This window comes from Sander lucioperca, chromosome 17 (assembly GCF_008315115.2).
Source record: "Sander lucioperca isolate FBNREF2018 chromosome 17, SLUC_FBN_1.2, whole genome shotgun sequence".
Lineage (NCBI taxonomy): Eukaryota > Metazoa > Chordata > Actinopteri > Perciformes > Percidae > Sander > Sander lucioperca.
The window spans coordinates 29,581,481-29,653,569 of record NC_050189.1 but is presented as its reverse complement, the minus strand read 5'-3'; the positions used below and the strand labels follow the sequence as shown (position 1 = coordinate 29,653,569).

The window sequence follows — 72,089 nt, the reverse complement described above, 5'->3', positions numbered from 1 at the left end:
GATGATGCAGATGCACGTAAATGCCCAACGACAACGGAGGCGGCCTGTGGTGTGGGAACGACAGCGCTCCAAACAGTTCTGGGAGATCGTGGTTCAGAGACACTTCACGGAAACCCTTTGGTTGAAGCATTTTCAGATGACCAAGACAACATTTGACCTGTTGTGTATTTTTTTTGGCCCGTCCCTTTTCCCAGATGTCGCAAGCTATCGCCCTCCGGTTCCAAACGAGAAGCGTATCGCCATTGCGCTCTACAAACTGGCTACATGCGCAGAGTACAGAGTGGTAGGCAAAACGTTTGGAGTCAGCAAAACCACCGTGCACCGGTGTGTTTACGCCATGTGCAATGCCATACGAACAAGGATGATGCGAAGGTATATATACCTACCTGGAGTGGATGAGGCGCATGATATCTCGCTGCGTAATTCCAAAGCGCACCTTGTGCCACAGGTGTATGGCGCAATAGACGGGACTCACGTCCCGATTAGACCCCCTGCTGGAGGCTACAGGGATTTTGTCAATAGAAAGGGCTGGCTGTGGTAGACGATCGTTGCATCATAAGGGACACTCCCGGTAGTGCGTCTCCTTGTTCGTCCACTTCCATCTGTCTTTGTTGACACCCGCCATGTGTGCAAACAGAGCGGAAATACTGGGCGGAAATTAACTAAAACTTCTTCTTCTTCTTTGTTTTGTGGCTGGTTGCAACCATAAAATGACCTAAAACTTAATCGCAATTCATTATTTATTCGGCAAATAACGTTTCCATCAGCGTTTATCGCATAAGCCGTATATCGATCAAGATAAAATCCGATGAGACCGAACGTATTTCATTTGAGTCGATATTCATGAAATTCAATCGAATTTTATTGTTTCCATAAGGCATTTTTCATTCAATATCACTTAATTCGGAGAAAAACGTGTGGATGGAAACATAGCTAATGTCAACAGGATTTGGTCCTCTGCTGGCAATGCTGATGATTTGGGGGCAAAACGTTGCAAGCAAGACACAAGTGTTTTAAATTCAACCCTGTGTACAGCAAACATAAAGTCTGTATCATCTTTCAATGTAACATCTGCAACAGGCAGCAACCTCTCAGAGGATGTAGCAGTTGTCAAACCACATGTAATTGTAGGTCCTTTGGAGTAGGTGTGGTCCTCCATTGCTGGGTCTGACCACTGTGTTTGGGCATCATGGAAGGTCTGTGAAATAGGGCCTGGCTCCCCAGAAACCTCCATCACATCAGGCTCATCTGCAGGGAATACATTAATTACATAATTACAACATGAGATTTATAACTGCAGTAGTATCAGTTCAGGCATATGGAAAGTACATGAGAATTGACTCAAATTAAATGTACAAATTTGAACCATAGTATTTAAATAAATTGATATTCATGTTTAGATTGTGATATTATTTGTGAAGTACACAGAAAATCATAACAAGAAATACTAACGTTACTACTTTTAAAAACATTAATGTGTCTGTGCCTTATTTGTTGCTGTTCTCATACTTTCCTCCACTGCAAAATAAGCACTCTGGTTTAGCTAAATCTAGACACATAGACTGCGTTTAATAATCTAAAAATAGATATTCTGTAAATGTTAACTTACAAAAAGAGGGAACGAAATTAGCACCTGCCACAGTGTGCCAAGTGCAGGATAAAACTTTGTGCTAGGTTAAAATATCAGGCCATCTGTCTACCATCATGGCAGACAGTTTTTCTTATATTAATTATAAGCATTTCAAGAACAGTTAAGGTATTTAAAAAAAAACCTGTATAAACAAAACTAACAAGCTAGTGGACCTACCTGTTGTGACATGTCGAGTCTTGGATCGGCGTCTCTTCTCCGGTGGCTTCTCGTAACCAAAAAAGCGTTGGGTACGGGTTATCCTGTGTTGGCTTCTTGTTAACGAAGTGAAAACGAGCACACAAACAGATGATTGGGGGGCTTTTTTAGGTTTAAGTTCTTAAGCCATATTCTTTTTGATTCATCTTCTTGTGGGAGGCAATGAAAACTGTACCATCGTTGGCAGGGACACTCTGCTTTAGTTTTTGGCCTGTGTTCATAACACTCACGTTTAAGCCACTGACTTATTTTGGTCCGGTTATTTGTACAAACCCGAACAGCACATGTTGTCCCTGAGCTCCTTAACGACATGTTAACAACTTTACAATGACAGAAAACGATCCGAACAAACCTAAAAAATACTTAGCCTCTTTGCTAATTAGCACACACAACCGTTGGAATGCTACTTCCGCCGTCTCACCGGAAGTTTCACCCAAGTTCTTTTTAACATTAGCCCCAGAAATAGGTGGATAGACCATTTCACAGACAAACATTCTAAATGGCCCCATATATATATATACACTGTATATATCTATGTATGTGAATGACATAATATGACAGGAAGTTAACAAGGGTCCAGGCTGTTGCCTAGCAATGGAATTCCATTGAAAAGTTCTTGGGTTCATTTACGGGATAGTTCCGGTGCTGCCGGAAGTTCTGCCAGACTTCCCTCACTTTCCGCTTTCATTGAGTTAACATTAAACTCCGATCGGATCGAGCAACATTAACCGGAACCTCTGAGCAAGGTTACTGGCTGAAAATGGCAAGTTTTAAGGAAACCTTGAATCGTGCAACAAGGCAGTCCTGCTTGGTTCTTTCGGGGAATGATTGTAAAGATTTACAAAGAATATGTTTACAGCATTTACTCTCTAATTGGGACGTTTTGGGACTGATTGGTGGGGATTTGCTCTGGACAAAATACACACGACGATACACTGGTAAGAGTAAATTACGTTTAATGTATCCAGCTAATTTAAATAGCTCACGTTACTGTATTGTGTTAACAGTTAACTTCATTTAATATTGTATGTGGCGTTTTTTATTTTGCAGGGTGCAAATGTTCCACCAAAACAAGTTCCTTCCCAAGACTATTTAGCAGAGCCACCGTCGCTGCGTCCAGAGCTTAGCACCGCCCAAGACGATTGTGATTGGTTTAAAGAAATGCAAACAAACCAGAGCAGTTTTTTCTCCCATCCCAGAACGTATGTGGGGAGGAGCCAGACCTTACTCCACAGCGCTGTGGAGGAGGTCTGGCAATGACATAGTGAACATAAACATCTCAGCAACAAATGTGGGGAAGGCATGCTCTCTGATCGTCTGCTGCTATCCACTACAGGTGAAATCCCAGTTGACCCAAACAGGGTAATTGACAAATGCATGGCCAAAAGAAGAATTATACTGTGATTCAACCACCCTGACTATCCCCTTAAGTTTCTCAATTAGGGCTGGGCGATAAAACGATAACCATATGTATCGTGATAGACACGTAATCAATATTAATAAAAAATGCGTTCGATAAATCGTTTGAAGAAAAAAAATCTTCGTAGGAAGAAACCAGAGGTTGCGAATAGGCCTGCACGATAAATCGTTATAAAATGGAGATCTCGATTCACCCTGTTCACAATGTAATTTTTAAATGACTAAATGACTTTAAAAAAACTTAAAATTCAAGCAAGACGAGGGTCTGATGTGATTTGCAAGGCATGCTTTGCCTTCGTTGCAGCACCGCAAGGTAACACTACACATCTTTACCAGCACCTCAAACGTCACCACAAAGGGCAATATGATGAAGCCGCACAAGGCAAGAGGTACGAAAGTCGTCCAAAAACGCAGACATCTATTACGGACACCTTGCACACTGCAACGCCATACCCTCATAACTCCAGTAGGAATAAGGAAATAACAGAAGCCATTGTTTACCATCTAGCAAAAGATATGGTTCCACTATACACTGTAGAACGTGACGGATTTCAAAAGATGATCCATATATTGGACAAATGCTATTTAATCCCCTCCCGCAACCATTTTTCATACGTTGCACTGCCAGCTATGTACAAGAAAGTGCAGACTGTAGTCAGAAGTGCAGCAAGCGGATTATTTTTCAGCAGCGACTGATTTATGGTCCCGCCGAACAATGGAACCGTACATGAGCCTAACTGTCCACTTCATAGCGACTGATTTCACCATGAAGAGCAAGTGCCTACAGACTGCTTTTTTCCCCCGACGACCACAAAGGTGAGATCTTGGCACAGGGACTGAAGAATGACCTAGCATCTTGGAGTTTGGAAGAGGAGAAAATGGCATGTATAACAACAGACAATGGATCAAACATAGTGAAGGCAATCTCCATCAACAACTGGACCAAGCTCCAAAGTTTTGGCCATAGGCTACATCTAGCAATTGGTGAGTTGGTGTGTGTGTGTGTGTGTGTGTGTGTGTGTGTGTGTGTGTCACCAAGTTAGCCCTTTAACTGTAGGACATACTACTACTACTACTACTACTACAAATAAATAAATAAAGTGAAATTTGTGATACTACAGACTAATAGTTTGTGTTGTACTCATTCAGATTTGTTGTATTTTCCTTCTAAAAAATGCCATGAAAGATCCACAAATTGACCGTGTCACAGGCCTTTGCAGAAAGATTGTGATCAATTTCAGTCACAGCTGGCTACGTAGGAGAAACCTTGCCATGGTCCAGAAGGACCTCAAACTCCCTGAGCATCAACTGAGTGCCCAACAAGATGGGGATCAAGGCAAGAGATGATTCAGAGGATCCTGGAACAGCTTCCAGCCATTTCACAGGTCCTCAATGATCGAAAGGTTAGATAGTGCCCACATGGCAGGACATAGAAGTCCTTGAGGCAATGAACAACACCCTTAGTCCTCTGGCTGAATTCACCGATGCCCTCTCTGGAGAACTATATGTCAGCATATCCTCTGTGAAGCCGGTTCTCCACCTTTTCAAAACCTCTGTTTTGGCTGTACAAGAGGATGACACAGAATTCACAAAATCAATCAAGTTAAAAATCCTGAAATATCTGCAAGTACAGTGATCCCCAAACTCAGGATCTACTGAGGTTCCTAGGTCCTAGGTTCATCCTAGGTTCAAGATGAACTACATCAGTGAGGAAAAGAAAGCCACAGTTAGAGCGAGACTGACAGATGAGATGACTGGCATAACTCTAGCTATGGTAAGGTCATTTCCACATTTCAATACAATTGTCTAGTCCTGAACTGTTGTGATATTATATTACTTAATATTGATTGTGTTAGGCTATAGTTCAGACCCAGCACACAGAGAAACAAACACTGACTCAGAGTTACGATAAACAAAAAATAATTTTAATGAAAGTTCAGTTCATCAAGTAACAAAGAGATGCAAACACTAAGTAGGTCGGCTCCGGACTGGATAGGGGCTGAGGCAGGCAGGCAGCGGGATGTCCAGACATTTTTGCAGGAATCCAAACGAGGTGGTGGAAAACTGGAGTTGAATGAGCTGGAGACACGGAACGCCACGGCAGCAGGTTTAGAGGTGTAGGTCTGAGCAGAGAAAAGACTTTAGCAAGAGCACGAGAAAATGACAAGAAGACAAAACGAGCAAACTAAATGCAACTTGGGAGCCTAGTTACCACACTGGTAGGTACAACGATCTGGCCGCGGTGGAGAGCCATACCCAGGAATAAATACTGCCAGGTTGGATAGTGGAATTAGAGGCAGCTGCGCAGGTAAGAATCTGTGGAATCGCCCACAGCTGTACGGAGAGGTAGATCTTCCAGCCACGCCCCTTGACCTACTTTCAGGCACGTCTGCCAACACACAGGCAGATATCACAAACACAGTGGGGACAAACACACATACAGACACCACCGACACAGTGGGGACAAAACAAGGGAGGAAAGGGACACAGAACGGGGAGAGAACAGCTGCCCACATAACAGGACCCCCCCTCAACGGTCGCCTCCTGGTGACCCACCAGGCTTGTCCGGGTGGTCATGATGGAAGTCCGTAATCAGCTGTGGATCCAAAACGAAACGTTTAGGAATCCAAGTTCTCTCTTCTGGTCCATAACTTTCCCAGTCGACTAGGTATTGGAGGCCCCTACCCCGCCTCCAAGAGTCCAGGAGCCTACTGACCGTGTAGGCCGGATGGTCGTCAATAAGCCGAACAGGAGGATGGGGATCTGCCGGCGGACACAAAGGGCTGGAGGACACAGGTTTCAGTTGGGAAATGTGAAAAGTTGGGTAAACCTTCATGGCTTGTGGCAACTTCAAACGAACCGCTGAGGGGTTAACAATGGACTCCACCACAAACGGACCCAAATACCAAGGCGACATCTTGCGTGACTCGGTACGAAGAGGGATGTTCTTCGACGATAGCCAAACCTCCTGGCCAGGATGAAACACGGGTGCAGGAGTCCTGCACCTATCCGCCGTCCTCTTGTTCCTCTCGGTGGCCCGAAGCAAAGCTTCCCGAGCGTCGCTCCATACCTTCTGGCAGCGGCGAAGGTTCTCCTGAACCGACAGAACAGCCAATTCCTTCTCCTGAGCGGGAAACAAAGGGGGTTGATAACCCAAGGCTACCTCAAAAGGTGAAAGGCCGGTGGCAGAGGTGGTGAGGGAGTTGTGGGCATACTCTATCCAAGGCAGATGTTTGGCCCAGGAGGTTGGATGCTGAGCAGCCACACAACGAAGGGTCGCTTCGAGGTCTTGATTGGATCTTTCCGTCTGACCGTTGGTCTGGGGATGAAACCCTGAGGACAGACTTACAGAAGCACCCAACGCAATACAAAAAACTTTCCAAACTCGAGAAGTAAACTGTGGGCCTCTATCAGACACGATGGTATGGTCCACAGGTATATACATGTTGGACTAAGAGGTCCGCTGTCTCACTGGCAGAAAGTAATTTTGGTAATGCTCTATAGTGGACAGATTTAGAGAATCTGTCCACGATGGTAAGTATAGTATCATTACCTTCAGACTTGGGTAGGCCGGTGACAAAATCCAGAGCTATGTGGGACCAGGGACAGCTGGGAACTGGGAGGGGTAGCAGCAGCCCCAAAGGGGACTGATGGGAGGCTTTACCCCAAGCACAGGTTGAACAGGTCGCCACAAAAGCCCGAACAGCTGCCTCAACTGATGGCCACCAAAAATGTCTCTTTAGCAACGTCAACATGCGTCTCATCCCAGGGTGACAAGCAAAGCAGGAGGTGTGAATCCACTGTAACACCTTAGACCGGACCGTCTCAGGAACAAAGAGTAGGTTGGGAGGTCCATTACCCGGTCCAGGGTCCGTGGTAAGTGGAGCCTTCACTAGAGACTCGAGCTCCCACTGTACTGCCGCCACAATGCATGAGGAAGGTAGGACTGCCTCAGGCTCCCCGGTCTCCGAGGGGTCAGCAAACTGGCGGGACAGAGCATCAGGTTTACTATTTTTGACCCAGGTCTGTATGTTAAAACAAAGTTAAACCTACTATAGAATAGGGCCCATCTGGCTTGGCGAGAGTTGAGTCTCTTTGTGGCTTGGATGTATGCCAAGTTTTTGTGGTCGGTCCAGACCACCAGCGGCTGTTCTGCTCCATCCAGCCAGTGCCGCCATTCCTCTAGTGCAAGCTTGACTGCCAGTAGCTCCCGGTTTCCAACGTCGTAGTTTCTTTCTGTGGGAGACAATTTCTTGGAAAAGAACGCACAAGGGTGAAGCCTTTGGTCAGTGGGGGAGTGCTGGGAGAGGACTGCTCCCACACGTGAGTCTGATGCGTCCACTTCCACAATAAACTGCAGAAATACCTATGCATCCCAGCTACCAGCTCACCTTCTGAGTTTTGTCGGGGATGTATTAACACGGGGGAGGTAGAAAACAGCTCCTTCAACACTCCAACCGCCTGCTCTGCTTCAGGGGACCACAGGAAAGGGACTTTAGGGGACGTGAGTCTAGTTAGAGGTGCCACCACTCGACTAAAACCCTTAATGAACCTACGTTATTTGCAAAGCCCAAAAACCGTTGACGTTGCTTACGGGTGGTGGGTGTGGGCCACTCCGTCACTGCCCGGATCTTCTCGGGGTCCGCCTTCACCTGCCCGCTCTCAATGATGAAACCAAGGAATGACGTTGACTGTTTGTGGAACTCACATTTTTCTGCTTTGACGTACAGCTTATTCTCCAAGAGCCATTGAAGGACTTGACGGACATGTGACTCATGCTCCTCGGGGGACTTGGAAAAAACAAGAATATCATCAAGGTATACAAAGACAAAACAGTTCAAAAAATCCCTAAGAACATCGTTCACCATGGCTTGGAAAACGGCAGGGGCGTTAGAGAGCCCAAAGGGCATGACTAAGTATTCAAAATGTCCCAGTGGAGTGTTGAATGCGGTTTTCCACTCATCTCCCTTCCGGATTCTGACGAGGTGATAGGCGTTCCTGAGGTCGAGCTTGGAGAACACTGTGGCGCCATGCAGGGGTTCAAAGGCGGAATAAATGAGTGGAAGTGGAAACTTGTTTTTAACGGTGATGTTGTTTAAACCCCGGAAGCCAATTCAAGGGCATAAAGACTTGTCTTTCTTTTCTACAAAGAAGAATCCAGCGCCCAAATGAGACGACGAGGGACGGATTACGCCAGAGGCCAGAGAATCACCAATATACTGCTCCATAGCCTCTCTTTCCGGTCGGGACAGATTGTATAAGCGGCTAGAGGGCAAGGGAGCACCAGGGAGCAACTCTATGGGACAATCGTAAGGTCTATGTGGTGGTAGAGACAGCGCCTTGTCCTTACTGAAAACCTCAGCTAAGTCATGGTATACCTTAGGGACAGATGACAGATCGGGAGGAGCTATGGGATGAGTTGGGTTATTTTTAGTGGGTGGAACAGTTGACCTAAGACACTCCGAATGGCAGTGATTGCTCCAACTGAAAATGGTGTGATGAGTCCAGTCAATTTGTGGGTTGTGGAGAACTAGCCAGGGGAAGCCAAGGATTAAGGGGGTAGCTGAGGCGGACATGACTCTTAACTGAATGCTTTCACAATGGTTGCCAGAACGCCACGGCAGCAGGTTTAGAGGTGTAGGTCTGAGCAGAGAAAAATACAGGACGTTAGCAAGAGCACGAGGAAATGACAAGACAAAACGAGCAAACTAAATGCAATTTGGGAGCCTAGTTACCGCACTGGTAGATACAACGATCTGGCCCCGGTGGAAAGCCATGCCCAGGAATAAATACTGCCAAGTTGGATAGTGGAATTAGAGGTAGCTGCGCAGGTAAGAATCAGTGGAATCGCCCGCAGCTGTACGGAGAGATAGATCTTCCAGCCACGCCCCTTGACCTACTTTCAGGCGCGTCTGCCAACACACAGGCAGATACCACAAACACAGTGGGGACAAACACACATACAGACACCACCGACACAGTGGGGACAAAACAAGGGAGGAAAGGGACACAGAACGGGGAGAGAACAGCTGCCAACATAACAGATTGAGATTATTAATTAATTTTAAATCCCCAGCCAAATGCCTCCCCAGCACCCCCCATGAAGAAGGGCCGAAAGACCCTGGGAAGTTTCTTCAAAGCTGCACAAGGCAATGACGACAAGTCCTCTTCTCTGGAGCAAGCAGTGTCCACAGAGCTGGAGGCATATCTTCTGACGTGCAACATCGACAGTGAAGATGACACCTTAATCTGATGGCGGCAAAATAGCAATGTATATCCACGGTTGGCTGTGTTGGTGAAGAAATACCTATGCATTCCAGCTACCAGCTCACCTTCTGAGTGGCTGTTCAGTACAGGGGGCAACATTGTGACATGCCACCGTGCATCACTAAAGCCAGAGCATGTTGACAGACTTGTGTTTCTGGCCAGGAATCTTTAAGTGCCATATTCAGGGTCACATATAGGGTCATGTGAGAGGCCTATGTCCCAAAGAAAACATCATTTAATTTACTCTTTTGTAATGGCCAAATTAATGTTAATTTTCTTTTGTCACTGACGCCTTAGTAGGTTGGCAGATTTGTGTTTTATTTATGCTTATTTATGTTACAATCTTTAGAGCTTAATTGAATGGTCAATTGAAATTGTTTGTTTTCTTTTTTCATTGAAGCCTTCATTTACAGGTGTGTGGAGTTGGCTCAAGAAACATTAAACTAGTTATAAAAGGCTAGCAATTAAAGACAATGTGCTGCTATATGTACAAAATACATCATTCATTTTTGATACTGCAACTGCATTTCAATGGCCAATTGATGCCCCTTTTCTTTAGACAGTGAAGCCTCAGAATGTTGAATGATGTTTCAATTAGCCTATTTAGAGCCATGTTCAGGGCCATATTCAGCGCAGTGCATTAAACTTCTATTTTTGGTAACCTACTTGAATGGCCAGTTGAATGTTAATTCTATAAAAGATAAGCAGTTAAAGAGTGTGTTTTCTTTATTCATTGAAGCCTCTGTTTACAGGCTTGTGGTGATGCGCAATGTGCTATAGGTGCCAAAAAAATCTGTTTGGTACTACTTTCTCATACTTCATGAGAAAAAAATCGTGGCAGAGAATCGTGATATCAATTCTAAGCTAAAAAATTAGTGATTCATATTTTTCCCCGAATCGTGCCGGCCTAGCGGGGCCACAACGATACATTAAGGGCCCTATTTTAACGATCTGAAATGCATGTATCAAACGCAAGTACCTTTTTGGGCGGATCTCGGGTGCTATTATACCGGCGGGATAAATGACTCTTGCGCCCGACGCAAATCTAAAATGGGTTGGTCTGAAGTAGCTACATTACTCATAGGTGTGGTTTGGGCGTAACGTGCAATAAACCAATCAGAGCGTTATCTCACATTCCCTTTAAAAGCAGGCACGCTTGTTCCATGGCGGATTGCTATTATAATGGCGGATTTGCTAGGCGCACGCTCTTAGTACATCCATGGGCGCACGCCAGGAGTGGTTTACAGCCGAGGAGGCCGACGTTTGCTATTGATTTTTCTTTTTGACAAAATGTAAATAAAGAAATGTCACAAAAACATACTTTCCGATGTTTTGGGCTCACTCTCACTGAATCACGAGGTTATGAATGCATGGTGATATTTTTGCAATGTAGTCTAACATTAGACCGAGATGACCTTACTATAGACGATGCAGCTCTTCTGTCTCTCCTCTCCCGTGCTGCTGCTGGGGCATTTGGGTTAAGTGGCATCGGCACATGCAGATCAACATCACATCTCCTTAAGTCCTCTAATATTTTCTCATTTATGTCATCAGCACATCCATGATTCATGGAAATGTTGTTTAAAACAAGGTCATATTTTTCCTTGTATTTATATATGGTTTGCAAAAATGGTAACTGCTGGGTCCGTGAGATGAGAGAAGCAAAGTGTGCCACTGACTTTAGACTAGGTTTTTCCTGGTCTGTGGCGGAATTGTTTTCTGAAACTGCAAAATAGCACTAGAGAACGTTTGCACCGGAACACGCCTCCTCTTTTTGCTGAACCCCCCTGGAGCGCAAGTTCATTCCCTAATTTACCGACGTGCGTCTGTGGAGGGAAAAGTCTGCTGTGTGTCGGGTGCAAAATAGGAATGATACATGCGTCGGTGTACAAATTCAATTGCGCTGGGTGCAAGATAGCCTTTTATCTTGATGCACCATGGTTTGAGCATGCTCAAATGATTGATGTTTTGGTATGTGGAGTTTGTAAAGTCCTACACTCCATCTGTCTTATGAAACAAGATCCACATGAATAGCATATGTGTGCAAACTAAAGCAGTGTACGCAACATCTCCTTCTCCTGACCACCACCACCACCAACACTGTTTCTCACACCAACTACTGGATTCTTCTGCAGTTCATGGGGCAGTTGAGTAGAGCTGGGTATTGTTAAAAAAATATTTGATACCAATACCGTGACTTCGATACCAATTTAATAAAATAAAAAGAAATAACAATATTACACATTACGGCACAAATTTTGAATTCCTGCTACGTGAGCCCCCGTCTCTGTGCGTAGCGTAGAGTTTTTCCTGCGTGTCTCTACAATGTGTAATGTTAGACATCCAACCAAACCGAACCAAGCCAAACATTATTACATCTTGGTAGAAGCATGCTGCATGCCTATTGGCTCACTGACACTGATGAGATTCCTTGAGACTCCTAGGGTAATGAAATTGGGTGTTGAGTGACGAGGCATTTTCCGATACTCGATACTTTAGAGGCAATTCAAATTCGGTACCCAGCCCTGCAGCTGAGTGTCTCATTCCTTTGACATGTATGCCAAAGACTTTTGGAGATGAGATGAGATGAGATGAAATAGAACACATGACTCTAAATTCCTTGTTCTCGTGCAGCTGTATCATTCAATGACGGTGAGAAGGAGCAGCTGAGAAAATTCACCAACGTTCCTACCTGCTGGACAAGACGTCCCGTTACCAAGAGTGGCTCAGCCTTGTGGACATCCTGCTGGCTTATTCCTATGAAGTGCGCTCTACAGAGGGAGAACACAACACAAGTGAGTGTGTGTATGTGTGAAGAGGCAACTCTTCCTGAGCAGCACTCAGCCTTGGATGACAAAGCCCTCTATCCTCAAATCCTTTAGACCCCCTTCCTTTCCATTCAGAGCTTTAAGAGATTACCAGATACAAGAGCTCAGTCCAGGCCTCTTTGTGCCACTCCTCTAAGGTAGCTGCAGAAAGGCAAGGTGAGCGTGCCTGATTTCATTGTTGAAGGCAGTTCATATCATGTGTGAATGAAATACTAGTGATATTTAATACAGCACAATGTTGAACTTAAACCCAGCTATGAAAACAAAATCTATCATACAGTAGCATTTTCATTTCCGTAGGGAATATTATAATATGGAGTGAGTCGAGACCATGTCCCAAAGTTCATTTCAAATAATTTGTAGTAGGCCTGCACAATAAATCGTTTTAAATTCATTCATTCACCCCTGTTCGCGATTTAATTAAAGACATGTTCAAAGAGTTCAGATAGAGCCTGTATCAGGGTCATACTTAGTTCAATGTGTTATGTGTCACTATTTTTGGTAGCCTAATGGCCAGTAGGTACTTTATTTTCTTTATTCTTTGAAGCCTCTATGTTTACAGGCTTATGGTGATGCGCAATGTGCTATATGTGCCAAAAATAATCTATGTTTGTTACTGGCAATTTGTTTTGTTTTGTCATGGTTCATGTGTGCAATAAACATTACACTTCGTGAGAAAAAAATCGTGGCAGAGAATCATGATATCAATTCTAAGCTAAAAAAATCGTGATTCATATTTTTCCCCGAATCGTGCAGGCCTAGTTGCGAAGCAAGTTTGGTTGCATGAACAAAGTCACTCACTCTCTGGTAACCTAGCAACATAGGGAGTGACACGCTAACAGCTAATCATGTAACAGTATCAAGTTTGGTTGCGCCATATCATTGTCTCATGCTGGATTCTTCAATAACAGAACCGGCGTGTAGTGATAAGTGGAAAATGAGTGCTGCAGGGAGTGAGGAAATTGTTGATAAAACAGGAAAAATCAGCTCGCCAGTATGTCAGTTTTGTGGATTTTGTAAGTCTGACCGTAGTCCGACCAATGTCGCAAATTAATCAAAACCGTCGTCCCCACCAAGACTGGTAATACCACAAACTTGTTTTACCACCTCATCCTTTGGAGCACAGCCGTATTTGCCAGCAACGTCCAACATCTGCAGCTGCAACACCGCACAAGCAGCAGACCACCATGGAGAGGTACTCTGCATCAGTACCTTATGACAAAGCATCTAAATGGTACAAAGAAAAAAACGGAGGCAGTGACATATCATATAGCCAAAGACATGGATCTGCTGAGCACTGTCGAGAAGCCAGGTCATAAAAATCTCATACACGTGCTTGACCCACGCTATGTTCTTCTTGGCTGAAAGTTCTTTTCTAAGACTGCCATTCCCAAGCTGTATCTAATGTGCAAATAATCTGTTCAGCAAGAAATATTGTCAGTCAAGTACTTTGCAACAACCTTAACAACCTGACCTGTGGTCAAGCCGTACTTCTGAGCCATACATTAGCTTGATCATTCACTTCATAGACAATGAATGGGTTTTGAAAACCAGATGCCTTGAGACTGCATATTTCCCTGAAGACCACACAGGAGAAGTGACAGCAGAAGGCTTGAAGGAGGCACTGTTGTCCTGGAGTCTGATTGAAGACAAAATGGTGTGCATCACCACAGACAGCGGGGCAAATGTAGTGAAGGCAACTTCACTGAACAACTGGACACGGCAGTGTTTTGGCCATCGTTTGCGCTCTGCTATTAGTGAGTAGCATTGTCATTTTAATGCTTGTCATCCATGTTGGTTCCTATGTTGATTTTATTAGCCAATAAATTGAGATTACATAATTATAATTATTATTATCTATGAAAGCAGCTTTACACACTGACATGACTCAACCTGATTGTGATGGCCACAGCTGTGGCCACACAGCCATCTTAAAGGCGGTAACTTCATACACTAACATTTATCTTAGTTCATGCTGTTTTCCTTAAGATTGGTTTCTATATATTTTCAGACACATTATATATTTTGTTGTAAACAGTTATTTAGTTTAAATAATGTACAAGACACTGGATTTGGTTTACATATATACTTTATTAGTTTTGGATTGTCTTTTTGCTATAACGGTTTTCTTTTGAGCTTACCAGTGTTGCGGATTCCACACCCTGGAGTGAGGCATGCAGGCTGCTGGGACAAAGGGGTGGCGTCTGGAACAACAGCAGCTTTAAAGGGGTGGTGGCCAAATTGGACTCTACCACTACTTATGTCTGGGGGGGGTGTAGCTTTATTTTTTCCCAAGATATTTGAGTTTTGATTTGTGTTGTATCTAGTACATTTATTCGGTTAATGTTAATTAAGATTATATTTCTTTTGGAATAAGTGTTTAGTTGTTTTTTTTGTTATTTGTAGTTTATGTATTAGTGTTATTGTTAGTCTTTCCCTGGGTGTCAAACCTGGTTTGATCAGCCAGTATATAAGTCCCTTTTGTTTCTCTTATAGGAGGTCAGTTGTATTTTTGAGTTTATGTTCAGAGCTTAAGTTCGGTTTGTTTGTTTGACCTCTTTTAAGGGCCCAAACTTCATCTTTATTTTGTTGTAATGATTTTGTGGGTAAAATAAAAAAACCCTTTTTTGAAATCCTCTTGTGACTCCTCTTGCCTAACTGCTGGGTCCCTGACACTGATCTATTATCAGTTATTTACGCTGGCGTTTTTCTGCAGGTGCTGCAGGAAACGATAGAAGAGTGGAAAGGGCGCGTGCAGGTGTGTGCAAGAAAGTGGTCTTGTTATGGTTGGGGTCGGCTGGCTGTGAGTCTTTGTTTTATTTTCTGTTTCCCAGTGCCCATTTTATTCCCACTGTCAGTTTCGGTTTGTTTTGCCTCTTTCTGTGTCTCCTGTGTTTTTCCCCTCCTCCTGCCTGCTCCTGCCAGCTGATTACACGCACCTGTTCGTCATTCCACCATCACCCCTCCCGCTGTACACACCTGCCAGCCATCTACTATCAAGCCAGTATATGAACCCCGGATCCACTCATCATCTTCGCTTGATCGTTGCTTCAGTCATTCTGGTGACACACTAACACAAGCTCTCTAAGAAAACGTTGTACTTACCTGTCCTTGTCTGTCGCTAACTTTTTGTCTCTTCCCTGCAGTCATTCTCTCCACTCGCTTCCCGTACCTCCAGTCAGCTGGCTTCACCGTTCGGTCCCCCTCTCACGGCTCTCCGCTCCATCCTGCTCTGCTCCTGCACTGCCCTGCCTTCGTTCCAGCTTCCAGCCACCCTCCACCTCGACTCCCATCTTCCCCGGACTCCAGTGCCCCCTCTTCGGCCCCCTTGGTCCCGGTTCCCCCGCGCATCCCCAGCTCCCTCGCAATCCTATTCCCCGCTAGCTCCCTCACCATCCTAGCCCTACAGTCTCCCTCAGCATTCCCTCACCATCCTAGCCCTACAGTCTCCCTCAGCATTCCCTCACCATCCTAACCCTACAGTCTCCCTCAGCATTCCCTCACCATCCTAACCCTACAGCCTCCCTCAGCATTCCCTCACCATCCTAGCCCTACAGTCTCCCTCAGCATTCCCTCACCATCCTAACCCTACAGTCTCCCTCAGCATTCCCTCACCATCCTAACCCTACAGCCTCCCTCAGCATTCCCTCACCATCCTAGCCCTACAGTCTCCCTCAGCATTTCCTCACCATCCTACTCCAGCCCCAGAGCCCCTACTCCTGTCCCCAGCGTCCGCCTCCCCACTCCTTCCTCTTCCCTCTCCTTTAATAAAACTTGTTTGTCTGCTGAGCCTAGTGTTTGGGTCTGTTCTGTCTTCACCCTCACAGAACGATCAAGCCAAACATGGACCCAGCAGGCTCTCCCCCCCATTCCAGTCCTCCCACTTCCCCACCGTCAGATTTGTTGTTCGCCGTGGCCTCCCAGGGAGCGTTGCTCGGCCAGCATTCCTCGGCAATTACATCCATGTCCGAGTTGCTTCGCTCCCTGACCGAGGAGGTCCGACGTCTAGCCGCCCAGTCCCATCACCCCGGTCCCTCCAGCGATCCCTCTCCTTCCATTTCTCCGTCGGTTGTTCCTGCGTCTACTCCGCCCGCTGTCGCCTCCCCTCCCCTCGAGTCCCCCGTCTCTTTCCCGGATAAATTCTCTGGCGTGCTGGGAACCTGCGAGGGGTTCCTAGTGCAGGGCGCCCTGGTGTTTTGGAGGCAGACAGTAACCTTCCACTCTGACGAGGCCAAGGTGTGTTTCGTCGCCGGGTTGCTCTGCGACAAAGCACTTGCATGGTTCACCTCGGTAAGTGAGGGGCAACCACACCTCCTCTCCTCTTACTCGGCTTTTGAGCAGGAGATGAGGAGGGTTTTTGACCGCCCTGTACGAGGAACAGAGTCTGCTTCCCGGCTCGTGTCCCTCCGGCAGGGTGATCGCAGTGTCGCGGAGTACTCAATTGACTTCTGCATCTTGGCCGCTCCGTAGCATGTTCCTGGCGGGTCTGAGCGAGCGTATGAAAGACCTGTTAGCCGCCAGGGACGTGCCGGAGGGTCTCGATGAGCTCATCGAGACTGCCATAGATGTGGACAATCGCCTCCGGGAAAGAGAGAGGGAACGAGCGCCCCGCGGTTCCTCCTCTTCCCGGACCTGCCCTCCGCCAGCACGGGTCTCTGCTCCCCCGTCTTCCCAGTCACGTCCAGTAGTCCTTCCGGCGCCTCCTTCCTCATTACTTGGCAAGAAACCACCCTGCCCCTGGGAGCGTTAATCGATTCTGGGGCTGACGAAAAATTTTTGGCCCTCGAGATCGCTAAACAGCTCTCTATTCCGTGCGTTCCGCTTGACACGCCTCTTCGTGCCACCGGTCTCTATGGCCATCCCCTGCCTACTATAACTCACCGCGCTCCCCCGCTCCGCCTCCGCACCTCAGGTAACCACCATGAATCTATCTCCTTCCACCTAATTCCCTCACCTGCTAATCCTGTTGTTCTTGGTCTCCCTTGGCTCATTATTCACAACCCCAACGTGGACTGGGCGCGGGGGAAGATCCGGAATTGGAGTAACCACTGCCATGCGTCCTGCCTGCTGTCTGCGCCTGCCCCCGGTAAGCCCATCCAATCCGTTGTCCCCCCTGTTTCCCCTGACTTAACTCTGGTTCCCCCCGAGTATCACGACTTAGCCCAGGTGTTCAGTAAGGAACAAGCACTGTCCTTACCCCCCCACCGCCCCTACGATTGCTCCATAGCCCTCCTCCCGGACGCACTGCTTCCGTCTGGGCGCCTTTTCAACCTGTCGCGTCCGGAGAGAGAGGCAATGGAGCAATACATCAAAGACTCCCTAGCTGCCGGCATCATTCGTCCCTCCTCGTCCCCTTTAGGCGCTGGCTTCTTTTTTGTGGCTAAGAAAGATAAGACCCTCCGCCCGTGAATCGATTACCGGGGCCTCAACGCCATAACCATTAAAAACAACTATCCGCTTCCCTTAATGGATTTGGTATTCGAGTCCCTCTCCCGGTCCGCTATTTTCACTAAACTAGACCTTAGAAATGCTTACCATCTAGTGCGGATCCGGGAGGGGGATGAATGGAAAACGGCCTTTAACACCCCGTTAGGCCACTATGAGTAATTGGTGATGCCTTTTGGCCTCACCAACGCCCCCGCGGTCTTTCAAGTCCTAGTTAATGATGTCCTTCGCGACTTTCTCCATCGGTTTGTATTCGTCTACCTTGACGATATCCTGATCTTCTCCCGTGACCCAGTCCAACACACTGAACATGTCCGTCTAGTGCTGCAGCGGCTTCTGGAGAATAGGTTGTTCGTCAAGGCAGAAAAATGTGAATTTCATGTCCCTTCTGTACAATTCCTCGGTTTTATTATTGAGAGTGGGCGGCTCCGCGCCGACCCGGCCAAAATTCAAGCAGTGGTCGAGTGGCCCACCCCTACTTCCGTTAAACAACTGCAGCGTTTCTTGGGCTTTGCTAATTTTTACCGTCAATTTATTCGAGGTTACAGTTCCCTAGCCGCCCCTCTCACTCGCCTTACCTCCCCTTCGGTCCCCTTTGTCTTGTCTCCAGAGGCCACTGCAGCCTTCTCCCTCCTTAAAACTCAATTCACCTCTGCCCCCATCCTCATCAACTCAGACCCCTCCCTTCAGTTCGTGGTAGAGGTGGATGCCTCGGATGTGGGCGTTGGAGCCACCCTGTCCCAACGTTCGTCCTCTGACCACAAGCTCCATCCCTGCGCCTTCTTCTCCCGCCGCTTAACCCCCACTGAGCAGAGGTACAGCGTGGGGGACCAGGAGCTGCTGGCCGTGAAGCTAGCCCTCGAGGAGTGGAGGCACTGGTTGGAGGGCACCCAACACCCCTTCCTGGTCTGGACCGACCATAAGAACCTTTCATACATCCAAACTGCTCAGAGACTCAATTCCCGCCAGGCTAGGTGGGCCCTGTTTTTTAACCGGTTTAATTTCACCCTGTCCTACCGCCCCGTATCCCGCAACACTAAACCCGATGCCCTATCCCGTCTCCATTCCCATGACGACCCGGCTACCCAACCAGACACCATCCTTCCTCGGACCTGCCTTGTCGCCTCCCTGGTGTGGGAGGTGGAGACTGCCGTGCGCCGTGCCCAGTCCACCGACCCCGGACCAGGAACCGGTCCTCCCAACCGCCTCTACGTCCCTTCTGGTGTTCGCTCCCGGGTCCTCCAGTGGGCGCACGCCTCCAAGTTCAACTGCCACCCAGATATGGCCAGAACGCTCTTCCTACTCCATCAGCGGTTCTGGTGGCCTGTGATGGATAAGGATTGCCGGGACTTTGTGGCCGCTTGTGAGGTGTGCGCCCGGTTCAAGGCATCCCACCAACCGCCCGCCGGTCTGCTCCGTCCACTTCCAGTCCCTGGTCGGCCCTGGTCCCACATCGCCTTGGACTTTGTTACCGGTTTACCCAACTCCAATGGCAACACCACCATACTCACCGTCGTGGACCGATTTTCCAAGTCGGTCCACTTTGTCCCTCTACCTAAGCTGCCTTCTAAGTCTCTCATCAGGCTACCACCCTCAGACCAACGGGCAGACCGAGCGGGCGAACCAGGACCTGGGGGCGGGCCCTTAGGTGCGTGGCGTACCGTAACCCCATCCTACTCCAGCCCCAGAGCCCCTACTCCTGTCCCCGGCGTCCGCCTCCCCACTCCTTCCTCTTCCCTCTCCTTTAATAAAACTTGTTTGTCTGCTGAGCCTAGCGTTTGGGTCCATTCTGTCTTCACCCTCACAGGTCTCTGCCTTTTATTACTCATGGAAGAAAAATAGTGCGCTCTCTAAAGCACAGCAACGTCCTTAAAGGACAATTCCGGCGCAAAACGAACCTAGGGGTTATTAACAGATGTGTACCCACTCTGTCGTTCTCTGGGACATGTTTTCACGCTAATCGAATGAGTTTTTAGCTTGAAAGACGCTAGCGCGGACCGCCGATTAGCTTACAACGCTAGTATTCGGGGCACATGGAACGTAAAAACAAATCGCTATTTATAGCACTAAAAAGGCTCAAAATATCACCAAACTTCAACGGTAGCATAATGAGGGTCCCTAAATGTTAACCGAAGCATTGAGAACTTTGTAAGTGTACAGACAGTTTATTGAACGAAGAGATGCGGGAGCTCTGTGAAAGGGCTACAAGAGAGAGAGCTACCGGTAGTCAATGCTGCAACACAGCCTCGTACTTCGGGAAACTGGTGGTGTACCTGCGGACATTGTGAAGCTATGGCCACCGAACAGGAGTGTCTGTGTTGCGAGGAGTGGGACCTGTTCCCACTGAGCAAGCGACGTCTGTGGACGTACAAAACAGGTTGATATCACGTCGGCCCGTCCAGGCCATGATCTGAACGTCCATTGACAGCCAGAATTAGTCGATTAATGACACTGAGAAATTATGTCCAATCTGGCCATAATCTAAACGTCCACTGACAGACAGAATTAGTTTGGAAAAGACGTTCATACTGGCTATAATCTGGACGTCCGAAGACATCCAGAAATAGTCCATAAATGACGTGAATAAAGATGTCCAATTTGGCCATAATCTAAACGTCCACTAACAGCCAGAATTAGTTCAGAAAAGACGTTCATATTGGCTATAATCTGGACGTCCGATGACATCCAGAAATAGTCCATAAATGACGTGAATAAAGATGTCCAATCCAGACCTAATCTAAATGTCCACTGACAGCCAGAACTAGTTCAGAAAAGACGTTCATAATGGCTATAATCTGGACGTCCGATGACATCCAGAAATAGTCCATAAATGACGTGAATAAAGATGTCCAATCTGGCCATAATCTAAACGTCCACTAACAGCCAGAACTAGTTCAGAAAAGACGTTCATATTGGCTATAATCTGTACGTCCGATAACATCCAGAAACAGTCCATAAATGACGTGAATAAAGATGTCCATTCTGGCCATAATCTAAACGTCCACTAACAGCCAGAATTAGTTTGGAAAAGACGTTCATACTGGCTATAATCTGGACGTCCGATGACATCCAGAAACAGTCCATAAATGACTTGAATAAAGATGTCCATTCTGGCCATAACGTCCACTAACAGCCAGAACTAGTTCAGAAAAGACGTTCATAATGGCTATAATCTGGACGTCCGATGACATCCAGAAACAGTCCATAAATTACGTGAATAAAGATGTCCATTCTGGCCATAACGTCCACTAACAGCCAGAACTAGTTCAGAAAAGACGTTCTAGGCAACTGCTATATCTGGACGTCCGTTGACATTTAGAAAAGGTCCATAATGGACTTTATGCCCAGCTGCACTACTTCCTGAACTTCAGCCTGCTCCTTTGTTTCCTGTCTGTCATTATTGGACAATCCAGGTGTGCTTCACCTATGTAGTCTCAGCAACATTAAACAGACACACCTGGATTGATCAGTTTGTCCAATAATGACAGACAGGAGACAAAGGAGCAGGCTGAAGTTCAGGAAGTAGTGCAGCTGGGCATAAAGCCCATGGTAAATAAAGATGTTCAATCTGGCCATAATCTAAACGTCCACTGACAGCCAGAACTAGTTGAGGAAAGATGTTCATATGGCTATAATCTGTACGTTGACATCCAGAATTATTTGACAAATTATGTGAATAAAGATGTCCAATTTTGCCACAATATAAACATTTGCAAACATCTAGATTTAATGACAGAAAATATGTTAAAGGCCACTGTGGGCTGCCCACTCAAAAGGCTGTTAAAAAAAAAAACTTCGTCGTCTTTCATTCCAGATTAAGTTCTAAGTCCTTAAACACTGCAGCATGTATATTCTTAGAGAACTCAAAACTCAAAATAGATTTTCATTTCATGTTTAAATCTTTGAAGATTGCATAAAATTTACATTTGTGAATTTAGCTAACAGATTTTTTTCAGATTTAAAAATTATCAATTTTCTTTTTACATTCATGAAAACATTTAAATTCAAAGTTAGGATTCACATAATATTTGATCAAATTTACACAATGTACCACAAAATATCCCTGTGAAAGACAGTTCCAAAATAAATAAGCTTTCTCCTTTGGAGTGCACCTCCAAAAATGAGTAACTTGGACTTGGTCAACTGGTTCAGTGTTGATCAGCTGTGTAGTCACTGAATTTGCAAAAAAAACAACACTACAATATTGTTACGTCTCCTTTTTAAAGAATCTAGGGTTAATAGGGTAAGTAAGTATTGAATTGAATTTAAATAAATAAATAAAAATGAAAAGAAAGAAACCACTGATAGTTGTAATGGTGTGTTATAATGATTCAGACAGAAACAGATATTCTCAAACGACTTTTAGTAATTCATAATATTAATAAAACACCCGATTGCTTTACAGTGTTCATGTGAGTAACAGTAACATTTTGAAATTAGCACTTCACCAGCAAGCAGTCTTTTTAGGGCAGGTTTGCTTGCTAACTGGCTGGCAGACCTTGCAGATCTTCAAAATCAGACTTATCACCCCTTATCACTCCGAAACGGTCACAACGCTGTAGGAGCGACGCCATAGTTGACGCTAAGATCCTTGTCAATATCACAATTGTATTGCATTCAACCCTTTACATAATTTTATTATTTTGGTCACCTTGCTCTTTTAAACTTAGACAGGTCAGTCACAATGGGGAAAGCAGTGGCAGGATGACTAATGATTTTTTACGATCTGATCTCTGAGAGGTAGGCCTAGAGGATACAGGCAGTTTGGCACAAATCTGGTCCCTCAAACTTAAGGCGAGGTATAAACCAAACTGTCAATAACTGATAATGTGAGTTATAACCACATGATTTTTGGGATGTGGGAATGGTAGACGTTGACACAAATACTTCCAGTCAATATGGACAATTATTCTAAAGTTTTATATTAAATTATGTATTCTAGAAAAAGTTATTTATTTATTGTATTTTTTCCATTTGTCATTGTCTTTGTTTGAGGGTGATGGGTAGCCTAAATGTAAATTTCCACATAAGCTTTTTGAAGGCCTGGGGTTCCAAAAGAGCGCTGTTCTGACCACCTTGACCCCTTCAGCAAGGGCAAGCCCAAATATAAAATAAATTTCACCCATACTCCTACAAATGTCAATTTTTTTATTGTTTATTGTTTTGGTGTGTTTTTTTTATTACGTGTATGCTAATTAATAAAATTATATTTTTTAAAAAGTGATAAGCATGTTTTTCGGATATGAGTGTTTTTTTCCCCTTTCGTTTTTGTTCTTAAAAGTGTGGTGGAAAAGGCGGTTTTACTGGGTACACCTTCCGGTTTCAAGAAGATTCCCTCGATCCCCTGTGAAAAATAGTTCTACCTTTATAGTGATAATAAAAAATACAAACTGTGATTTTTTTCAAACTGTGATACAATTACTTGATTTTTTTTTACTTTTATAACATGATCTATCTATATAATGATCAAACATGCTCGGAATACAAGTTTCTCAGTTCTGTGGCGGACGGATATATGACTGCAGTCCGCGCAGCATGCTCCGCCTCCGCCGCATTCTGCACCAAGGCTTTTTGCTGGCTCGTGTTACACTTGACGTCCCCATCAAGAACTTTGTAAGTATGTTATAATATTGATAATACTAATTGTGAGTGATTCCCGAAATGTTATTATAATGTTTTTATTTCGTTAGTACCAGTTGGTTCAGCTAAGTAATTCAAATGTGTTTTTCCCCCTGGACGCCTAACGTTACTTAAGATCGCTTAACGTTAGTAGTCTCCGTCTCGTGTCGCTGTCTCACGGTGTTGCACTTGAGTCGACGTCTCCATCAAGGAATTTGTAAGTAACATTGTTATAATATGGTAATACTAATAGTGAGTGTTTCTCGAAATGTTATCAAAGTTTTTTTTCTTTAGTCCAAGTTGGTTCAGCTAAGTAATTCAAATGTTTTTTTTTCCCTCTAAAAGGACGTGCTAGCTACTTAAGCTAGCTAGCTTAGTTGCCAAGGAAGGCTGTCGCAGTTTGACGGTGTTGCACTTGAGTCGACGTCCCATCAAGGACTTTGTAAGTAACATTGTTATAATAGGGAGTAGTTTTCAAAATATCTAAAAGTTTTTTTGGTTACACTTTATTTTGATAGTCCACTTTAGACAGTCTACTAACTTTAAGTAACTTTTCAACTAGCAGCTACATGTTAACTAACTCTCATTAGAGTATTAGTAAGCTGTAGTAGACAGTCAGTAGACTGTTAGGTTATAGTTAGGTGTTAGGAATCGATTTAGGAGAATTAGTTGACTTGTAGTTGGCAAGTTAATTATAGTCAGTAGAATGTCTGTTGGGGGACCAACAAAATAACGTGTTAGTAGATATTAAGCAGACAGCTTACTAATATTCTAATGACAGTTAGTTGACATGTAGTTGCAAAGTTACTTATAGTTAGTAGACTGTCTAAAGTGGACTATCAAGTGTTACCGATTTTTTTTTGTTAGTCTCAGTTGGATCAGCTAGCCTAAGTAATTCATTTTTTTTTCTCTAAACCTTTTGATTTACCAGTGATTTACCAACGTTAACCTTAATCCTGTCAGAATGTCTATCCATTGAGCATGTACATGTCCATCCGTTAAAATGAACTTTTGCAAACAAAAATAATTGGGGCTCTGGACAGTGGGCTCCGCCCAAAAAAAAGTCCCCATGTTTATAAAAACTGAAAATGGGTCAATAACATTACATATTTTTTTAGATACTATCTATTCCATTAATTACTAGTAACATTACTTATTCATTAACGTCAGCTAGTGCTTATTCTTTATAATGACTAGTCAGAACAGCCACTGTAGTGTTCAATAGTAACAAAATAATAGTTACTAGTCACCATCAAAATAAGTACTACTATCTAATGAATAAGTACTAGTATCTAATAATAAGTACTAGTAACTAATAAATAAGTACTAGGGATGTAACGGTACAAGTATTCATATTAAACCAAAAAAATTTGAAAATGCATACCGAACCGAAAGCCTCATACCGAACGGTTATTTCTAGGGATGTAATAATATAAATAATATAAAGTAATAATATAATATAAAGTGTAACAATAATACAAAAATGCAATAATACATATTGTGGATAATGACAATATGTATAATGGATAGTTCACCCAAAATAAAAATTACTTTAAGAAAAAAAATTTTTTTCAGAGTTTTAGTGTCAGTAGTACATTAAACTACTATAGTGTTGTCACGGATACCAGTTATGTACCGATACCAGTAATAATCCACGATTTTCTGTACCAATTTCGGTACCAAAGCTTAATTTAAATGTACATATATTAAAGTATATATCACGGTTACAAAGATGGAAACTGTAGTAAAAACACTTTACAATAAGATTCCATTTGTTAAATAACATTAGATATAATAAAATAACAATAAAAAATAGTTATATAGCCTACTGTAGCAATTATTCTCCTTGGGGTAAATAAAAAAAGATTCTACATTGTTAAAATTAATAAATTTAATCTGTTAACATTATTTAATGCACAATGAATAAAGTATACAAGTACAAACACGAACAATCAAGTGTTTGTATTAAACTAATATTGAAATCAATTAATTATTTGCTGGTACCTCTTCGCCATCATGCAACGCAGTTCACACCGCTTTCTCCTTTCCATAAGCGCATGCTCTCCCATGGTGTCTGTCGTTGATATGCTACAGAGGCGCTTGGGAAAACGAGCGTGCCGCGTCGCTTCTATTATGAGCGTGATTGTCGTGAGCCTACATTTTTTGAAATTATGAATTTATACACGCAAAAACGCGCTGTGTGACGGCCCCTTAGGGCAACATGACATTAGCCTAATCCAAAATATGTCCATATGTGGCTCTTTCAACAGTAATTTTTTTTTTTTTTTATGATGTTAGTTTTATTTAAAAAAAATAATTTAAAGAATCATTTTTCAATTTTGAAAAGAATCAGAAATTTCTTGGGCATTTCTTTCTTTTGGCTGTATCAAAAACGTAACTATGTTGTATGTTATATCTAATGAATCAGTAATAGTAGCTAATGAATAAGTACTAGCACTTAATTGAATAGATATAGTGTTCTTAAAAATAAGCACTAGTAGCATATCATTAGAGACTATTAGGTTTTAATGATTTAATTTTTAAAAACACATCTTGCCATGGACTTTCCGTTTTAGGCAATGTCCATTGATGTAACTGTGAATTTGTTTTCACCTCAAGTTGGCAAAGAAACAATTTAATATTTGTTTGGCTTAATATGATACTAGTACTGAAATGTGACCCTTGTTAATTAATTCTCCCCTTTCCTCTCTTTCTTTTATTTTTCTGTGGCCAGGATCCCTCATTCATCTGAGTAGCTGACAAGAGAAGTGAGTATTCACCCTCTACCTTTTTTGTCTCAATGTTATATTATCAACACAGTTAGTCTTCAAAGTACCATATATACAATATATATATCAAATTTGCCACAGAAGTAATGCCATCGTTGTGAAATCTAGTTAGAAACATTCAAATTTCTTCGTTATTAACTGATCAAACAGCGCTGAAGTCGAAACCAGGAAGAAACATTGTGCCATGAATGAACTATCCAGTGTCCAGCAACATTCACCATGGATTTACTGTAGTAACACTAACTGCAACCATGAAAGTTTGTCAGGAATAGTAGACTGCAATGCTTTTAAGTTACAATACGTGGGTTTTAACACACTCACCGAAATCGTACCGAACTGAGGTATGAACCGAACTGCGATTTCTGTGTACCGTTCTACCCCTCAATTTTTTAAGCACAGTTTGCTATGCTATTCTTAGACTAGAATTTTATGCATAGGCATAATTTGCTTTTTGAAACAACTTTTTGCCAAGGTTGTTAATGCCACTTTTGAAACATCCTGCAGCACGAATGTACCAATACAAATAAATAAAACATCTCCAGTTAACTAGCAGAGCATTGATTTCGTTCATTTGTTAAATATAAGGCAATCTAGCGCGAAATAAACCCAAATAAGTGTCTGTTGAAAAAAAACAAACGCCAAAGAGAGCCCGTAATCCAAATATACATTATACTATCTAACTTATTTGTAACTGAACACGTGATCCGGAATCTGCATATAAAAAACGGACAATCTCCGCACATCCGCACATCTCTAGTGTGTGTGTGTGCACACTCAAAATATTTAATTTTACTGAATTTTGTTTTGACAGTTTCAACTTAAGGGTTAAAGATGGCTTATTTAAGAATGTGGAGGAAACGTAGAGCAGACATCAATGAACTTCTCCACTCTGACGAAGACACTGCGGTGACAATTGATGACGCAGTAACCACAAATGACAGAGAGGAAACAACCAATGATGATGGTGGAAGCAATACTGATGACCACAGCATCAGTGTGACCACTGATGGTTCAGACTTTGACACTGACATCGGAATATGTGAATCAGATGTGGAGATTTTGAACCCTGAACCAGAGGTCCAAGTTAGAAACATCGGCAATGACTTGCGAGAGTGGAGTACAAGACATCAAATTACTAATAGGTCCCTAAATGAATTGTTGCAGATTCTAAGGGATCATGGACATGTACTCCCTAAAGATGCACGCACATTACTAGACACTCCTCAAGTCATTGACAGCCATTCAAAATGTAATGGACAGTATATTTACTATGGCTTGGAGGGGGGCATTTCCCGTGTACTGTCTCAAAATGATGCTTTTAGACAACAACACAGTACAGTCAGTTTGGATGTCAACATTGATGGACTACCAATCTTCAAAAGTAGTAAAGTCCAGTTCTGGCCAATACTGGTTACATTTAGCAATTTCAGTCCATTTATTGTGGCATTGTACTGCGGGGAAAGCAAACCTGAGCCCCTTGATGCGTATCTTCATGACTTTTTGGAGGAGTTCAAAAATCTCCAACAGAATGGCCTGGTGTTTCGTGAGAAAAAGTATGCCGTAAATGTTCGTACCTTTATCTGTGATGCACCCGCAAGAGCATATTTAAAATGCATTAAAGGTCATACTGCATATGACAGCTGTGAGAGGTGCCAAGTGAAAGGTCAGTATGTTGAAAGAAGAGTTGTCTTCAATCAGCTGACATCAACCTTGCGCACAGATGAAGGATTTAGTCAGTTAGAGTATTCCTGCCATCAAAATGGATCTAGCCCTTTAATAGCTGCTGGGATTCCCTGTGTCAGTGCCTTTGTTTTGGATTATATGCATACGGTTTGCTTGGGAGTTGTTAGGCGGCTGTTGGTGTATCTGACTCGAGGCCCAAAACTGTGTAGGCTTTCTCTGAGACAGAAAAATGAAATCTCACAAAAACTAAACCTGCTACGAGGCCAGATGCCCAGTGAGTTTGCACGACAGCCCCGTGGCCTTCAGGAGTTGGACAGGTGGAAAGCCACAGAGTTCCGTCAGTTTCTTCTGTACACGGGACCCATAGTACTAAAAAATACAGTCTCCTCACAGCTGTATGCTCATTTTGTGACATTAACCGTGGCAGTATCCATCATGCTGGACTCAGATGAGAGGAAAAGAGCTGCCTATTTGGATTTTTCTGCTGATCTGATGAGGCACTTTGTGTCTAGCTGCCCTGCACTCTATGGAAAAACATTTACGGTGTACAATGTGCATGCCCTGTTACACATCCATGAAGATGTCTCTCGTTTCAGGTGCTCTTTAAATGACATATGTTGCTTTCCATATGAGAACTATTTGCAGCAGATCAAAAGATTGGTCAGGACTGGCCAAAATCCATTAGCGCAGGTGTCCAAACGCCTGGTCGAAATTGAACATGCCCAGGGGAATTCCACTGCACAGCCTAAAGCAAAGCCCCAAATGTACATTTCATCAAAAAGAAGAGACAGCTGTTTCCTTCTGGAAGATGAGAGCTTTGCTTTTGTTCAAGAGAGGAGGGGAGATGGTACAGTTGTTTGCGATGTGGTAAAACAGAGACACACTGTCGACCTGTTTGACAAACCATGTCCGTCAAACCTCTTGAACATTGCTTACATAGGGAATGGCCGTAGACTTAGAAGAAAAGAAGTCAAGGAAAAAGACCTTGGTCGAAAAGTAGCCTGCCTTCCTTTCAACAATGGCTCTGTCATGATTCCTCTGCTGCATGGCATTGAACATTCATGATGAAGATTGGCAAGACATTAAGTACGTTGTAAATGGGTGCATGATTTGCATGAAATGTGTATTGCTCAACTCAAATCTCGAAACAAGCAAAAACTAAATGCACTGTGCTTTCTAAAATAAAATATAATTAAACTAAATATTGACATCTTAGCAATACTGCAAACTTGTTATTTGTCTCAATAGTACAACAGTAAAGATGTCATATTTACCTGTGCCCTTACTGTCTAACTGGTAGGCCTTGGACATATACCGAAATTTAATTATCAAACAACCTGCACTGCGTAAAATATAAATAAATATAGACTTATCCTTATTAAAGCTTCAAAAGTTCTTTAGTCAAGAGCAGTGAGTAAATATATATATACATATATATACTCATACTGTGAAGCTGCTTTGTGGCAATCTTTATTGTGAAAAGCGCTATATAAATAAACGTGACTTGACTTGATATATATAATAGTTCATTTATTTATTATATTCATTTTTGTTGCAGGTTATGCTTTTCGTCAGGGCCGTTTGGAATGAAAATGGGAAGGAAATGGAGGGGACCATCCCTGATGCCTGGGTTAATGTAGCTGAGAAAACCCTTCGATGGCCAAAGACGAGGGCAAAATATTGTTTTGACAACCATGTGGCTCCTAAGGAGGACTGGGAAACTTTCCCATTGTTGAAAGTAAAAATTACCTCAGGTAACCTCTTATATTTTGATACAATGGTAAAACAAATTGGAGAAGTTATGTGGACTATACATTGATATAAGCTTTGATGACATGCTTGCTGTCTTTGCAGAAAGTTTCCATGAGTGTGAAGACTACGATCAAACCAGCCATGCTGAACTATGTGAAGAAGATGAAGACGAAGAGGTTGTAGTCAAAAAAAGGATGAAAAAAACAAAACAGTTTGACGATTTTGTTGAAGGTATGTCCCCATCATTTGTTTCTATTCTATTCTATTTATTTCTATTCATTTGAATAGAGAAAACACACAAACTCATGTTACAATTGCAACGTGTTTTAATATTAAAAGGATCTGACCTGTCTGAGGCGACTGCTGAGGAGGATGATAAAGAAAAGCGGAAAGGAGGTACAGAAATGTTTATTTTGGCATTCATTTAATGTGTATTGAAAAGTTGCCTGTGCTCAGTACAAAATCAAGTAAACTGTCTGTTAATTTTGCTATACCCCTTATTTACTAAGATTCCAGTCCAATAATTCCAGTATTTCCCACCCCACCAATCAAGTTAAAGAATGGTGAGTTGTTACTAAGATGACCATGCGCATTTTCAAATTCGCATTTGAATCGATTCGCAATCGATTCAAATTTTAAGTTAAGTATTTGTATTAAACTATCTGTCTTTGTTGTCAGTGGGCGTCGACAGATCAAATAGTGGTGAGTAGAGCTGTCAATCTTCCCATTTAATACTATTCAAATTTCATTTTTCTTTTAATATTCAAATATTTAATGCTCAAATGAAGCCTGTACTTCACTATTATGCATTATCAACACTGTAATGAAACATTAGAATAATTTGAAACAAACATAATTGGCTGTCTAATGATAATGATAACATAAGCATTTTGGCTTGGTGGATGACAATTTTAAACTTAATGTTAAATCTATTACCCATCCTTCCGAATCCCAGCCGCAGCCTGTCACTAACATTACATGATACATAACATTAGCTCAGTAAACTAAAAACCTCACATTGCCTTATGTTTCGCACTCTCGCTAACTTGAATTTACTTGAATTGGTTTTATGCACAGTTGAACTACTTCCTGAGCTTCAGCCAGCTCTTTTGTTTCCTGTCTGACATTATAGGACAAACTGATTAATCCAGGTGTGTCTGATTAGTGTTGCTGTGACTACATAGGCCAAGCACACCTGGATTCATCAGTTTGTCCAATAATGGCAAACAGGAAACAAAGGAGCAGGCTGAAGTTCAGGAAGTAGTGTCTGTGCATAAAGCCAATTGTTCATCAAATATCGAGCATTTTGTGATTTTAGTAATCAAATAATATTTTTTTTTACTATTCAAATTATATTTTAATTTAACAATTCGTTCCAAAGTTTAATTTTTATTTTTAGAATACCAAATCAACATGCAAGTAATCACTACTGTGATCACACGATATTAGGAAAATATCTAATTGCAATTAATTTTACTGATATTGCAACTGTGATATGATTTATGATATTTGAGGGAATGATCATTTTTGTATCATTATGCTCATTGTAAAATATATATATATATAAAATTAAATATTAAAAATATTTCTTTTTTGAGAGGATCTGTACCAAACAAAGATTTTTTTTTAGACTGTAGGATACTATTTGTAGGCAAGGATGTCTCTGCAGAACCACAATACCTTTATTTTAGAATGTATGACACATATTTTGCCTTTAACAAATTTTGCCATTTTAATTAAAATGTGATTAATTGTGCTGCCCTACTACTTCTATCATCTACTTCTTCCTATCATGACTGACTGACATTTTCGATTTGGTTTGTTTAGGTTCACCCAGGTCTGCGGGCCGTGACAGGTCAACTGGTCGTGAGTATAACGTTTCATTGCTGAATATTGCAGGCTGGTCATTTGGACTGTTGATAAAGAATCACTAATGTTTGTTTCTGCTCTGCATTGCTTAGGTACAGCCAGGTCTGCAGGCCGTGACAGGTCAACTAGTCGTGAGTTTAACTTTTCATTTTTAGATTATCAAATTAGTATGCAGGTAACTAACAATGTTGATCATGACTGACTGATGTTTCTGTTCTGCATTGCTTAGGTTCACCCAGGTCTGCGGGCCGTGACAGGTCAACTAGTCGTGAGTATAGCCTTTCATTGTTGAATATTGCAGGCTGGTCACTTGGACTGTTGATCATGACTGACTGATGTTTCTGCTCTGCATTGCTTAGGTTCACCCAGGTCTGCAGGCCGTGACAGGACAACTAGTCGTGAGTTTAACTTTTAATTTCCAGATTATCAAATCAGCAGGCAGCCGGTAACTAACACTTGATAATGACTGACTGATGTTTCTGTTCTGCATTGCTTAGGTACAGCCAGGTCTGTGGGCCGTGACAGGACAACTAGTCGTGAGTATAGCCTTTCATTGCTGAATATTGCAGGCAGGTCACTAGGACTAATGATAATGAATGACTGATGTTTCTGCTCTGCATTGCTTAGGCACACCCAGGTCTTTGGACCGCGACAGGTCAACTAGTGGTGAGTTAAACTTTTCATTTTTAAATTTTCAAATCAGCATGCAGGTTACTAATTGGTCATGACAAACTGATGTTTCAGTTTTGGGTTCCACAGATTCGTCCAGGTCCAGGTCCAGGTCTGTGGGCCGGGACAGTTCAATTAGTTGTAAGTATAGCCAGGCACAGTAGTGAATATTAAATTAGCATAGGTAATTAGCACTATTGATAATGGCTACATTTGGGTTGCACAGGTTCATCCAGGTCTGTGGGCTGGGACAATTCAAGCAGTCGTGAGTATTGCCAGTTACATTTGGCTTGTCTTATTGAATATCAAATTAGCATGAATAATACTATTCATACTGGATAACTAATGTTGGTAGTTTGGGTTTCTCAGGTGTACACAGGTCCCAGGCTGTGGAAGGTAGGTCCATAGATCAACATGACATCATGACTTTGCATAAACATACACGCCACTTTCATGCCAAGTGGCGTGTTATCTATACGCATTTTGAGCTATCCGCGTGGTAAGATGTTATTCCGCATGTCAGTCTACGCCGTTAAATGTCACAGTGAGTCCGCGTGTATGTCAAAGCCATTAAAGTTCAGCGTGAAACGGAACAAAATGAATATCTATATCTGGGGAGTGATATTTTTTTTCCCTAAGATGGTATGAAAAGATTAATAAATGTTCTTAACCCAAGTGACGGTTAGGTTTAGGGACGGGGTTGGGGTAGGTCATATATATTTATAGTAATTTAACGTTAAGTCAATGGACAACAAACGGCGTTGATAAACACGCAAAAAAGTGATTATGCGTGTTAATAGCACGCCACAAATGGAAATACGAATTGGCGTGTCATACATACGCTATTTCATGAGATCAGTCTGCATAGATGGTGAATGTCATTGGTTGTATCACTCAATGAGGCACATTGTACAAGTGTTCTAAATATATTGATCGCTTCACACACTTTTTTTCTTTCCTGCTTAGGTCTTTCACATGAAATGTCCAGTTATAATAGGGATGTGCCAACCACATTCCCCCTGTCAGAAGCGAGTAAGTACAAGAATATTTTCATGTAACACCCAGACTAATTACTTATGTATTAACATTACATACTCTTTGTAACTGGTGAATCAGACTTCAGGTTTTCATCTTAATGCTTTGGCATATATGACAACCATCTCTTAATAAAATTGTTATTTAATACAACTGATTTGTCAAATACAGGGTTAAAGTTTACCTGTTAAATAGTGTTATGTAACAAATTGAATAGTTATTCATTTTTCTGGGATTTCTAGAGAGCACACTTTTACTGAAATGCCTTGCTGTTACCAGAGAACCATGATTATAGTGAGTAATTTTTTTTTCTTAATTTCTCATTATTGCCAGAATTCCAAAAAATAGTGCTGACAAAGCTGGTGACTCTCACTGATGAGGTCAAACAACTCCAGAGGAGCATGCCTAAATCTAGCATTGAGATCATAAAGATTAACACCTTGGAAGAGTTCGAGAGGGAGGAGGCTTCTCTTCTGGATAAAAACATATTTGAAACCTTGGTAAGAATTTTTCAACCTCTAATGAGCTTACAATTCTATTGATTATCCTTAACAAACGTATTCGTGATAGTTATCCCGAGTTGGTGGCAATCACGTGAGCTTTCACGCTAAACACAAAAACCAGAGCTTTGAATGTAAAATGATAGAGAACAGCCATTTGGAATCCATTCCTCTCAACATAAACACTTATTGAAAGAGAGAGAGAGAGTGTGTGTGTGATAGTGTATGTAATATTAATGCAAATTGTAACTTCACTAAGTCACTTGTTTTATATTTCCTTTTTATATTTACTTGAATACTGTGTAATGTACCTGTATTGCAAGTTGTTCTATTTTTTGTACTGGTTTTTATAAAAAAAAAAAAGAAGTGAAATTTGAAAAGTTAAAGTTCTGAATTTTGACTACAATTGTCTTTGCATTCTGATTCCTCACTACATTAGAAGCATGACTGGCTCTTATTTGTAAGCAACAGCATATTTTTCCAGGGCCATGCAAACCCTTTATTACTAGTGTGGAAATATTCTACAATATTCACTAATGACAGTAAAATAGACCATGCTAAGTCAATTTACTGCAGTAATTCCTCTCTCAACAAGTAGAAAATGCATTGAACACTTGACTATGCATGAAAATAAAATAAAAAAATGTCATAAACCGGAAAACCGTCATCATTATAGTGATATAAATTTTTGGTCAAACCGCCCAGCACTAACTTGACTTGACTAATGCCAATAGGGGGCTATGCGGAACACAGAACGTTCTAACCGGAAAACAGGTGTTATTTCTAGGGATGCACGATATTATCGGCACAACATCGGTATCGGCACAACATCGATATGATTATTTCTGCCGATATATATCAGCCGATATGATTATGGTGTGTGGTGGAGGATTGGTAGACGTTCAAGTAAAAGATGTCATTTTTTTATTTGAAATTTTTATTTATTTTACTCATAAGTACTGAAGTCTGAACTTAAAAATGTAAATGTGGCACTGGCATATCATTTATTCTCTAAGTGAAATAATGTACCATTTTTTTCAGTGGAGATTTGTAAAATCTACATGGTAGAATTAAATGTGTTTTGTTTGTCTTGTGTTTTGCCTTATCTACAACACATGAGTGTAATATGGTAAAGGTAGCTACAGGAGAGCGACTTTCTCTTCAGTAAAATTAAAGTGTAAATATATCAGGGGAAAAATATCGATATCGGCATCGGACAAAATCAGTTTGAAAATATCGGCATATCGAATATCGGCCAAAATCCAATATCGTGCATCCCTACTTATTTCCACTTTTCACTTCAGTACACTACACATCTGCAGTGGTAGGTGATGTCTTAGGTAACTTAAGTTTTGCTTATCATAATAAAATTTGTATTTCTGATCAAACTGTAGTGTATTTCTTTTAATTAAAATGTTGAAATGTTAATATATCAGAAATGGCAACATCCGAACAGCAGGAGTTTTTGTTTTGCCAAGCTGCAAGTCAGTCAGGGTGATATGGTTCCAAAAGATTATGCGTGCTAATTTTGTTGTAAGGAGACACACCCTGCAGTCGCATTTTATGCCAGAAAATATATGCAAGAGAGTAATAAAGCAGAGATCTTATATATTGATACATTTCAATATCGATCCAGCAAATTCTTTCAGCTTTTTGTATTTACCTGCTGATAAAATGTTTTGGAAAAAAATGTTATATTTGAGTTAAAATATTTCAATTATTTCATGATTATACATATGATTTTTGTATGGTTTACATGTTGTGTTTTTAGGGCAGCAAACAACTGGACCCAAATGTTCTCAATTTTTTACCATTAATATATTTGAATGTGTTTTTTTAATTATAGGTTTGTCAGCTGGCAAGAGTGGGTGGGAAAGATGTAAAGGACTGCACGCACAAAGTGATGGACAGGTATTTATTTATTTACTTATTAACTTAACAGATCCGCAATCTGTTTTCATTTGGTAGTTTGGTTTAGTTGTTGGTTTAAGTAAAGAGTAGGACTGTGCACTAGGGTTTGGCAATATGGATAGTTTTTATATCTTGGTGTTTTTTAGCTAAATAGTGCTAAAAGATAAACTGTATATTATATATTTTATGAAAATGGCTACATTTGTAAGTCAAAGCCACCTTAGAGATGACATATGCACTTTTATTTAAACGGATGGTCATTAAAATAAAATGCAGCGGTTTACTTCCCTGTTTTATTCCCTACGTTGAATAAAAAAAAGCCCTATTTCTGGTTTCCAACAACAATAACAGGAGGATTAAGAGAGGGAGAAGGAGAGACAGACATGGGCTCACGGACAAAAGAGGGCATGAGAGGAAATTCCACCAGATTTCACTCTTCTTGGCCAAATTTCTGTTATCTTTCTTTAAAATTAATAATTAAATTAATACAACTTTAAACTCTGTCGATTTATGTAAATTGCTCCTCAGATCTCTGCAGGGTAAATCCATACAGCTATCTAGACTATCTGTCCAATCTGAGTTTTCTGTTGTACGACTAAAACAACTTTTGAACATGTATGTTACACCAAAAGAAATTTCTTCCCAAGGCTAATTTGCAGTGGCACCGTGGCTTTGCCTGGCTCCAATCCCAGAATGCCGCGCCGAAAACGCATGCATACTAGAAATAGAACCGACGCTCATTTTTCACGCGATAACATGTTGTTTGAAAGTCTCTAGGTTTTGACATAAATGCAGATATAAATGTAATAAAAAAATTCAATACTTTTTTACTTGAATAAAAGTCAATACTTCCAAAGTTGTCTTGTTTAACATGAAGTGTACTACTGTAGTAAATCAATTGAAAACGTGTGTGTACAGACAAGGCTAGCAGCGCAGCGTTTCTGGTGTGCAAAGACAGAGAAAATGCAATGCAGCCGCCACACAACAGAAACGCCAGGCTCATGCGACGCAGCCAATTTGTGTAGCCAGCCTAAGGCTAACGCTGGCTAATTTATGAAGCCCTATGTCCTTCTCAGCTAAGAGGTGTAATGTATGTAGAGATCTGTATGGTTATATTGTATAGTGTCTTTTCAGGCGATTTGATGAAGGTAAAAATAGTGTGGCTGTGCATAATGCCAATGCAAAATCACTGTAATTTGAAGACAATTCTGCATGTGGTGGAATAATTGCATATTATTTTGTCTTGGATTGGATTAGGCTCTTCACCAACAACCTAATGACACTGTTTAATTTGAAAGGGAAGGGAAAAAAAGATAAAATTGGGCTCGAAGACAAGAAATTGTTTTCAGCAATAAAAGGTAAGATTTTATATTATGGTAATTTAAAAAAAAAGTGTGTGGAATGCTTAATATCAGGCTTGATGTAATTTTACTTAATTTGTGATCTATTTCATTTAATTGATTTGTTACTCAAATTTTCATCTAAACATAATCTGTATCTATGCTGCAAGCTAAACCACAACAGTGGCGTTTGAATTGATTTATTTTACATAGGATTTTTTGCTTTGATTGTAGCTGCTGTCATGAAATGGGACGCAGCTGCCACAGAGGCCCAAATAAAGTCGGCGGCATCGGACCACCTAAAACATGCCCCTGGGAGAGTAGGGGGTGGTGGTTATAAATAAATAAATATACTGTGCTAATATTACAAAATTTTATAGCACTTTTATTTTACTTTACTGTTCTGACTTTTAAGTTTTATTATGTTATTGTGTTAATTTATACTTGCTGTTCTTGTTTTAAGTATTAGTGTGTTGTTGGTTTAATTTAAACTGCTGTTCTGGTTTTAAGTTTTTCTAAATATTACTAATAAAATATATTTTGAAATTTAAATAGTTGATTTCTTGAAGTGATCAGTTTGTTTACAGAAAAATGGTAAGCAGTTTATTACAATTATATTGATAAGATACAAAAATGCAAGACTAGTATATAAACTAAAAAATTATTCAATTGAATAATCAATATAATCCATATTCTTTCAAATAATTTAGGTCTATGGTCTGTCTGCAGTTTCATGACACGACAACCATTAACAATGAGTAACTGGGTTTTTCTCAGTGAGAACTAACTCACTCAACGCCATTGTTTGAAGTAAACATTTTTTATTTTTATTTTGATCCTTGCAAATATGTCCAGATGGGATTTCCATGTTAATAGAAGCCTTTCTTAACAGAATCTTAACAGTCATCTTTGACATTTCTACAGAAAACGCATCTAATACAACTTTTATTCTGGCAGTCTAAAAAAGACATATTTAGCACGTTTTTGACATCTAAACAACGTCCAGAAAAGATGTCAAAAAAAGTTTCATTCTGGCTCCTGTGAGGACGTCTTCTGGATGTCTAACAACTACGTCCGTAGAACGTCTTTAATTTACGTCTAAACAACGTCCAGAAAAGACGTCAAAAAAAGTTTCATTCTGGCTCCTGTGAGGACGTCATCTGGATGTCTAACAACTACGTCTTTAGCACGTCTTTAATTTACGTCTAAACAACGTCCAGAAAAGACGTCTTTTGGATGTCTAAGAATGACGTCTTTAGCACGTCTTTAATTTACGTCTATACAACGTCCAGAAAAGACGTCTTTTGGATGTCTAAGAATGACGTCTTTAGCACGTCTTTAATTTACGTCTAAACAACGTCCAGAAAAGACGTCAAAAAAACTTTCATTCTGGCTCCTGTGAAGAGGTCTTCTGGACGTCTAAGAATGACGTCTTTTAGACGTCTTCTAGACTACTTCTTGCTCGCTGGGTTGCGTCGCGATGCCCAAGAGACGCAGTGTTTTGTACAGTCTGAAGATTTCCCCTCTCTGATAAACAGAGCTGTACTTGAAACTTTTTCAGCGACATAGACCGGAGGGACCAGATGGACAGTTATCCACTGAGTAAGTACACTAGACAAGTTATGCAGAGTGCGATTATTTCAGATATATTCAGCAAATTGCTTTTAGTTTTAGTTTGCATCGCCAGCTGTAAGTCATGACTGGTTTCCAAGACGGCAGCGGCATGTAAACATGAAGTTTGGTGATATTTTGAGCCTTTTTAGTGGTATAAATAGCGATTCGTTTTTACGTTCCCTGTGCCCTGAATACTAGCGTTGTAAGCTAATCAGTGGTCCGCGCTAGCGTCTTTCAAGCAAAAAACTCATTCGATTAGCATGAAAACATGTCCCAGAGAGCGACAGAGTGGGTACACATCTGTTAATAACCCCTAGGTTCGTCTTTGTTTTTTATGTTACAGATGTAAAGTCTACCTCAGTTTTATTTTAATTTCTCCTATGTTTACAAAACACTGCACATATTTTCAGCTTGTGAACTTCCTAGCACTAAACTTGCAGAAAATAGTTCTTCTCAGGTCTCAGGTTTCTCTATGTTTATATTTAACACTGTGCACTATTTTATTACACTTTATTAAGCATTTCTTACGTATTCTTTAATTTTGCACCTTAATGTTAAGAGATAATTGTTAAGTGTTCATTGTGATTTTAGACTTATGTTTAATTATTTGAGTGTTTTCCATGGTTGTGTTGACATTTCTGCCTTTATAACTGAGGGGATTATAATCAAAGGTTAAGTTTAAAATAAAAATGTTTTAAAAAATGTTCTCCTGGTCCTTATTTTATATAGGTCATAAAAAATATCAATAATTATCGATATCGACCGATATGAAACACTTATATCCTGATACAGTTTTCAGCCATATCGCCCAGCCATATTCTCAATATACCCTCATAATCACGTGTGTCTTTCTGGGTGCTCGTGCCCCACAACAAAGAGCTGATTTTTATAGTTACTGCCCCTGACCCTCAAACAGTACGGCAGCCTAAGTCATTAAACAATAGCAACAAAAACTACAGCTTCCTGAAGCTAATAGTTCACTAAACCCCTTTCCCTGCGCAATTTCCCTGTGTAATTGTGTATTACACTTCTGGTGTATTACAGCAACGGAGGAGGACTCAAATGCACACACACACACACACACACACAGGACATAAACAGTTTATAAACTCAAATTGCCATTACATCTCATGTAATCAAGACCAACATGTTGGTTGTTCACCCTCCCTGAAGTAAAATAACAAAATCTGTAGGATTTTTCTACACACACACACACACACACACACACACAGTCCACTTTTCCCAATTCCCGAATTTGTACCTCCTCAAACCCTCGATCCTCCGACTTGTGACCCGGAAATCATTCTCAGCGTGTTACGTTGAAGGACGTCCCAATTCCTAAAATGCACATGAAATAAAGGGGGTGAGGATGGAGGAGCGAGGAGACTCCCCGGAGGAGCTATAATCAAGGATACACTGATGTATCCTCTGCAGAAGTCTTTTCATCCGTGGCATGTAAACAAAGAGGCGTGACAGAGAGAGAGAGAGAGAGTTATATCTGTGGCCCTGTGATCTGGCTCGGATAATATAAATTAACATTCTGATTAATAGCAGGTGGGTGAATTAACACAGCCTAATTAACAAGGACAATATTATTAAAATGTGAACATAGAGCAGCTGTCGGACCCACAGCGTCATTTGTAAGTGCGTCCAGAAAGACGCTCAGAGAAATAGCATTCTTAGCTTCATTATGTTTATTTCAGAAGCTATAAATGTTTAGTTGTTTTCTCTATCTTAAGTGATTGACAGAACTGTTTTGTGTGTCCATGTTTGGGGGCGTTTTTTTTGTGTTACCACCTTTGACTCTTTTCCTGCTTCCATTAGCTACCTGATTGCTGGATATGAGCCAGACAGACACTATATTGTATCAAGTTGCTGTGAGCTGTAGCCTACATTCACTTCTAAACACTTCATTCAATTCTAAACAGAGACAGAACACGTAACCTTGGAGATTATTCCTTCACAGTGTTGTCTCAGAGCTGAACCGTCAAGACACAGCAGTTTTCATTAGACTGACCCTGGGCCGGGTCAGGGGCAATTCTAGGATCAGACCTTTAGAATGTGACACAGATACAATGCCTTGCAAAAGTGTTAACCCCCCCTGCTAAATCAGTCATTTCATTAGCCAATAATTTCTGAGCTAGATACAGCTAAAAGTTTTTGACACTATTAACACTATGATGGAACTAAACCTGACACTTTATAAGTCACAGTTAGAGCCTGACCGATAAAGGATTTTTAAGGCCGATATCGATACAAATATTTGATGATTTAAAAATCCGATATTCCGATATACCGGCCGATATATATATTTTTTAAAATCCAGAAACGCGTAACAAAACATAAACAGATTTCTCTAACAGTTAGTTATTTGTAGTTATTTATCCTCACTAAAATAATATGATAATGCAGTAGGGCTGGGGCGGTATGTAATACATACATGAAATGTACTCCTACTTTCAAACTTAAGTATAAAAGCAAGTTATCAAATATCTTAAAGCTAAGAATCACTCTTACACTCCCAGTTATTTCAGACAGCTCCAGAGGTCTCTCCAGTGGTTAGGAGTTGCCAGTATAGGGGCTGGTGATGGCACTGAGGAGACAGAGACGTGTGCCAATCTTTCAGGAGAGGAGGAACGTTTTCAGCAGTTAATCAAACTGTATCGTTTGGACAGAGCAGGCATAATATATCATGAAATCTAGGCTATATGTAGGCAGGTTAATTAACAGCACACCAGTTTAAAATTGTAATTAAAACATGGTGGAAAACATGTTCATCTTTCATTTCCAATGTGTATATCATAATGAATTGTCAAATGTGTGTCTCAGGTGGAAAACTCCCATCTGGTCATCTGAGGCCATCTGGTGGACAGGTAGAGGATGGCAACGCAGGGGCCCTGGGGAAGGGAGAATGTGGCTGAAGAAAGAGGCAGAATGAGGAAAGCAGGACTGTGTGTGTGTGTGTGTGTGTGTGTGTGTGTGTGTGTGTGTGTGTGTGTGTGACCCAGAGTCAAATGATGATCAGGTCCATCTCTGTGCATCCATTGCAGAAATACTAGTCTATATCCATGACGTTCCACTTCCAGGATTGCTCTGTTGCCGCCAGAAATTCCGCCGGATTTCGCTCTTTTTGGTACCTTTTTGATATCTATGCAGGGTAAATCCATACAGCTAGCTAGACTATCTGTCCAATCTGAGTTTTCTGTTGCACGACTAAAACAACCTTTGAACGAACACACATTCCACCAAAACAAGTTACTTCCCGAGGCTATTTTGCAACAGCACCGTGGCTCCATCCGGTGCTTAGCACCGTTCATGACGATTGTGGTTGGTTTAAAGAAATACCAATAAACCAGAGCACGTTTTTCTCCCATCCCGGAATGCTGTGTGGACTAGCCAGACCCTCCTCCACGGCGCTGTGGAGGATGGTCGGGCAAAGTGAGACTACAGAAATACAGATGGGTCACAAATTACAAAGTAACAATGCGTTTTTTCACCACGAGCCTCAGGTGTGCAGAGTTGAGAGAGTAGACAGGGTTTAAACCTCTCCGTCAAGCTCTCTTCATTCTGACATCAACGTCCTCTTCTCTTTTTATTATTGCTCAGCAAAGCCTACATACTGTATAAATGTCATCAATATATCATCAATAATTATATTTCTATTCTATTCTTTTATTTTAATATGTTATTCCTTTTATGGTGACTTTCAAACATCTGTCAAGGGACCACAGATGAAAAGATTGCCTTTTGGTTAATTCTGCTGCATCCAACGCACGTAATGTTTATTAGTGTGCACTTTGCCTGTTGAAGAAAGCCAATACATGAATACATTATCCTAAAATGACTCAGTCTGGGACAGAAAATGATTCATTTCAAATCAAATAATTTATTTAAACTAGTAGTGCAAAAATCACAATACATTCAGTCCTCTCCTGCCTCAAATCTTACTCATCATAGGCTGAGAGCATCTGTGCTTACTCGACAAACTCAAAACCTTCAGATTTCAAAGAAATCCTTAATTTAGTAGGTATAACTGCCCATTTACCAAAGTCATTCCAATGCCAGAGGGGGGGGGGTGTTTGTGCCCTACATGTGTGTAAATGTTAGAACAACCTCTCACATTCCATCATGCTTCACAAATGACCACAGAGATGAATCAATACCTTTTTGAACTGAAGCTTCACAAAGGTAACATTTATGACAGGGCTGTTCGACTCATAGAAAGTTTATTTATGTTTCCACTTTGGCGTGCTCTCAGTTTAATAAATAAATAAATAAATCAAGCAATAAAATAAAATATATATCTTAAAATACAGGTATAAATTTGATTAAAGAGCAGATTTGTAAAGAGCAGAGTTTTTTTTTTTTTATCATCCGACCTGTGGCCCCTTTTCTGCGTTTAATCCCTCCTGTCTCTCCCTTTCCTGTCTATCCACTGTAACTATTGAATAAAGGAAAAAGCCCCCCAAACCCCAAAAAAAACACCGGTTCCCTTGCACAGTACACCGGTTTCCTGGGTGAAAGTCTGCGAAGAAAGCACTCTGCTCCCCTAGCCCTGTGGTTTAGGACCAACACATCCGCCCTGACCTTTTACCTAAGACATTCTATGCGCCGCTGTTTCCTGGAGAAGGCAGAGGTGTCTGCACCCTGGGGACCGCCGGTCAGACTTTTTTGGTTCATAAAATGTACCTGAATTCACAAATATGTAGGATATTACTACAGACATTCCTGTACATTGCTGTCTGCTGCGATCTATTATTATCAGCTGGAACGTGCAGTGCATGCTTGACGTCACTGTTTGCAGAACGTTATCGCTCAGCAGTGTGGATGCTCACATCGTTATAGTTACAGTTATAGTTATAGTTATGGTTATAGTTATTGTTCTTGGTGTGGACGGCCCTTAGGCCTTTATAGCAGCAGTCAATGTGCTGCATACAGCCGTACATACGTGGAATACATACAAATTAAAGTGCCTTACTATTCGTAGCTATATGTACGAATGGTTCATGAGAACAACTTGAACAATTATACCTGCTGCATTTTATATCCATATAAATGCGTTTATATTAGGCAGCAAAAAGAAATAAAACACGTAGTCATCATCATTAAGTTTTCAGTTCTCAGGCATCATAGGATGCTCTGATCTGAGGTCTGTTGATTGTCATCTGTGGAAAGAAAGAAACAAAGAAAGAATTATTAAAATGAGAAAAACAATGTGCTAAAAACAGCACTTAACCCCCCCTCTGTGTTTCTATAGATGTGTGCTGACAACCCATTCTCACTCCCAACTCTAACTAAAATACTGACGCTTGGTCAGTGGCTCTCAGCGTTGGATGCCGACGCAAAAATCACCCTTTACCTTCTGTACGACACGCACCGGGCAGAGCAACAGCTTGACCGCGGCGCTGTAAGATGACGTAGTATGAAGAGCGACAACGGTAGCAAGTAGTATGAAAGGCATAGGGAGGTTGGTTGGAGGGGGTGGATGGGTCAAACCACACAGGACTTTGACCCAAGAGACCGGGGTTTTTGTCCCGTTCTTGTCCCGCGTCACACTGAAACATGCATTTTGAAACCCCACCAACAATCTTTTCCTAAACCAAACCCGTTCTTGTGCCCCATGTCAGTTAAACGTACGTCCCGACCCAGAGCGCCACAAAGTGTTGCTAAGAGTCCCAACCAAGTGCGTCTAAAGGCTCATTTATGGTTGTGCGGAGGCTCCACGCAGAGCTTTCTCCGTAGCCTACTTAAGTGGCCTGAAGTTTATACTTGCGCGTTGGTGTGTGCGTCGATCTCTTTAAGAGAATAGCAGGGCCGGCATGTGTGTCTTAGTGGGGAGTGTGTGGTAGAGCGAGTGAGAGAGTGACTAGCTTTGGAGCGACTCTAGAGTCATAGTGAGAGAAAGTGTCTCCTCTGTTCTTTCTGACCACGGTGGGAAATCTGGAGCAGGAAAAGTTAACCCTCTCCTTGATTTCATGTTCTTTACAGAGAAGGAGAACCAGGAAATGAGTCGGGGGAAATGCAACGCTACCAAGCCACGGCCGAGCGACTTGCTTCGCCGCTACGTGTAGTAACATTTTTTGAGAGGTGCACGTCAGGCTACGGCGTAGGGTCTGCGTCTCCATGTACCTACGTACGTAACCACGGCGTAGATTTAACGCTAGGGATGCACAATATAAGGAAAATGTCAAATTACGATTATTTTGACTGATGTTGTGATTGCGATATGATTCACAATATTGGAGGGAATGATACATTTTTTGGATCATCATTCTCATTTTCATTGAAACACAAATAAAAATGTACTATGTGATTTTTGCAAGAATCTGTACCAAACAAAGATGTTTTCCTTTAGTCTGTAGGATAGGATTTGTAGGCCCAGGATGTCTCTGCAGCACCACAATACTTAATTCAGAATGGTTAGACACATATTTTGCCTTAAACAAATATTGTGCCCCCTCTATGATTTGGATATTGCACTAGTCCATATTGCGATTTCAATAAAATTGCGATGAATTGTGCAGCCCTATTTAACGCATAAGCATAAATCACGCTTAAATATGACGCTAAAGAATACTTTTTGCGTTAGTAACAAACACCGAAGACACCTGACCAAGCGTCGCTTTTTGACGCGATGGGAGTGAGAATGTATTGGCACTGACCGGGTTTGTTGGAATGATTCTGCGGGGTATGCTGTCAGCCCGTGAGAATCCAGCATCAGAAGAGGGAGCGTTGTGACTGTCAGTATACAAAGATGGTTGGGTGAGCTGGTAGACAGGTGCAGGATGTCCGTAAACCTCTCTGTGGACAGCTGATGCTTCAGGTGCGAATGCAGGGTTTCCCAACCCTCCTAAAAATAGAACGACAAGAGTTTATTTACACACATTTCACCAGAATAATTTCAGTATATGCTTGTACAATCATGCCAGGATGACCAAAACACAGATCAATACTGGCCTGCAAAGGCAGAGAGCAGTAACTATGGAATCAAGTTTTAAAAAATAAAATAAAAAAAAGTAAAAAGGGTTTTAAGGTTTTCAGGCAGCTGGCGAACTGGCAGGCAGGCAAAACGTTTTAATGCCCTCATTTGTTTTTTCATACTTTTTAGGCTGACTATTTTACCCCAGAAAATCATTGCCCCAGAACCTACATGATACCTGCAGATACTGCACTCTGCCTTTGCAATGCAAAGGGGGGAAATGCAGTATGTACCAACAAAATGTGTTCCTTCTGCTTTATGATAAAAAAAAGAAAGTAAAGAAACCCAATGTAATGTGTCCGTGTCTGTTTGTCCGACTACTATTAATATCGATATTGAAATATGTTAGAATATTGGAAATTACTTTACGATTGAATACATTTGAACATGTGATTTTACCCTGTATACACAATTCCAAACTACAAATACAAAATTGTATCATTGCTTTTAAATGCAAAATGAAGTGTGTGTGTGTGTGTGTGTGTGTGTGTGTGTGTGTGTGTGTGTGTGTGTGTGTGTGTGTGTGTGTGTGCGTGCGTGCGTGCGTGTGCGTGCATGTGTGTGTGTGTTTAGTTTATAATACTTTACAAACTCACCAGCATCATATGTGCCAGTGTCGCTGTTGGCTCTGGACCACTCAAAGTCTTCAGCCATCCACTGATTCACCTGTTTGTTTTTAATGTCTTTATTCCTGCAGACACAGAGGAACCAGTCATGTTTTTGTTATTTCAAAAGATGTGCAGTAAATATACTTGACCATAAAGAGGGGGGTTAACTGAAGAGAAAGAGCTTTGGAATGATGGTACCATTATTGGCCACTGTCTTCTGCACCAACAGATAGATAGATAGATATATATATACCAGGGGTGGCGAACCTGTGGCTCTTGAGCCGTATGCGGCTCTTTGCCTGCTCCTGTGAGGCTCTTACTGTGTGGCTGGGGGCTGTGTCATTGGTTGATTGTTGTTTTTAACTTTTCTGAAACATACAGTATTTCAGATAAGTAAAAAAAAAAAAAACATTTGAATGCATCTGCCAAAACTGCCAATACATTTGCCAATTATTTTAAAATGGAAAATAATGCAGCAGAGTTTTGAGGACAGATTCTGCAACCTGAGGAAAAACAGCGGCCACAGATCACCTTCCTCGTTAACCCTTTCACTGCTGAATCAGATTGTTTGAAAGCCCCTTTAGTGACAAATGAGTGAGAGAGTTGCTTCGAGTGGCCACAACCGAGTTCAAGCAAGACCTGAAAAGGATTGTGGATAACAAAGACTGTCAGGTTTCCCACTGAGTCAATCTAAGTGAGAAAAAAAATTATGAAAACTGCTATGTATTATGACTGTCATTAGATCTGGAAGACACTGTTGCTGTTGTAGTGTGGACGTGCATGTGTTGTGTGGCTTTTTGCTATGGTGCGTTTTTTTTGTGGCTCTTTATACCTAACTGGTTGGCCACCCCTGATATATACAATGTATAGCATGCAAATGAATGAACAAGAGACTGATTCTTGGTCTTTGTGAGTTCCCTAAAATATAAAACTGTTTTCTTTTTTTCAGTTATCAGGACTGTTATCATAGACAGTGGGGCTTCTGCTTGTCAGAGCATCGGCACAAGACTGGATTTATCATGTAACGTCGCTAATTACTATGCTAATTTAGCTAACTTTTGTCTGTTGTTAGGAAAGACTAGGATTGCCACTATTCTTATAAATCCACCTGTGATTAGGGATATGTGATACCACAGTCAGCTAATGTCATTCAGTTGTACGGTAGTGATACAGTAGTGCACAGAATCCCCATGGTTAACACACATTGATCGCCTGGCGTTTAATCGCGGAGCTATGTCCTTCACATGAGGAGCGTAGTTGACCTCGCGGAGCCACGCGACTACGCAGGCGAAGTGTCGCTCCCCGTGTGAAAAGCCCTTCATGGTGTAATGTTTCATGATTTTTTTTCCCAGGTTGGAAAAATGTTTATGAGCAACCAGTAGTTTCTGTGTACAGCTTACAGTGATTCCTTGTGTTTGCTGATCATCAGGTATGCAGTTAAGACTCCCAGAGACACCAACAGGCAAGCAAGGGTCACACTTAACCCTATGTAGAAAGCAGTCCTCACTATAGGGTAGCTACAGTCATTGCCCAAGTACCAAGTGGAATCCACATTTGGGCACCTGGAAAACAGCAGACAGAAGCAGAGATCAAAAGGTGGATTCAAAGACTAAAAAAGTGAATTTAGAGCCTAAAAAAGTGGATTCAGAGACAAATGCACACTAAGACAAAAAATGGATAGTTAAAATCAATGACAGTAAAATGTTTAAAACAAAATAAGTATAAACACTAAAGCCATAGAAATTATAAGACATCAATAAAATAAGTATGAGTTTATCACTAAAACTATAAAATGATAGGACATCATGTGAAAACCAGACTGAATGAGTAGTTTAGTCTACGTTTTAAAGGTATCAAAACTTCTCCGGCAGGCTGTTCCAATGTGTCGGTGCATAGTGGAACAGCTAAAGAAGAAGAGCTGGAGGATCTGAGGGGCCTTTCTGGTTCCTAAACTAAAAGCATTTGTAAGAGGTAGTCTGGTGCCCGGCTGTGTAGGGCCAGTGTAAAGATTTTATTAATTCACCCCTGCAATAACAGCACTGTCAGTACAGTATATAAAAAAAGAATATGGAATTCCCTAAAGAATAAATGGGAGAAAGACTTATGGTTGAAATGTATGACCCTTTTTGGATAAAGTAAATAATACGCCATTTCTCAACTTGGACCAAACAAGTAGTAGTGCAAGGAAGTTTGAATCTTTTGTTGACTTGGTAAAGTCCATACATCTACAATAAACCAAACTGAAAGTACTGTATTGTATTTATTATTAACTTTCAGTTCTTGGGCAAAATTACAGAAATTGACTGATAATGTCAATTTTTGCTTATTAACCATCCTTAATATTTAACTGTTGGCTTCATTTAGCGGATTACTTTATTATACACATTTTTTTTTAAAGCACCAAACTGAGAGCTCAATCAACTTACTGGCAAAGAGGTCCAGTGTCACTGAACAGTCTGCAGATTCCCTTATTGTAGCATGTTTTAGGGCGTGGATGTAGACTGTTGCATACAGTCAGACACGTGATGGCGCCATCAACAAGCACAGGTTCGTAGTATTCAACAATATCTGAATTGCCCACAATACTTTTACATACAGCTGTTGAGAAGAACACAGACATAAAGTTCAGAAAGTTTACTGTCAATTGTAACTTTTCCAAATATGCATTTACACTCAGTGGCTACAGTGCAGTGGTACACCTGCCAACTAACAGGTTCTTCATGCCTTCAGAAACACCTCACATTTGTAAAGGCATCCATTCAAATAGGTGCTTATCGTGCCATATAGCCATAGTGTCATCGGTCATACAGTATGTTGTAGCAATGGTAGTCTATGTCCATGACGTTCCACTTCCTGGTATTGCTGTAAATTCCGCCTGATGTCCATCTTTTCAACCGGATGTCCGTCACCTTCCTCTTTCTTTGTGTTGTAATTCTAAACTGCGGTGGATGTCTGAGGACTATGGTTAACTGCTCCTCAGATCTCAGCAGGGTAAATCCAGACAGCTAGCTAGACTATCTGTCCAATCTGAGTTTTCTGTTGCACGACTAAAACTACTTTTGAACGTACACGTTCCACCAAATGAAATGTATAAACCTTTTTAGATAAAGACATTTGAGTTTATTCATACAACTCAAGTTGAAGTTTATATCTTTTGTTGACTTGGTTAAGTCTTGGTAAAGTCCATTAATCTAAAATAAATCAAACTGAATGTATTGTATTGTATTGTATTTATTCTTAACTTTTAGTTCTTGCCCCTAAAGCACTAAACTGAGAGCCAGAGGTTCAGTGTCGCTGACAACAAGTTCCATCCCGAGACTATTTTGCAGCGGCACCGTTGCTCCTTCCGGTGCTTAACGCCGCTCAAGGCGATTGTGATTGGTTTAAAGAAATGCCAATAAACCAGAGCATGTTTTTCTCTCATCCCAGAATGCTGTGTGGACTAGCCAGACCTTCCTCCGCAGCGCTGTGGAGGAAGGTCTGGCAAAGCGAGACTAGCAATGGTAATCCATCTTTACCACATCCTTTGTCTGATGCTTTAAATATTAGATCGTAGCAACATAATTCCTCCCTATTTATGTTAGCAGGCTAGCAGGTGTACCTAAAGTGGCAACTTAGTGTATAGGCTATATTTTAAAAAGGACACACCCATACATCCAGACAGTTGTAATAAAAGCTTGAACATTTTTCCTTTTTTCAGTTCAGGTTTCAATGTTCTGTCTCCATATGTCTACCCCTAAAAAATCTAATAAATAAGCAATTAACAGGGCTTTTAAGAAATTGTAATAATTATTTAAGCATGAAAATGTGAGCGAGTCACAAAGCAAATTGGAGCATATGTTTGAGAAATGTTCAAGAGTTGTAAAATGTATTAATCAGCTTGCTGTGTGTTTGTGTTTTAAAATCACACTGATGATGTTGATGAATGTCATGACACACGGTGCAGTAATACTTACATCCAATATCTGCCTCTGTTTTATTCACTACAGGCAGAGTTGTGACATTGTAGGGACAATCTGAAAATTCAGAAGACGAAAAAAATACTTTGCATTATGCAGGCAGCCTATGCCATAATGTGTTTTTGTGGCATACAAAACATAGTTTTTGTTCAGAGGAAAAAGTTATAACATAAAGCTTACTACTTTAAGGCCTCATGCAATCAATCTCATGGTTTTCCAACAGTGCATACTTTAGATAATTATGTATGTAAATATTGATTTTCTATCTTACCTGCTGTGCAGCTAACAAGCTGGTCGAGGGCCTCCTTAACTGTATTGAAGTCAACCTCATATAGTTCTTCTTGGCTGCTGTTGTTTGGGATCGCCAAAACCACGTCATGTGTAACACTAACACTGAGGCAGAAAGAATTTGTTATAAATTATTTTTAAACTATGTATGCTACCATTGTTAACCTGTATCTTTGTATATACATAGCAAATAAAATAGATAAAAAAAAAAAAAAAAAAAAATAGATTAAGTCATTAGTTATAAGTCAGTTTTGCAATCCCAAAAATGAACGTCAAGGATATAGCATGATGCAGGAGAAACAGACACTACAAAGCTAAACAGGATACTGAAGCATGAAACATACACATGGACAGAACAAGGAAAAACAGAGAATGCAAAAAACACACAACCATGAGCAAACAACAGGGAAACATTAGCACAAAGACAGGCTGACAAGGATAGATGTGCTGGGCAGGACAACAGAGACACATGAGGTAATCACAGGAACAAAGAACTAAAAAACTGTCAAATGGTAAAATAAAAGTCCGAAAGCCAACTGGCCTAGAGCAAAACCGTGACAAGGTGAACATCTGATGACAAATGGAGATAAAAGTATTGGCAGGCTACTTTAAATTGGTGTTGCTAGTTGCTTGTCTGTTTACGTCTATTTAGTTTTCTCACTCTCAAAACTAATGAAGCCTATTTTAACTTTTTTGTTTAAATGTTTTTAAGTGCTCTTTTAGTGTTTCAATTGCCTTGTTGATGAAATGTGCGGCATAAATAAAACGACCTGTATTAGTTTTTCTTCTACTTAGAAGATATTATTTCTTACATAAGAGATACACTTTTAGATATTATCTCCTATGTGTGAGATGACATCTGCAAAGTAAATAGAGCTGTCAAATACAGTGTAGTGGAGTAAATAGTACAATATTTGCCTCTGCGATGGGGTGGGCTATAAAGTAGCATAAAATATAAAATACTCAATTAAAGAACAAGTACCTCAAAATTGTATAGGACAGTACTTAAGTAAATGTACTTAGTTACATTCCAGCACTGATCAGAATGTTTACTGGTGCAGGCGGTAGTAAAACACACACACCGGAGATGTTACATATTAGAAAACTCAAACATTTCAAGCATCAGCTAAGTAACTTTTGGAATGAACAGTTTTGTTCCTTGAAATAGACTGGTCCGAAAAAGCTAGATGATAGCAAATGATGCGTGTACTCTATCAGTGACGCAAGTATGTAATGACAGGTGTATTGCTCATGACCCAAAAAAGTGCAATGTAGAGTGCGAAGTTGTTTGGATGAGCGAGAAAGCTGTACGCAGCAATCAATAGGCCAAGCAATCAGCCCTTTCAGAACAAGCATGTTTTCAACTGGAACTGCACTAGTTATTTTAAGGGTGAGATCAAACTGTCTCCCAAAAGTCATTGTGCAAGTGGAAAGTTTCCTTTCTGAAAATCCTTTTGCCAATTAACAAATTCTTTCCATCTGAGGCTGCCAACATGCGAGACCAAGATTCCTGGTTCCCTAATCTATGTTGATATGTTCAATGACTTTATGTGGACATTTTCAGTGGTGCAGTGTTTAAATTACCCTTTTGTTCTTGGTGTGATACTGTAGATAGCCATGGCTTCAACTGATAATCTTATCTGAAAATAAAGATGGAACAATTGTTAATATCTAATCTCTGATTCAATAATCAGAAAGGGGTTTGAATGGCTTTACCTCTTCCACAGTGTTAACTGAGAATCTGACCGTAGGGGCTCCACGGCTAAGAGAAAACAATAAGAGAGAAACTGTTGTATCACAAGCGCTTAGAATTTAACAACCCTGTTATATTAAAACATTTTGTACAAACAAAATGTCTATTTCGGTGTTTAACAATGTAAAGCAGAATACAATGATGACTCCATGTTTTGAATAAATCACAAGTACATTACCTGACACTAATTACCACCACTTCTTTAAAGTTTGCTATCTTCTTTGCCTTGTAATATGTTTCCATCTGAAATAGTAACAACATAAAATAATTATTGTTTCAAAAGCAGAATTCCTAGAGTCACACATTAGTCATATGAAATTATATGTTTCCTAGATCATTTATCCTACTCAACACATCCTACTCTACATGAATTGTGTCAGTACTGTTTGGAGTAGTGTAAAACCCCCAAAGTGGCCCTTTTTCAATCACCATTTTGCTTTTAATAATCCTTTACTATGATATATTATCTCCTATCCTTGTCAATTCCCAAAAGCTAAAATCCAAGTTATTTGACTTACACTATTATCACTAAAATCTGAATTTTTGGACATTCTGGAAAAGGTTATTTTAGAAACTTGAATGCATCACTAGTCTTGCCATTGTTTCAGCATGTTGCAATGGTTGCATCATATGGTTAGTTAATGTTCTGGCTACATGGCATACTCATTTTAGGTTATTAAAGTTGAGCTGAACGTGTGTACCCAGAAAACACTATTGCACACATATGATTGCTTGTTCAGCTAGTGCGTTGGATAAATGCAGTATTGCCTCTCTTGTCTTTTCTCCAGTCACCACACAACTAGTGGTGTAAAATCCCAAATGTTAATGTAAAGTCCTCAATTTTATAAAATACTGCAAATAGATGTGTTCAGTACCTACATGGCTATAAAACAGCATGACTCATCCATTTTTCCATTTACCTGGTTGGTGAAGTTTCCAACAAAGTCTCTGTATTCAGGGGAATTTTTGTCTTCATATTTGTCTTTAAATTCCTGATTGATCACCACATTAACAACAACTGACCTGTTGACAGTATCTGGAAAGAGAATCAAACATATTAAAAGTGTTTTTAGGACCACTAATTAAAAATTGTGCTCAGTAACATTTAGTAACATTTAAAAATGACAGAGCTTGCAAAAAGTTGACGGTACCTAGCTCAACAGTTTCAACAAATTGGCAAAATGGTCCACCGAATCCAAAAAGACATGTGCAGTTGAGTCCATTGAAAAATCCCCCATTGTAGCACTTAAAGGGCTCTACTGTGGTGGGTGGTCGAGTTGTTGTTTGAGTTGTTGGCGTGACAGGTGATGTTGGTGGAAGAGTTGAAGGTTTGGTAGATGGTGTGTTTGGTTGTGTAGTTGGTAAAGTAGTGGGTTGTTCGGTAGGTAGGTCAGTTGGTGTTACAGTTGGTGTTTTGGTTGGTGGTTCTGTTGGAGGCAAGGATGGTGGTATAGTTGGCTGGGTAGATGGTGAATCTGTTGTGGAGGTTGTTTCAGCTGATGATGTGGTCTTAACAGATTCAGTTGTTACTGTGCTGGTTGGACTGGTTGGTTCAATGGATGACATGGTGGTACCAGCATGATCAGATGTGACTGTATCTGTAGAATCTGTAGGTACTGTTGGCAAAGTAGTCTGTGCCGGCTGTGATGTGACTGAAATGGTTGGACTTATTGATTCCGATACCAAGGTGGTACCAGCAGGCTCAGATGTCGGTGAACCTGGAAATTCAGGTGATGTGGTTGTCTGGCCAGATTCAGAGGTTACTTTGTCAGTGGGATTGGTTTGCTCAGGTGCAGATGTTACTGAATCTGTTTGACTAGTTGGTACAGAAACCAAGGTGGTACCAGCAGACTGAGAAGTAACTGTTTCAGTTGGACTGGTATGGTCCACTGGTGATGTGGTCTTCCCAATTTCAGATGTTATTGTGTCAGTGGGAGCAGTTGATTCAGTTAGTAATGTGGTATAAGTAGGCTCAGGTGTTTTTGTTTCAGTCTGACCAGTTGGTTCAGATGCCATAGTTGTAGCTGGGAAAGATGATACTGAATCAGTTGGATTGGTTGATTCAGAAACAGAGGTGGTACCGGTAGGCTTAGATGTTACAGTATCTGTAGAACCTGTAGGTTCATTTGTCAATGTGGTCTCTGCAGTCTGTGATGTTACTGAATCTGTTGGATGCGTTGAATCAGATACTGAGGTGGTACCGGCAGGCTCATATGTGGTTTTATCAGTAGAACCTGTAGGTTCAGTAGGCAAAGTAGTCTCAGCAGACTGTGATGTTACTGAATCAGTTGTACCCGTTGATTCAGATACTGAGGTGGAACTAGAGGGATCAGATGTTGCTGTATGAGTAGCACCTGTCGGTTCAGCTGAAATAGTTGTCTGTCCAGATTCAGAGGTTACTGTGTCAGTGGGATGGGTTTGCTCAGGTGCAGATGTGGTCTCAGTAGACTCAGATGGTACTGTTTCTGTAGTACCTGTAGATTCACTTGGCAAAGTGGTCCCTGCAGGCTGTGATGTTACTGAATCAGTTGGATTGGTTGATTCAGAAACAGAGGTGGTACCGGTAGGCTTAGATGTTACAGTATCTGTAGAACCTGTAGGTTCATTTGTCAATGTGGTCTCTGCAGTCTGTGATGTTACTGAATCAGTTGGATGTGTTGATTCAGATACTGAGGTGGTACCAGCAGGCTCAGATGTTGCTATATCAGTAGAACCTGTAGGTTCATTTGGCGAAGTGATCTCTGCAGTCTGTGATGTTACTGAATCAGTTGGATGCGTTGATTCAGTTACTAAGGTGGTAGCAGCAGGCTCAGATGTTACCATATCTGTAGAACCTGTAGATTCAGTTGGCAAAGTGGTCTCTGCAGTCTGTGATGTTACTGAATCAGTTGGACCTGTTGATTCAGATACTAAGGTGGTAGCAGCAGGCTCAGATGTTACTGTATCTGTAGAAACTGTAGATTCACTTGGCAAAGGGGTCTGTGCAGTCTGTGATGTTACTGAATCAGTTGGATGCGTTGAATCAGATACTGAGGTGGTACCGGCAGGCTCAGATGTTGCTATATCAGTAGAACCTGTAGGTTCATTTGGCGAAGTGATCTCTGCAGTCTGCGATGATACTGACTCAGTTGGACCTGTTGATTCAGATACTGAGGTGGAACCAGCAGGCTCAGATGTTACTGAATCAGTTGAACTGGTTGATTCAGATATTGACGTAGTACCAGCAGGCTCAGATGTTACTGTATCTGTAGAACCTGTAAATTCAGTTGGCAAAGTGGTCTCTGCAGTCTGTGATGTTTCTGACTCAGTTGGACCTGTTGATTCAGATACTGAAGTGGAACCAGCAGGCTCAGATGTTGCTGTATCAGTAGAACCTGTAGGTTCATTTGTCAATGTGGTCTCTGCAGTCTGTGATGTTACTGAATCAGTTGGATGCGTTGATTCAGATATTAAGGTGGTACCGGCAGGCTCAGATGTTGCTGTATCTGTAGAACCTGTAGATTCAGTTGGCAAAGTGGTCTCTGCAGTCTGTGATGTTAGTGACTCAGTTGGACCTGTTGATTCAGATACTGAGGTGGAACCAGCAGGCTCAGATGTTGCTGTATCAGTAGAACCTGTAGGTTCATTTGTCAATGTGGTCTCTGCAGTCTGTGATGTTACTGAATCAGTTGGACCTGTTGATTCAGATACTGAGGTGGTAGCAGCAGGCTCAGATGTTACTGTATCTGTAGAAACTGTAGATTCACTTGGCAAAGGGGTCTGTGCAGTCTGTGATGTTACTGAATCAGTTGGATGCGTTGAATCAGATACTGAGGTGGTACCGGCAGGCTCAGATGTTGCTATATCAGTAGAACCTGTAGGTTCATTTGGCGAAGTGATCTCTGCAGTCTGCGATGATACTGACTCAGTTGGACCTGTTGATTCAGATACTGAGGTGGAACCAGCAGGCTCAGATGTTACTGAATCAGTTGAACTGGTTGATTCAGATATTGACGTAGTACCAGCAGGCTCAGATGTTACTGTATCTGTAGAACCTGTAAATTCAGTTGGCAAAGTGGTCTCTGCAGTCTGTGATGTTAGTGACTCAGTTGGACCTGTTGATTCAGATACTGAGGTGGTCCCAGCAGGCTCAGATGTTGCTGTATCAGTAGAACCTGTAGGTTCATTTGTCAATGTGCTCTCTGCAGTCTGTGATGTTACTGAATCAGTTGGATGCGTTGATTCAGATATTAAGGTGGTACTGGCAGGCTCAGCTGTTGCTGTATCTGTAGAACCTGTAGATTCAGTTGGCAAAGTGGTCTCTGCAGTCTGTGATGTTAGTGACTCAGTTGGACCTGTTGATTCAGTTACAGAGGTGGTACCGGAAGGCTCAGATGTTGCTGTATCAGTAGAACCTGTAGGTTCAGTTGGCAAAGTTGTCTCTGCAGTCTGTGATGTTACTGACTCAGTTGGGCCTGTTGATTGAGATACTGAGGTGGAACCAGAAGGCTCTGATGTTACTGAATCAGTTGAACTGGTTGATTCAGATATTGACGTGGTACCAGCAGGCTCAGATGTTACTGTATCAGTTGAACCTGTAGGTTCATTTGGCAATGTGGTCTCTGCAGTATGTGATGATATTGAATCAGTTGAACTGGTTGATTGAGATACTAAGGTGGTAGCAGCAGGCTCAGATGTTACTGTATCTGTAGAACCTGTAGATTCAGTTGGCAAAGTGGTCTCTGCAGTCTGTGATGTTAGTGACTCAGTTGGACCTGTTGATTCAGATACTGAGGTGGAACCAGCAGGCTCAGATGTTGCTGTATCAGTAGAACCTGTAGGTTCATTTGTCAATGTGGTCTCTGCAGTCTGTGATGTTACTGAATCAGTTAGACCTGTTGATTCAGATACTGAGGTGGTCCCAGCAGGCTCAGATGTTACTGTATCTGTAGAACCTGTAGATTCAGTTGGCAAAGTGGTCTCTGCAGTCTGTGATATTAGTGACTCAGTTAGACCTGTTGATTCAGATACTGAGGTGGTCCCAGCAGGCTCAGATGTTACTGTATCTGTAGAACCTGTAGATTCAGTTGGCAAAGTGGTCTCTGCAGTCTGTGATGTTACTGACTCAGTTGGGCCTGTTGATTGAGATACTGAGGTGGAACCAGAAGGCTCTGATGTTACTGAATCAGTTGAACTGGTTGATTCAGATATTGACGTGGTACCAGCAGGCTCAGATGTTACTGTATCAGTTGAACCTGTAGGTTCATTTGGCAATGTGGTCTCTGCAGTATGCGATGATATTGAATCAGTTGAACTGGTTGATTGAGATACTAAGGTGGTAGCAGCAGGCTCAGATGTTACTGTATCTGTAGAACCTGTAGATTCAGTTGGCAAAGTGGTCTCTGCAGTCTGTGATGTTAGTGACTCAGTTGGACCTGTTGATTCAGATACTGAGGTGGAACCAGCAGGCTCAGATGTTGCTGTATCAGTAGAACCTGTAGGTTCATTTGTCAATGTGGTCTCTGCAGCCTGTGATGTTACTGAATCAGTTGGATGTGCTGATTCAGATACTAAGGTGGTCCCAGCAGGCTCAGATGTTACTGTATCTGTAGAACCTGTAGATTCAGTTGGCAAAGTGGTCTCTGCAGTCTGTGATGTTACTGAATCAGTTGGATGCGTTGAATCAGATACTGAGGTGGTACCGGCAGGCTCAGATGTTGCTGTATCAGTAGAACCTGTAGGTTCATTTGTTAATGTGGTCTCTGCAGTCTGTGATGTTACTGAATCAGTTAGACCTGTTGATTCAGATACTGAGGTGGTCCCAGCAGGCTCAGATGTTACTGTATCTGTAGAACCTGTAGATTCAGTTGGCAAAGTGGTCTCTGCAGTCTGTGATATTAGTGACTCAGTTAGACCTGTTGATTCAGATACTGAGGTGGTCCCAGCAGGCTCAGATGTTACTGTATCTGTAGAACCTGTAGATTCAGTTGGCAAAGTGGTCTCTGCAGTCTGTGATGTTACTGACTCAGTTGGGCCTGTTGATTGAGATACTGAGGTGGAACCAGAAGGCTCTGATGTTACTGAATCAGTTGAACTGGTTGATTCAGATATTGACGTGGTACCAGCAGGCTCAGATGTTACTGTATCAGTTGAACCTGTAGGTTCATTTGGCAATGTGGTCTCTGCAGTATGCGATGATATTGAATCAGTTGAACTGGTTGATTGAGATACTAAGGTGGTAGCAGCAGGCTCAGATGTTACTTTATCTGTAGAACCTGTAGATTCAGTTGGCAAAGTGGTCTCTGCAGTCTGTGATGTTAGTGACTCAGTTGGACCTGTTGATTCAGATACTGAGGTGGAACCAGCAGGCTCAGATGTTGCTGTATCAGTAGAACCTGTAGGTTCATTTGTCAATGTGGTCTCTGCAGCCTGTGATGTTACTGAATCAGTTGGATGTGCTGATTCAGATACTAAGGTGGTCCCAGCAGGCTCAGATGTTACTGTATCTGTAGAACCTGTAGATTCAGTTGGCAAAGTGGTCTCTGCAGTCTGTGATGTTACTGAATCAGTTGGATGCGTTGAATCAGATACTGAGGTGGTACCGGCAGGCTCAGATGTTGCTGTATCAGTAGAACCTGTAGGCTCATTTGTCAATGTGGTCTCTGCAGTCTGTGATGTTACTGAATCAGTTAGACCTGTTGATTCAGATACTGAGGTGGTCCCAGCAGGCTCAGATGTTACTGTATCTGTAGAACCTGTAGATTCAGTTGGCAAAGTGGTCTCTGCAGTCTGTGATATTAGTGACTCAGTTAGACCTGTTGATTCAGATACTGAGGTGGTCCCAGCAGGCTCAGATGTTACTGTATCTGTAGAACCTGTAGATTCAGTTGGCAAAGTGGTCTCTGCAGTCTGTGATGTTACTGACTCAGTTGGGCCTGTTGATTGAGATGCTGAGGTGGAACCAGAAGGCTCTGATGTTACTGAATCAGTTGAACTGGTTGATTCAGATATTGACGTGGTACCACCAGGCTCAGATGTTACTGTATCAGTTGAACCTGTAGGTTCATTTGGCAATGTGGTCTCTGCAGTATGCGATGATATTGAATCAGTTGAACTGGTTGATTGAGATACTAAGGTGGTAGCAGCAGGCTCAGATGTTACTGTATCTGTAGAACCTGTAGATTCAGTTGGCAAAGTGGTCTCTGCAGTCTGTGATGTTAGTGACTCAGTTGGACTTGTTGATTCAGATACTGAGGTGGAACCAGCAGGCTCAGATGTTGCTGTATCAGTAGAACCTGTAGGTTCATTTGTCAATGTGGTCTCTGCAGCCTGTGATGTTACTGAATCAGTTGGATGTGCTGATTCAGATACTAAGGTGGTCCCAGCAGGCTCAGATGTTACTGAATCAGTTGAACTGGTTGATTCAGATTTTGACGTGGTACCAGCAGGCTCAGATGTTGCGGTTTCAGTAGAACCTGTAGGTTCATTTGGCGATGTTGTCTCGGCAGTCTGTGATGTTACTGAATCAGTTGGATGTGTTGATTCAGATACTGAGGTGGTACCGGCAGGCTCAGATGTTGCTGTATCTGTAGAACCTGTAGGTTCATTTGGCGATGTGGTCTCTGTAGTCTGTGATGTTACTGAATCAGTTGAACTGGTTGATTCAGATAGTAAGGTGGTACCAGCAGGCTCAGATGTTACTGTATCTGGAGAACCTGTAGATTCAGTTGGCAAAGTGGTCTCTGCAGTCTGTGATGTTACTGAATCAGTTGGACCTGTTGATTCAGATACTGAGGTGGAACCAGCAGGCTCAGATGTTACTGAATCAGTTGAACTGGTTGATTCAGATTTTGACGTGGTACCAGCAGGCTCAGATGTTGCGGTTTCAGTAGAACCTGTAGGTTCATTTGGCGATGTGGTCTCGGCAGTCTGTGATGTTACTGAATCAGTTGGATGTGTTGATTCAGATACTGAGGTGGTACCGGCAGGCTCAGATGTTGCTGTATCTGTAGAACCTGTAGGTTCATTTGGCGATGTGGTCTCTGTAGTCTGTGATGTTACTGAATCAGTTGAACTGGTTGATTCAGATACTAAGGTGGTACCAGCAGGCTCAGATGTTACTGTATCTGGAGAACCTGTAGATTCAGTTGGCAAAGTGGTCTCTGCAGTCTGTGATGTTACTGAATCAGTTGGACCTGTTGATTCAGATACTGAGGTGGAACCAGCAGGCTCAGATGTTACTGAATCAATTGAACTGGTTGATTCAGATTTTGACGTGGTACCAGCAGGCTCAGATGTTGCGGTATCAGTAGAACCTGTAGGTTCATTTGGCGATGTGGTCTCTGCAGTCTGTGATGTTACTGAATCAGTTGGACCTGTTGATTCAGATACTGAGGTGGAACCAGCAGGCTCAGATGTTACTGAATCAGTTGAACTGGTTGATTCAGATTTTGACGTGGTACCAGCAGGCTCAGATGTTGCGGTATCAGTAGAACCTGTAGGTTCATTTGGCGATGTGGTCTCTGCAGTCTGCGATGATACTGAATCAGTTGAACTGGTTGATTCAGATACTAAGGTGGTACCAGCAGGCTCAGATGTTACTGTATCAGTAGAACCTGTAGGTTCATTTGGCGATGTGGTCTCTGCAGTCTGTGATGTTACTGAATCAGTTGGATAAGTTGAATCAGATACTGAGGTGGTACCGGCAGGCTCAGATGTTGCTGTATCAGTAGAACTTGTAGGTTCATTTGGCGATGTGGTCTCTGCAGTCTTTGATGATACTGAATCAGTTGAACTGGTTGATTCAGATAGTAAGGTGGTACCAGCAGGCTCAGATGTTGCTGTATCTGGAGAACCTGTAGATTCAGTTGGCAAAGTGGTCTCTGCAGTCTGTGATGTTACTGAATCAGTTGGACCTGTTGATTCAGATACTGAGGTGGAACCAGCATGCTCAGATGTTACTGAATCATTTGAACTGGTTGATTCAGATTTTGACGCGGTACCAGCAGGCTCAGATGTTGCGGTATCAGTAGAACCTGTAGGTTCATTTGGCGATGTGGTCTCTGCAGTCTGTGATGTTAATGAATCAGTTGAACTGGTTGATTCAGATAGTAAGGTGGTACCAGCAGGCTCAGATGTTACCGTATCTGTAGAACCTGTAGATTCAGTTGGCAAAGTGGTCTCTGCAGTCTGTGATGTTAATGACTCAGTTGGACCTGTTGATTCAGATACTGAGGTGGAACCAGCAGGCTCAGATATTGCTGTATCAGTAGAACCTGTAGGTTCATTTGGCGATGTGGTCTCTGCAGTCTGCGATGATACTGAATCAGTTGAACTGGTTGATTCAGATACTAAGGTGGTACCAGCAGGCTCAGATATTACTGTATCTGTAGAACCTGTAGGTTCAGATGATGTTGGTTCAGGTCCTCTAGGTGGTTTAGTAGGTTTAGTTTCTGTTATGTCAGTTAGACTGGTTTGGTCAATTCCTGAAGTAGCATCTGTCTTCTGCCCCACTTTGGACCACTGTTGATCATGAATTGAGAAATATTCTGGGAAATAAAAGGAAATAAATTGCTTAAGTGATCAAAGTTGTCTAACTGTTGGATAGATGCCATTTACATTGAAATTCTACGGTATTGGACTTTTTTTTTCTTAATATTGGCTTGAAGATGAGAACACATCTGGGGATCCAACACGCCTTTATACCTAAACTACAGAATAGGTCAATTTCCAAACAATTTCTATACCCAAAATGGTCTGTAGACAAAAGTGTTTAAGGTGCTTAAAAGAAAAAGAATTTCACTATTGAAATATTGTAAATTCATTAACTTGACTTTGACAGGACATTTAATGCTTTTTTCATCATTCAGTCAGTTTCACCAGATGTTGTTGTAGTCAGTCACTTACTTATGTTATTCTTTTTTCTAATGCAGTATTTTTATAAGTATTATTTGATGATATCAACATTGATATCCATCCCAATGGAGATCAGGTCAGGACATAACATTTGAATATCCATAGCTCTTATAATTATGGGGTACACTCAATATTAGAAACACTTCCCTGTACAACGCAATACAATCAACGGCAGCAAACTGACGAGCAAGCTGCAACCTTGAAACTGACTATTAAGATGAATCAGCTTCTCTCACAAACTCAACATTCTCACTTTTATGAAGAGAGGATTTATTGCAGGGCTGTTGTATTGGCCTGCTTTAGTGTTAGCTAGGTATACAGATTAAACTGGTAACTAGTTCAGGGAAAGACAAAACAGTGGAGAGGTTCCTTTGATGCTCAAAGCAGGTATGGTTTCGGTCTCCTAAAAATGACATCTCTATACTACTAATTTCAACATGCCACCTAGATCAGATTTGTCATCAACATAATGAGACCTGATGAGCATGATTAATATTGTTATGGTTCTGTCCAAGTAACTCAAGGTTGAGGTCGAGGTTGGGTTTAGGAAAAACACTACGGGGAAAGGACGCCTTACACGCTGGGAGACAGCCGCTGGGGACGCGCGACAATAACGGGACAGTTGTGATTAGGAAGACTACGGGAAACAAAACGCCACACGCGGGACGCGATCCCCGGTCTCCCGGGTGAAAGTCCTGTGTTGTGTGACCCATCCACCACCCCGACCACGCCCCCTACGCGGATTTTCGGCTTTTTACACTGTAAACCCCAATCCATCCATGACACAAAATTTTAATGTTACGTCCACACAAATGTTCAGGATTGTCAAAACAACATAAAAACTTTATGTTCATTTGACACAAAAAATCATCCCATGTGAGGTTGATTAATTAATGAATTAATTAATTTTTTTATGTTAAGTCAACAATTTTTAACTTTTGAGTTCATTCTACTTAAATGTATAACGTCAACATCACATAATTAGTTCAAGGCCAATTAACAACACATATACCTTGCACTTAGCATATATTTGTATAGTTAAGTAAACCTAAAAAATGGTTGTCAAAATATGTACTCAATGTTTTTATGTTCATATGACAAGCGGTCACTTTCATGTTCAACAAAATGAAAATATTGTGTTCACTTAACACAACAAAAACACATAATTACAACATAAGTTCCAGAGTTATGCTGAACACAAACATTGTGTGCTGTTTTACCATAAAACTGCCACAATGTTTTGTGTTTTTACCAACGTATTATGTTTTAGTACACATAATTAAGTTTTAACTAATCAAAGCAACGTTAAATTTAAAGGTTGAGAACAACTTCCATTTCTTTGTTTGTCTAATTTAAAATGTTTGAATAGAAAGGATACATACAATTTGTGTTATGTTTGATTTGATCGTACTGCAGTCAGATGCAATTGGTTCATTGGCTGGTCAATTCCCATGATGCAAGGCGGTAAGTAGAGTTGTGTTAAAATTTGCTGAAAAGTTTGCAGTTTGTTCGAAATACAAATGTAACTTTATGAATTCCGTTTATTAAACGTGTCTGCTGAGAATGTAGTGTTTTGTTGCCTGGTAATTGTCATTGTTGTTGGTTTACATTTGTAACCACGAGTTAAGTGACTGTTACGTTTGATAAGAGCTGGAGTATTGCAGCATTAGACTTTGAGCAGTAATAGGGTTCCTTCAGCGTGTCACTTCACTAGCGGTCCTTTTGTGTAAAGTGATGCAAGATCAGCGGCTTTAGAGGGCCCCCTATTTTGCATGGGGCCCTTGGGCGTCTATACCCAAACACTCATGCTATCTCCGCTATAGATGTGGTTATGTTGTTTTAACAGTTTAATTGTTGTTTGTACATAAAATTAACAAGTTATGACACATCACTTTTTGTGTTTAATAAACATATAAATACACATTAAGTAACCTGATCATTCTATGTTAATTTAACATAGAAGTATATGTTAAGAAAACACTAATTATTTTTGTTGCATGACTAAAAAAATTATGTAAAACTGACATAAATTTCCTTTCAGATAACACTCATGTGACACATTTATTTTATGTTTAGTGTACTCAAAACTTTAATGTTACCATACTGTACTAAATTAAAAGTTTTGAGTGCAAGCCGTTTCCAATTTTTTTTTAGGTTGAGTTAGCGAATTCGGATTTACACTACTCCCTACCATTTTCGTGCTGTGACCACAAAATATGCTTCCCATTGAAATACATTACTTCATACTTTTGTGCTGGCCACCACAAAAAAAACGAGAAAAACGTCCCTGTGAACACGTATCAATAGATTAAATAACGTGACCATTTCACGAACTGCCATGAGACTGGGCTGTAAGTTGGGTAAAATCTGTGGAGCATTTTGAAAGAGATCTCTTTAACTTTGTTGGTTAAAAAAAACTTGTGTGGCAATAGTCAAACCTTTTCCCAACAAATCTCTTCAACATATGAAGACCAGTACGATAAAGCAGCAGGTGTACTCTTAACGTCTTGTTAAAAGAAGAGTTGGTTATTCTTTATTTATTTTTATTTATTTTGGTCTTGCCAATATACCAAGAGACTTTGGAGCAGATTGTCACATTTGATTGCTGTTCATATTTACCCTCAATTCATACTACTTTGGGAAAATGTATTGTTTGGATTCATTCAATATGATAGAAAGTTTTATTCAGAGTATTATGTGATACATTTAATTATTATTGTAACCAAATTTCTTTTACATAAGTCAAAGTTTTTGAAAAAGAAGCCAAGCTTTTTGGAGTTGGCTTCCAATATTAAACAATACATGTTTTCCATATCTGAATGTACAAACAATATGACCTCTGTAAGCTTTACAAAATATGTATATGAAGTTTTTTGCTTTGTTTTGATTTCTTTCTTTTAGTAACCCCTGGCTCATTTATGAACATAGACTCTTAAGATGTACAGAGGTCGTTTCCTGCTGTATATCCACTCCTTTCAATAAAGCTTGATTAAAAAAAATAATTCACGAACTGCCGTGTAGTCACTGTAAAAGCTGCTAGCTACTTTAGCTAATTCAGAAAGCTAGTCAACAGCTCCCTCATCTGGGCAACGTTATCTCTGACAACTTTCTTATCTTTCTGAAAAGGTTTTGTCTGAGACTGAGAGAGGTTTTTCTGACGCCGAGACTGTTTTTTCTGACACCGAGGCCGTTTTTTGTGAGGATGACAGAGGTTTTTCTGACGCCGAGGCCGTTTCGTTTGATTCTGACACCGGAGTCTGAGATCTGAGGATGTCCTAAAATGAGCACCGTAAGGGAGAGAGGAGGAGGAGATGGAGACAAGTAGAAGGAAGGTTCTACGCAGGGGCGTGGACTTGGTGGATCGCATTTCACACACTTTTGCGTCACCATATGCATGCAGACCCCCCCCCCCATAACGCTTGTCTAAACGCAGAATAAAAAGTGAGAACGCAATGCCACTTTTGCGTTTTTTTTCGTCCAAAAGTGACCTAGGTAAAATGTGTAAAATGCAACAAATGGGCCCATGATGCTTGCACCTTAAGCCAGGCAATTTATGTGTGGCAGAATTGTGACTCTGAAGATGAGCCTGATTAGTCAAATACAGGGCATCTGTTTAGTTCAGAGGTTAAACATGTTACGTTAAGCAAGTTATCTGCAGCATTCCATTCAGTTATCATGAATCTATGTGTAAGCCAGAGAACGTTAGAGTTTAAAGTTTAAAGTAAAGTGGTCTTGCCACTTAATGTGTTTTGATTGAAATGTGTATTGCTTTTCCAGATTCTCTAGGCATGATTGTTTAGATTTTCAGTTCTGGTTTGAATTTAAAAATTAAAATCAATATTCACAAATAAGTAGTTGTGTTCTTATTTTTAGATAATCTAGTGTGACAATTTACCCGCTGATGGGGCAAATTGTCACAAGTGCACATTCTCTATTCAACAGTCTACAACTCCGTAATGAGATAAGATATGAAATTGTTATAAATACAAAAATGTTCCCAAGACTTCCTTCTTCAATTTGGTATGACATATATACCATTGTGATGTATGGTGCTCAGTAAATGTTAGACGGTGTGATAAGTGTGACAAAATACCCCGCTCTCCTCTACAATTCCGCTAAAAGCACCTCGTCCAATAGTGCCCTTCAAAGTTACAAAATCGAGGAAAACCAACAGAATACTCTTTCTACCTACTACCCCTGCATGGCTGAATCAATTTATTCTTAATTACGAAAGACGTTTTACCCGGTTAATGCCATACCATGTTGTAATGGACATGATAAGAAAACAATAAAGACATGAGTTGACATAGTAAATATGGATTTAGCCCTGTATCTTCATGGTAAAATGGTAAAATGTTGCGTTTGGAAAATTCTTATGAATCTTACCATTGGCAGAACATAAGCAGATGAGTATAGCAGAGATAATTAGAAAGTGTGAAGAAAACGCCATAACCAAATTACATTCCAGGCCAGCGGTGAATGTCCGTGATGAATGACACAAATCCAAATGTTGAAAATTAGAAATGTATGTGTCTATCAAGTGCACCGCGTACACTGTAAAGTGGATGACTTCAGTGGATCGGAATCCTAGTATCAAGGTGTATAGAAACGTCACAGATAGCATGACTGAGTAAGATAAGAGCAATCATGATGGAACAAGCTACATTTATTGCACACACACCTGTCCTGAGACTAATTCATTCACTGCAGAGGATGGTAGGAAATAATGACATAGGACAAAGGGGGGCCACTTTGTGTCACTTATTTATCATAACTTTGTCCTCTAAAATTGGATTGTGTTACTAAAAGGTATTTTCAAAAAATAAATATCTTATGTTGAAATTTGGCCAAATCGGCCAAATGGCTTGCCAAGGTAAGATCATGTGATATTACCAAATTCAACATTCAAATTCAACAAACAGGTTAATGACGTTAAAATGAGCTTTTTCCAGCTCTGTCTGCTGGCTTAAGTCAAGCCCTTCCTAGGCGTGATCTAGAGAAGGCAATTCATGCCTTTATTTATAAGTTCAAGGCTGGATTACTGTAATGCACTTTATGTTGGCCTCAATCAAACCTCTATTTCCCTCCTTCAACTTATTCAAAAATGCTGCTGCTCGCTTTTTAACCAAGACCTCCAGACGTGCACACATAACCCCTGTTCTTTACACTCTCCATTGGCTCCCAGTGGCCCTCATTTATGAAACGTGCATACGACCAAAAACAGGCGTAGTGGTGGAGGACACACGCTCTCCCTCACAGCTGTTGCCTGACTCATGAAAAAAAACAGTAAAAGTAAAATAAAAGACTCCGCTACTGTGTGTTTATTTAAATATAGGTAAACCATATAGGCCTAACAGATTGCAATATAAGCCTGTATATTACTATTAGGACTATAGCATACATATGTCAAGGATGTATAAATTAAATAAACTTCAGCTGGAGTCTGATTTACCACGGCAACACTGTTGACTGCATCAGTGATCTCTTTCCATTCCCCATTCTTTCTACAGCCTTTAATACCAGTTTTCGGGATGCCAAATCTACAAACGTAAGTGCAAATGAACCTGAGATATCAGGGTTTCAATCTCCACCTCTGAAAAGTGCCGCTTCTCAGCCGGATTACGTCTCGCCATGTCGTAAATTGTAGGGGCGAGGCCTCAAAACCGAGAACATATTGGGGCGTGATATTTAAATTACGGTCGTTTCCAGCCGCTGCATTTATCAATGTATGACCATTCTTACGCTCTGATTGGTGTGATACGAACGTTTCATGAATCACACGTGAAGCCTGTCGTAAGATGATTTCTGCGCTCATATGTGCGCTGGTTTCTACGTTAGGTTGATAAATGAGGGCCAGTGTGTTTCAGAATCAATTTTAAGATTGTAATGGTTGTTTTTAAGGCCATTAATGGCCTGGCTCCAGCGTATCTGTCCAAGATTTTAACCGTCCGCAAAAACAACAGGTCATTGCGGTCATCCCATCAACTGGTTTTAGAAGTCCCAAGGTTGAGGTACAGACACTGGGGGGATCGCCCTTTTTGGATTTTGGAACAAGTTACCTCCTGACATCCGCACTATAACAGACGTAGCTCTGTTTAAATCTAACCATAACACGTATTTATTTAGAATGGCTTTTAATACATAGTAGTGTTGTGACATGTTCCGTTTTTTCTGCTTTCATGTATCCTATTTTTGATTTACTGTATGTTTTATTCCTTCAGATTTTACTGTATGTTATTTTATGTTTTACTGTTGTTACTTTATGTAAAGCACTTTGGATACCTGCTGGTTGCTGTAAAGTGCTAGCCTATATAAATAAATGTTGATTGATTGATCGATGTGATGACCATTTTGGATGTTGACTACTTATGGACCTCCTGAGATGACTAAATAGTCTTGCTCCACTACTAGATCCTCATTTCTTCCAAATCACTGAAGCAAATCTTTTTTTGAAAGGAATTATTATGAAAAAATAGATGCTTAATTCTTCCCCTTCTTAAAAACTGAATTTAGTCAAACAATGACAAGCTGGGAAAAGATCAAGAAGGACATTCACATCTGACTATCCAGTGACAGTTGGCTTGTTTAAGATGAGCTGAGGCTTGCCTCGAAAGCAGATGAGAATATCTGATTGAAGCTGAGGAAGATCTCACAAAGCCTGAAGTCGACCAGTTGTGATTCCTTCATATTAACACAGAATAGTAGCCCGTATTTCTATGGACTTTTCTAACCGTGTAGATTGATTGATTGATTGAGAGATCCACTCATGTGGAAGAATCACTGTTAATATATTTTTCATATTTATTGATAATTATATCTAAAAAAGAGGTTCCAACACGTAGGTCAAAGTGTATTTATATAACCCAAGTTTTTTATATCAGAAATATGGGTTTCTTTCAACAAAATTGCCCAAAAATAACATGAATGCATGGATGTACGTTGTATAATTTTATAGCATAAATGGTTAAACAGCATCCTGACTAAACTTTGACAAAAACCAGTCTGTGAGCCACTCAACGCCCTCTGATCTTAACTATTAGTCAAAATATTTCATAATTTCATTTTTTTCTAAACTCAAAAATGAAGGTGTGATGTCATATAAATTAGGTTTATTGACCATGAATAAAAAAAGGGTTGAAAAAATGTAATCAAAAAAACGTTTAAAAAAGCACCAAAAACATCAGAAAAAGCGCCGAAAAAAGTTCATTTTTAATTTTGACACGGAAGGACAACAAGTTCATGGTCGACGGGAAGACAACACAAGGGTTAAATACACAGTAAATGTAATTGTATGGATATTACATTAGCCCACATTGAGTAGATTACATTAAGAGGAACATGGTCTGTTTCTCAGCCTACAGTTCCTGGTGGAAAGCAGAACTGCGTTGGGTTGCATGCATTGTTGCACTCTGCAACTAATCAAATGATCTTTATGGCCTTCCTCTGCAGAAAATGTAATAATACTTCACCAAACATTTAGTTTTCCTTTATGTAAAATATAGGTTTCATATAAAACACATAGGCTGGTACAAATGAAAAAAGGTGAGAAGAATCTGTTTTCTTTTGCATTCGAGGCATTTTGTTTGTATTTATTTGTAACTTATTATTCCTCTGCTCTCACATCTCTGAGTATTCATTTGTACAACTTTATAATGCTCAAGGAAAAAAACATACATAGTGTTTCAAGCAGTCAAGCCTCCAGAACAAGCCAGACAAAATGATTCAACATCATGCAATGCACGCCGCAAAACGGCGATAAAAATTGTGCAGCGTCAGTCTGGCTCATCATAAACAAGCCTCATGTGACGGAAGGTCCATGCTTAGGTCACATAATGACAACTGAGCCATCTCCAGGACAACTGAGCAAACGCATCAGCTGATGTACGTAGACACAGATATGTGGTTGAACGGTCTGTAATGGACCTTGGGATAAGATTAGTTAAAATGTACAGTTGCTGCTTTCTGGGCCTATACTACCATACTATACTTTTTTTGGTTTGTTGCTGATTTGCTGATTTTCTTTTGCTTTCTTATGAACGTCGTACACAGGCCTCTGCAGTTAACTGCTTTTTTGTTTTGATAGAATGTGAAGAGCAGCTACAGGCGTTGAATAGGCAACAGGGAAGTGTTGGTGCGACTGGTTGTTCATAGTTGGTTAACGTGGAATTTACAATGGCTTCAGATGTGACACACCTTATCAGAGCCCAGAGATAATAAAATAAAAGCATTGGCAGAGCCGATGTTTAATGCATCATATGAAATCAACAGGAAACCGTAAACTTCTTCACTGCTGGAGGAGTCAAAGGTTTATAGGCGAGGTGTTGTAAATGGGGTGTGATAAAAGGGCAAGGGGTTAGTGTAGTGAGTTAACATACAGTATCTCCTGTTGTAAAGGGGAGTTCACTTTTGTCTTATCAGACACTTAACCTGACAAAACCTCCCTCTGAGGTAACTTACATTTCCCGCTCTCCAGTTATAAATAGATCAGAACACCAGTGACTAATACAGTAGCGATGCAGCTTTTGAAAAACTGATAAAATTGAAATAACTACATAATGTGAGCAGGATGTGCACAGGGTGCAATTTTCCGGGGGGATGCCTGGGACTTCGCCCTTTCTGGTCTATATATTACAGAGGCCCTGAGGGGCCAAGGCACTGCAGCTTAAGAGAACACATGCAAACAGATTGCATCAAATTAACAAAAAACAACACATTATCAAAACATAACACAACCATGGTATTGGAAGGGGGATTTCATTCTTGCATGTTTTCTTTATTGTGCATGATCAAAAATCATTCCTACCATTTTTTTTTGGAATGTGACTATAAGGTTCATACAGTGTGATGTTTTTGTAAAAGCAATAGCTCACTTCAGTCCGCGAAATGTTGTGATATTATCACAGTTAAGGGCCGTTGTTCTGCCCAATGTGATGGTGATGAAAATGTAATAGAAGTTCTGTTTTTCACATTTAAAAGTATAAATTAAATTCAATTACAATCTGTGATTGAAAAATTACTAGTCTCGCTTTGCCAGACCTTTCTCCACAGCGCTGCAGAGGAAGGTCTGGCTAGTCCACACAGCATTCTGGGATGGGAGAAAAATGTGCTCTGTTTTATTGGCATTTCTTTAAACCAATCACAGTCGTCTTGGGCAGCACTAAGCTCCGGGCAGAGCCACGGTGCCTCTGTAAAATAGCCTCGGGAAGGAACTTGTTTTGGTGGAACGTGTGTACGTTCAAAAGTTGTTTTAGTCGAGCAACAGAAAACTCAGATTGGACTGACAGTCTATCTAGCTGTCTGGATTTACCCTGCAGAGATCTGAGGAGCAGTTAACCATAGTCCTCAGAAAGGAGGGCCATTCCGGCGGCACCGGAGCAATCGCGGAAGTGGAACGTCGTGGATATAGACTAAAAAATTACATAACTAAAGAATTGTTTTCACCAAAGGTGGAAGGTTTTTTTTGGAAACTATCAACCCATAAAATAAACCTTTTCACCCTTTTCCTGTTTCAACATTCATAAAAATATCCCTAGGAAAAAAAGTGTAATGTTCAGGTGTCAACGTTATTTGTTTATGCTTAATAATATAAAAGTGTAGAAGGGACCATTCTGCATAATGAACAATTTTATTTTTGATTCTTAATATTTTCTGTGCTTTTAATGCAGGACTTGACATTGAAGTATTGCTACTTTTACTTGAGTAAAGGATCTGAATACTTCCACCATTATCATTTTTAATAACTTACGTATTGTAACATATGCATACTGAATGCTATGGAAATGGTAACAATATTTAACACTATTAAAACCGTCCATTTTGCTGACCTTTATAACATATATAATAAAAGGGAAATCAAGGAACATCAGACCAGAGATCAGCCTGAGAGAATGACTGTGTGATATCTGTGAAGATGTCCCATAGGTTTCTGTTTCAAGGGAAGGTGAATGATAAACTGCTATCTGCTGTAGGATTGCACAGTCAGGGTTAAGATGTTTTAGCCACCCAGTGATAAAAGTTGCACA

The 72,089-nt window shown here is 41.0% G+C and overlaps 2 protein-coding genes across 14 annotated transcripts; one reads left to right on the top strand and one right to left on the bottom strand.

Moving 5' to 3' along the window:
• Positions 1-23,307: 23,307 nt before the first annotated feature.
• LOC116036129 lies at positions 23,308-37,469 on the top strand. 13 transcript variants are annotated; one of them, XM_031279606.2, is made up of 23 exons: positions 23,310-23,418; positions 23,561-23,641; positions 23,770-23,866; positions 26,159-26,192; positions 29,455-29,650; positions 29,751-29,879; positions 29,988-30,044; positions 30,158-30,211; positions 30,327-30,350; positions 31,476-31,514; positions 31,610-31,648; positions 31,747-31,785; positions 31,877-31,915; positions 32,015-32,053; positions 32,145-32,183; positions 32,277-32,327; positions 32,413-32,451; positions 32,556-32,582; positions 33,153-33,218; positions 33,555-33,721; positions 35,568-35,632; positions 36,890-36,990; positions 37,207-37,469. In XM_031279606.2, exons 5-23 carry the CDS (start codon positions 29,458-29,460, stop codon positions 37,314-37,316), a joined length of 1,317 nt encoding a protein of 438 aa, XP_031135466.2. In that variant the 5' UTR covers positions 23,310-23,418; positions 23,561-23,641; positions 23,770-23,866; positions 26,159-26,192; positions 29,455-29,457; the 3' UTR covers positions 37,317-37,469. The 13 variants fall into 13 exon arrangements, with proteins under 13 accessions (XP_031135468.2, XP_031135470.2, XP_035849990.1 ...); XM_031279604.2 differs by having other exon boundaries at positions 32,262-32,327; XM_031279608.2 differs by lacking the exon at positions 31,610-31,648 and having other exon boundaries at positions 23,308-23,418; positions 32,262-32,327.
• Positions 37,470-43,523: 6,054 nt separating this feature from the next.
• On the bottom strand, positions 43,524-66,634 carry LOC116036006 (serine-rich adhesin for platelets-like). Its single transcript, XM_031279414.2, has 17 exons — positions 66,454-66,634; positions 60,642-61,700; positions 59,595-60,581; positions 56,715-58,202; positions 54,375-54,512; positions 53,325-53,600; positions 53,094-53,209; positions 52,352-52,416; positions 52,137-52,182; positions 52,005-52,060; positions 50,404-50,525; positions 50,130-50,189; positions 48,600-48,771; positions 47,574-47,735; positions 46,162-46,256; positions 45,249-45,436; positions 43,524-43,751 (listed from the first exon to the last, which is right to left on the bottom strand). Exons 1-17 carry the CDS (start codon positions 66,515-66,517, stop codon positions 43,707-43,709), a joined length of 5,139 nt encoding a protein of 1,712 aa, XP_031135274.2. The 5' UTR covers positions 66,518-66,634; the 3' UTR covers positions 43,524-43,706.
• Positions 66,635-72,089: the final 5,455 nt, after the last annotated feature.

Coding starts and splice junctions, on each gene's coding strand:
- LOC116036006 (XM_031279414.2), bottom strand. CDS start 66,517: ATGGCGTTTTCTTCACACTTTCTAATTATCTCTGCTATACTCATCTGC. Junction 52,061..52,136: donor CAGTTAACACTGTGGAAGAG/GTAAAGCCATTC, acceptor CTTTATTTTCAG/ATAAGATTATCAGTTGAAGC. Junction 46,257..47,573: donor AGCAAACACAAGGAATCACT/GTAAGCTGTACA, acceptor CTGTGTCTGCAG/GAATAAAGACATTAAAAACA.
- LOC116036129 (XM_031279603.2), top strand. CDS start 27,045: ATGGCTTATTTAAGAATGTGGAGGAAACGTAGAGCAGACATCAATGAA.